Source organism: Apteryx mantelli, chromosome 3 (genome assembly GCF_036417845.1).
Source record: "Apteryx mantelli isolate bAptMan1 chromosome 3, bAptMan1.hap1, whole genome shotgun sequence".
Lineage (NCBI taxonomy): Eukaryota > Metazoa > Chordata > Aves > Apterygiformes > Apterygidae > Apteryx > Apteryx mantelli.
In genome coordinates, this window is record NC_089980.1 from 75,921,076 (window position 1) to 75,993,164 (window position 72,089).

A 72,089-nucleotide genomic window follows, 5' to 3' on the forward strand; every position below is an offset into this window, starting at 1 on the left:
CCAATGAAAGATGCACCACCTGTAGTTGTTTCACAGTGCTGTTTCACAGTTGTTTCACAACTGAAAGTGGGGTGCTGGGGACCCTGTGTACAATATGCACCTTGTTCACTTTCCAAAGCTGGAGGGTAGCAGGTTAAAAACTCAAGGGGTAATTATCATTGTGTGGACCATAATTATTATTAGAAATGGCTGAAATTAGGGGAATGTATTTCTCAATATTTCTTCACAAAAGTCCCCTCTTTGTCCTTTCCTCAGATGCCTGAGCTGCTATTTAAATTTCCAAATTCAAAAACACTTGGGATAGGCTCCTGTGCAATATTCTTATCCACTCAAAAACAGGTGAAAAAACAAGACATCAGCCCAGCCCTGAAGACACACTTATGTGGAACAGAATGGAAAAGCTACCAAAACACTGTAATATTTACCAAAAAGGACTGTACTCCTGAAAAGGCCAATGCCACCATGTCAGCAATTTCAACAACTTGTGTTGGCCCTGAATATGCTGTGTAGCATAATTTGTGCATCTGACTGGTAAGAGAGTCTTTAATAAGTTTTCTTTCCTAAAGAACTTGGGTTTTATCCCCTATCGGTGCTTAGTAACATTGCATTTTCACCTTCCAGTAATGCCACCAGCACACTCCAAATAAATACGTTTGTCTGCTGGCTGGGAATTTGTTCTTTCATATATAGCAGATGCACTCACTGTATGGCTTTCAGTGGACTAAGTAATTTATGAATATGGCTCTTAGTTCTCTCACTGGGGAATCAAGAAATGATGTTGAAGGTGTTAAACACTTTTGTTAGCTGTCAAGGTAATGGTCCCCAGTATCAGTCTCGCAATATCCTCTTAACTTGCCTCAAACAATCATTGGAATTATTCAGAATCCAAATAAAAACACAAACTTTCCTTTATTATTATTTCTTTTAATGCAACAAATACTTAAATGCTTTGGTGCAGCCCTGCTCTTTGATTGCTTTGAATTTGAAATTTGGTCATGTCAAAAATTATCACAAAGATTTTTTTTTTGTTTATCTACATAGTTTTTAACCAAAATTACATTATAACACACGAACACAGTCTTCTCTTTAAGGCACAACACATCATTATGCACATTCTGTTTGCCAAACTTATAAAAGAGACAATATTATATAACCTTTCCCTCCCCTCCCCCCCAAAAAGAAAGAAAAATTGCATCCACTTCCAAAATCAGCTGCTAATAAAGTCACAGTAAATTATTTTCATCAATAATTTACACAAATTACAGGACTAGACAGGATTGTCATTATACAGTCTGAGTGCATTCCAATTCAGATTTTCTGGGTTAGGTAGGCTAAAGTCTGGTTCAAACCTCAGTGCTGAGAATATATCCCATTTTGAGGAATGTCGGTTGGAAAACGCATGTTGGTGCTTTGCCAGTTTGAGTCCTTTGTTCTCTCCTGTCAGGGCTCATTTGGTATGTACCAGCAACCTCCACAGTTTTAATTCATTTAAAAACGTTGCATATATAAGACCATAGAGCTTCCTTACGTAGCACTAACGTTTCAACTCCATTCAGTAATCTGAATTCTTCAATTTGGAATTTTTAATTCCAAATATTTCTTCCCTTCTTAAGACAATTCATATGTGTAAAGCCAGAGGCATTGAATCACACATAAAAATTCAGTGTACTTGAAATATATATATATATATATATATATATATATAAAAAGGAGCGCCAACTTTAGAACACAGTTACAAATACTCTAGTTCCAGTGCCTGATGGAGAGCCAAGAGGTCCGAATGACTGGATATCCTCCAGAAAGGCATGTTGTGCTGTGTTTGTTAGATGAGGAAAAAAGGTGAGGAAAAATGAACACTGTGACATAGGGTGGTATATGACAGACATCTGGTCAACTTGCAACCATGTATTTTACACCATTGTGTTTCTGGATTGATTTTTGTTAGTAAGATACTGACAAAAATCAGACCAAAATAGATCTGAGCTTATTTCTTTGACTGAAAGTAAATAAATAGATTGTCTTTCCTACTAGTTTCTTTGGAAAGAACTCACTACTTAGAGAGGGCTATTTGCTTTTTTTTTAGCATGGAATCCCATACAGTGGAGCATCAATAGGAAATCTCTGTTTCAGCTCCACTTACTATACTTTGCAAAAGATGGAGTGACCATTTAAAGGGTTATAAGACTTTCATTAAAGGAGGCCTCACTTACAACACTTTGAAATAGAGCTGAAATACATTTTTTTCCACTGAGGGAAAAAAAAATCTCTTTTAGGGAGAAAACAACAAATTACTAGTTTTAAAAAAAGGTAATTTATGTTGCAGTCAGCATCAGTGTCTGTGGGACAAGCAGATATATGCACTATTCTCCCTTAGCAATTGTCCAGAATGGAATAAAAAACATACTTCCCCATTCTGTTCAGATCTATTTGTAATGTACTGGGTTCATCTATCCCTATGAATCTGCATCTGTTCATGCAATATAGCTACCATTAAGAAAAAAGCATGCCAAACTGGAAAGTACACAATCCAACCACCTTTGTTTAGCACAAACTATAAAAGACCCATCACCAGTAATGTACCTGTATTAAAGAACCATTTGGAATGAGCATTTTGGTTATTTGCATTTTGTTTCCATTACAACTACACTGTAAAAATTACTTAATACTAAAAGGGCATTTAATTTTGCTTTTCCTAGCACAAAGGCATTTATGTCACTTGGCCTGTGAAGGCCTGAGGCAAAAATTTTCAGTTTCTGCACACTTCCAGGGGTTATACTGGGAAGTATAGCTCTCAAATTATTGCTAATTTTATCTGTTTCTGAACATTGAAAACTTATCTGGTGAAGTTTTCACTCGAACTTTTAACTTGAGAAAACTGAGTAATTCTAAAGAATCAGATCTTTTTTATAAACACCAATTTGGTGCACAATATGTACATTGTGTCCTTTTTGATTTTGCAGATACATATTTCTTGAAGTAAACTATATGCTCATCACATTTCCTCCAGTAAACTGCAGATCTCTGTTTATGTTAGCAAAAATTTGCACTATCCTTTAGATATTTTTCCACATTCTCTGTAACACTTCTCTTGAAACCTCCCTGATTTCACCCTTTAAAGAAAACCACTACCCAACCATCATTTCCTAGCTCTTGCTGTGTCATCTTTTTAGGATTACTTTGCTTGAAGTTAATCAGACATTTTGCCCTCATCAGTTTTTGTATATTTTATAAATAATTTTGCAATTTTTATTTCCAAACTGAAACAAAGCAAATGCTAGAATCCAAATGGTTCATTTCATTGTAAGTGTTGGTTTCATCATGCTTTTGTTGCCTTGCATCTGTAGACTGAAATTATTTGTCATTCTGCCATTGTGCAACACTAACAGAAATGCAAACAGAAAGGCTTGCATTAGTAGCTATGTATCACACCAACATTTCAGTAGACAGGTTACCTTTTTTGCTGCCTGTTCTTCTTCTACACCATCCCCAATTACAACATATACTACTTTTCTGCCAAACCTTTGCATTATTCGTTCAAAGCAACTTTCTTTTCCTGGAAGATAAATGAGATAAGAGTTCAGAGTGAAGTTACCTGATTAGCTGCATGCTCCTCATCTCGGCCATCTCCAATCACAACATAAGTTATGTTAGTGCCAAATCTGGACACTATACGCTCAAAACAGCTCTCTTTGCCTGAAAAACAATGCACTAATTAAGCTATCAAGTGAGTTATGGTGAAGCTCTATAAAGGATTATTGCAGTGGTAAGGCATTGTTACTACTACTTTTTTATAGCTCTCAGCCTTGTGATTTAGAGCTAAAACTGGTGAGAAGCAATGAATTCCCTTAGTGACAATAAGCTGCTTCCACTAAAACTATATTTCTATGTTAAGAGTTACAGAAAAGCTACTAAAATAAAGGAATTACCAACACTGTAAAAAAAGAATAGGTCAGTGAATGAATAATTGAATTAAATGATTCCCTATTATTGTAATAATAATTTTTCAACAAAAGCAGCAACTTTACTTCAATGTATCTGCAGCAATGAGCTATGCAGCAATGGAAAAAATGGTCAAAGAACAATGGACAAGGAAAACAAAATTAGACAGCAGTTTCCAGGGGGAACTTCATAAAATATTTGCCTCTTTTACAGGGCTATGGAAGCAAGGAGGCTAAGACAGTAACAACAAATAATAAGTAGGATTGAAAAGGACCATGAGAGGTCATCTAGCCTATCTTCCCCCACTACTGCAGGTTCAGTTTTACCCAACAAATGCCTCTGCAAGCTATTCTAAAAATATTCTGATGTTGGTGATTTCACAACTTCCACAGGCGATTCCCATGTTTAATTAACCTTTACCATTAGGAAGTTTCTCCTTGATATCCAAACTACACACACCTTATTGCAATGAAACCATCAGTTACTGTCTTACCTCCCATCAACATAGAGAAAGATTATTTCTTTTCTCTCTGCCATGGCTTTTTAGATACCTTAAGGCTGTTACTATGCCTCCCCCCAGGTTTTTCAGTCTCTTTTCACAAGCTCATGTTTTTTAGATCTCTGATTCTTATTGCGCTCCTCTTATTTTTCTTCAGATGGTCCACAAAAAATGGCTTATGATTAGCAAAAGCATTGTGTGTATTATGTTGAATGAGGATCAGATTTCACTGTGTGTAAACAGTAGTCACAGTTATAGCTCTGTGCCCAGTGCAGTGAAGAGATCACCGAGATGAAAAGTAAAGAGAGATCCTGCACCCAGCAGAGTTTACTGTGTTCCTGACAGAGTTGTAACAGTGGCCACGTTGTTCCTAGAAGGAATTCCTGATGCAGAAATCCTTCAATGGCTTCCAGAAATGGTGCTTCACTTCCCACCCCTTTCTGTGATGTTGGCACTATTTCTCAATGCTCCTTCCCATGGTCTGAGTGTAATCTCAATAACTGAATCCAAATACACAGGCTGTAAGACAGACGACATTCTCTCCCCAGGCTGGTTAATACCATGTGATGTTTGGGATACTTCTGCCTTGACTCAAGTTTTTTAAAGTATTTGAAGCATTTCTGTCTATAAGACAGCTACAGCTCATTAAAAGATGATTAATTGATTTTCTTGACCCTGTTAGAATATGCATTGTTTTTTCACTTATGAAAATCATTTAGGAAATATATTCGAATACTCTGTCAGTGCAGTCTCACACTCTGTTACATAAGATGATGTGGATACCGAAATTAAGCATTCCTAAATCAATAAACGATACATCATGAAGTCTGCCAAGATTTTTGGAAATCTGCCAAGTTGTTAACAGGCTGTGTCTTGTTTCACAGGAATGGTGACATTTCTTAGTTTACACGAAAATTTTGGATGTGATTTCAAAACTATGAATTCCCAAACTGTGATACACAAGCCCCTTCAAAGAGGTAAGTAGCTACCAACAAAATAGGGAACTGCCCTTGTGATATCCATCAACATGGCTTCTGTTGGTAACATTACCATCACTGATGTATTATGCTTCCAGAAGAAGCTTGTGAAACTGTGGCCTAGCTTACATAAAGCTGAAGGTCAGACCAGAGACTATTTTAAAGAAAGTTCTGTTTAGATTTTAATTAACAAAACTCGTTTCTTTATTCTTTTCCACATTTTTTCTGTACTATGAGAGGCTTTGAAGAGAGGCCTAGTACTGGAGCCTTTACTCCTTTAGGCATCATAGAAAATATGCTCAATTAGGATTCCTATAATTGATAAAAACAATCTAAACACATGCAATACATAACTCTTATAACTGACAACATAAGTGTCAGGAAAGTGGTTTTGAATCCATCCATTACTGGCAAAAAAATTGTTGATAATGCAATGTTTCATCCGATTGGATGAAAGTATCATTTTCTTACCTATTTTGGTTGCACTGTAAATATTTTCAATAGGAAAAGCTCCTCCTAAGCTGTATAACAGGACTTTTGCAAGTGCTGGAATAAGCTGGGTTGTTGTTACCAACACGTTTACGCAGTTACTCCTAAAAGGAGAGAAGCAGTTTAAATCCATTTCCCAAATGCTGATGTGATAACATAGCCAATGAGAGCATATTCAACATTCCTCAGCATTTACTTTCACTCATACTGCTGTGCTACTCAGCACCACCACCTCCAGAAAAAGGTACATGAAACTTTTGGAAAAATCCCATCTTTTCCTATCCTCTACATAAATATGCAGGTCTGACTAGTAGGAAGTATTCCACACTGCTTTATGAAAACCAGAACCCTGAAGATGACTCCACTAAAATACAGATATCTAACATCACTGATTACTTTTGAAAATAGGCATCCTAAAGCTTTAGAAGCATGTTTTTCAAGCTGGCAATTACTTATCACTAACTACCAGCCAGTTAAAAGTGTTAGGAGAAAGTGAAAAGATCATTTGTTACTCTCCTGAGGGGAAAGAAACAGACAATACACATTTCTGCATAATGGGAATTTAATAACTAGACATCACTTTCTTCACGTTTCAAGAGTAGGAATATTTCTGAGAAGAGGGAGAAGCTGAGATAGCAGTTACACAACAAAAACTCAAGGCCAAGCTACTTCACAAGCACTGATAGGCTGGAACATGAGTATGACCAAAGTGTGAACATGGAGCCAAGAGCAACTACTTGTGATTTTTGATCCTGGTCCTTCCACAAATTCCAAGAAAGACCTTCGGCTACTGCCTTTATGTATGTCTCAATTTCCTGTCAGCGACATGTAAATAATGTTTAGCTGCCTCATAGATATCTTCTGAAGATTTATATCTGTACCTAATGTAACCGTAAATCTGTAAATAAATGACTATTATTTAACAGTTTTGAGTAACTGATAACGATTTTTCCAGACTCATCCACCAATGCTCAAATGGTCTTCATTACAGAGTGCATGAGCTAAGAAATGCAGAGCTAAGCACAGCAAATTAAACAGAATTTTTATTTTTGTTCTCTCGAGGTACTTAAGATGCTTCTAATAAATTTAAACAGCAGAAACATATTGCAAAAATATTTATGAGTTTAAAATAGTTTTTCACACCTTTCCAAGTTTGTTCTTTTCACTCAACACTGATTCCTCCCTCAGACATGCTCAGGAGGCAAGATGGCTAAATGTTGTTCCTTTTTATCATTTAAAACTTCCATTTTTGAGGATTTCAGAAGAAAAACTGCATGGCTAACTAAGCAGCAGCAGCAGTGTTCCCCATTTTGTTATCTCAAAGGAACAACTAATTTTATGTTTCAGGACTGGAAGCACAGACTTTTAACTCAATATTAGTGTATAACATAAATACTTGCTTTTCTAAAAACTTACATATATGCTTAATCATATTGATTATTTGAAAGAAGGACAGAAAGAAAATGATTTTGTGTTCTGGGATCTGTACTGTACTTAGGCACCACTATGAATAGGCACAAGCATTGAAAAATAAAGCATATTTGGAGTTCAGAGGATGCTGCCCACAGGACAATAATTTAAAGGCTGGCTCAGAGTTCTAAAAATATATATATACACAGGGTCATTTACCACATTTTAAAAGTCATTTCATACAATCTCCAATAAATGCTGGAATCACTGAAAATGAAATCAATTTCCATGGAATTTTTCCTTCATCCCATCTAAAAATCATGTTAGACCTATTCTATTCTATAGAGGTACTAGTATCTTGTAATCTAAAATGTCAAAAAAGCCATTACATGTCAAAATTTTTTTTAAAAAGTTTTACAGTAGACTCAAATACATACCTTGTGCTGATAATTGATAATGATTTAAGTGCATTTGTTAGCCAGGAATCTGTTAGAGCTTCAATCTCTGCTCTTAATTGCAACCATGCATCTCTTTTAGCAGGACCGAGGAGACCTTTTATGTAAAAAATCAAGGAAAAAAAGCAGTTAAATTCTGTGCTAGCTGGAATTTATAGATTTTGCAGAGATTGTTTCTATTTTAAATTCCTCTAGAATTTGAATAAACAGCAAAGAGAAAAACTGTTGTCTTCAAGGCTCAGTAAATTGCTTTCTGCTTTCTTTGCAGTCTGGTAACATCAATGTATCAAGCAATGTCAGAGGGTATTGTAGATATCTAATAAGTAGTCATCTTATTTTTTTCATATATTCAGCCTCCTTTACCATGTTTTTAAGTGTACCTCTCTGAAGAATACATTTTTGAAATGAAATTCTCACATACACCTTACCCTCTAATTATCAGAGGCAGTGACAAGGGGATCATGCCATGAGGATCATAGGTAGAGACACTCATAGAGAACAAGGAACTTTAGAATAAACTTTTTTTTCTAGTATCTGCATATGCTTATAACTGCCCTGCTTATGGCTCATTTTATATGTAAATCTCAGGTTAGCATGTGAAAATACAGCATTCGTTTGCTTGCTCTTCACTTCCTGTTCTAGTTACTAATGGCAACTCCTTTTGCAGTACTTACAATATTACAGCCTTGTCTGTACATCATACGTTCTCAAAACCTAGGTAGCCCTGACTTCTTTAGAACCAAACTATTTTAAATTTACATATGGCCCTGGAAGAGCAGGCAAGAAGGCACGGTGACCTCTAGTATCCTTCTCCTCTTTCACATCCCATATTCTCAAGAAGTGGTGATGACAGTTTTCAAAAATCTGAAACAAAGCAACCTAAAAACTCCTAGTTTGACCTAGTCTTCTGCTGGCTTCTAATTGCTATTTTGAAATAAAGAGTTACATACATAATAAAAAAGATTATTATAAAGGCTAATGAGTGGAGGGTGCATGAAGGAACTTGCCCCTTAATGCTGCTTGCCCAAGTGGAATATATTTCAGAACCACGATTTGTGGGGGACAATAAAAATCTTAACACAATGTACCAGCACACAGCTGTACTGTGTCTTTGCAACAATGCTTCCTGTTACTGTGTTTCTCTATGCTGTGCTGACATAAGCTCTCATTAGTGTTAAAGCTTTAACGAAATGTAACAGCTTTAGAATCCCAGATGCATTAAGAGATGTCATACAGAAACCCAGTAAATTTGTGGGTAAGACTGTTTCATGTATTCTTTATATATAAAGATTCCATTGATGACAGCAAGGAAAGTCAGGGCAGGGCAGTTTCTTTGGGGACTATCATTCACTTCTCAGGGATTCAAGTCACCACGCTTCAGAGCAAGTAAAATCTAACCATCTACTATCACCCTTCTCTGCTATTGCTTCATCCTGTGACAAGAAAAGACTTTGAACCAGTAAAAGTGAAAATATATAAGCCATATATACCTATTTTATAAAATGATTAAGCCAGTGACAAATTCACTGTCCATATTATTAGCAATATTGTTTTCCATTTTTGAGAAACTGCAGGAACTGCTAAGAGCACACCTATCTGTTTTTGCTGCAGGTGAGCTTTACTTTGAGTTTCAAGTTTCTTTGAAATAAATTTCAACTGAGTTGAAAAAGTCCATGCTACAGAATGGGAAAGAGTTTCCTTGAACCACTGCCTGGTTGGGCTGGCCTCTTCTCAGCCTTGAATGTGGCTGTAGAAATGTTTGAAGATCTGTAAGTATTCTCTGTTCTCTCAATCTCTTGAGTAGTCAGCTGACATATTCCCCTCTTCAGAAGAGGGTTGGCTGTCTCTACAATTCATACACAACTCTCCAGGACATATTCCTTCAGTTCTGCTCCTCTGACTTCCCGAAAATGTGCTGGCACTGAGATGTCCATGAGCGAAAACAACAATAAAAAGCTCTCTTCTCAAATGAAGTTGGGATTTTCTTGCTAACACAATTAACTGTGTTAGCTATGGAGTTATTTTATAGTTAGCTGATTTTAGGCAAGGTAAGTGACTCAGCCAGTAAGTCAATAGGAGGTAGGTATATCCGAGCTGGGTCTGAAGGAGGAAAAATGGGCTCTCTGCATGTTAAATGGAATTCTGCTCTGATTCCCCATTTCTGGTTCTCCTGCACAAGAGCACTATGTAGGATCTGTCATTCCTGTAACCGTCAATAGCAGAAGGTCCAATCACTTAATTTTCTATTCACAAAATGGCTTCCAAGGCACATTCACTTGGCACGAGTTCATTACCATACGGTTTAACCTGATCAGTATTCTAAATTGTTTTTGACAAAAATGTGTTCCTTAAACTCACCTCCTATGTTGTTCTTGTAAGTATTATACAACTCTTTTACTCTTCTGTAACGGAAAGCCAGCTTCCTCATCCAGTCAACCCCTCCTCTTACACCTGTTGGCAGACAAAGGTTTGCACTACTTGCAGCTGCATGGAAGCCATCAGTTGCAAAACTGTAGGTACTGCAAACACCCAAAATACAGTAAAAATAAATACAATGTATTCCTGTAAATGCTCAATTTATTTAATCTTTGAAGAAAAAATTTTGAAACAAACATTTGATCTTACCTTAGGTCTTGACCATTATCATCAGAAGAAACATCATCTATATGAACTTGATCACACTCCTGTTGAAAAAAAAAAATTAAACGATAATTTATTTTAAGAGAGTATGATCACCATGTGCTCAGCATATATGTTGATCTTTGCAGGCCACTAACTGCACCAGAAGATGGCAGTGTATGTACGCTCACAGCCTCATATCAGATCAATTTCTTCAAAATAATAGAAACTTCAACTCTTTCTACACTATAAAAAATATGGGTGAAAATAGGTCTTCAGAAAAGTGATATGTTATTTCAGTGTGGTTTTAGATAAAAATTATTTTTAATTTTAAAAGACAACATTTATCAGCCCTCTCTTAGAGTCTCTCTAGTGTGCCAGTATTTCAAAATCACCTAAACCGTATTTCCCCACTCTCTGAAAAGTAGTAATGATGAACCTCAAAAGGCATGTCATTTATGTTAGGTCTCTAGGAGTGTGGATGCTTATCAGATTCTTGTCTTGATTTATCCAAGTGCCTTTGGCTGGGAAATCTCAAAGAATCAATCAGTCCTGGAGAATGTCACTATTTCCTGGTTTTGGAAGGGCTGGAAGTAACTCCAGGGAACTGCGAGGTACAGTGAAAATTTAACTCCCCTCCAAAATGTTTTTATAAGTGCATACCTATCACATATCTCTTTCTGCACATTGGTTACAGCAGAAAGACAGGAAAATACAGAGGGAAGCAAAAATAAATAGGTATTTCAAGACACCATGCAATGGTAAATATAAACAAGTCTTGCAGGCATTGTATTATTGCCTTCTGTAGTTGCTAGAATTAACATCTGAACTCAAAGACACACCTGAAATTCAGTGTCTGGAGATTTTACTTTCCCGTATAAGTGTTTTTGTTTTTGTTTTTTGTATTTAGAATAGCTGTTGTTAACATAATTAATTTAATTTGTGAAAAAATTCAAAGACAGATTTAAAAATGACTCACCAACTATGTTGTTTTCAATAATTTAACCTCATCACTAGAACAAAGTGGGGCTGAACTTTCCAAATGCACAGTTTCATGCTTCAAATAAAGAGTTATCTGGGTCACCTACTTCAAATAAAGTTGCTGACAAGCTACACTTAGGTCAGACTCTCTGTGACATGCAGGAGTATGCAGTTCTACATTTCAAATCTCAGTCTAGTACTAGGGCTAATCTGTCCAGAAAAAGGACAAATCAGAGCACAGGAGTGATTTCCAAATGTATATACCACAAATTCCTAGAGTTTTTTCAGGGAAAACAATATCAGTGTGAGTTTGGGGAAATACCATTTCTGGTCCAAAGTTTTGTTTGCTTTGCACTGAATGAAAATTTAGTAGGTTTTTACCCACATGAAGCAATTTTGTTAAAAAAATCAGATTAGCAATTTGTGGATAAATAAATACATACAATGTCATTTTAATACATGCAATCATAATGTAAAATTCTGCATCAAGACTAAAAGATTGAGTGGCTAAATTCTGCTCATCTGGCTTAATCTATTGAGACAGGCATGAAAAAACTGCAGTTTGAGGAAAAGAAATTAATCACTCTTCTCCCCACTAGAGAAATAAAATACATTTTTGATTATATCTGAGGAGCAGATTAATCTGAGCTGTAGAACATTTTAAAGAAGCTGAATTTGGATATAAATAACAGATGAAAAGAGAAAGAAAAGAGGAATTGACTGCTGTAATAAAAAAGTTCGTTTTTTAATCTTTGTTTATTATTTATTCTCCTGAAAAAAATGCAACTATACTCCACCCAGTGGAGCACAGGAACTCAAAAATCAGACAAAACGCCCCTTTGGGACAAATTCTAACCCAGTATTTTACAGTCTCTGAGCAATATCTGGCTTCCTCATCACCTTCACTGGTTTCAATGGGACTGGTCAAAGCATTAGAAAATTTTAAAAGTTTAAGAACCAGTCCTGTGAATTTGAACAAGTACTAAGTACATGGAGAGCACACAGAAGCCCTCATGGATAAAAATGAGTGTCTGCTGTTCTTTGTTTTTTTTTAAGTCATTCGGCTATACTGCTCCAGCCTTGAAAATATCAGATAACAATTCTACTGTGGGTGGCAAAGGCTCAGCTGTTTACTTTTATTTTTTTGCTCACATTTTGCTCATTGACTCAAGAATTCTGATTACTTGACTCTTGTCCCTGCAGTAAAGTCACTTAGTTAACACCCATCTAGGGTGGATCAAAATCAACAGCATTCTCCACCTTCCTCCATTTTCTTCCTCCTCTTCTCCTTTTGGAGCCACTCAATACCCACATCCACTCAACAGTCTGGCAGTACACAGTTCTTGAACAACAGCAAGCTCATGTGTCCACCACTCTTTGTTTCATTTTATTTTGTTTTCTATTTGTTTCATCAACTTCAAGTAAAATGTTTACATTTTACAAATTCATTTATCTAGGGCGAGCAAACTTTCAAAAAGAGAAGAAGGCTTTGTAAAACTGAGTAGACGGTTTGGGCAGATTTGAGACAGTTCTCTCCTTTTCCCAAAAGAAACAGGAAAGTGGTGGCACAACACTAGATTTGAATTTGCTCGTAAGTGAGACCAAACAGTTGTGCAGAAGAAGGAAAGCAAGCTCTCCGTCAGTTTAAATGTTAAGGTAAAGTACCTTTCACAACAGCTACAGTACTGGCTTACACCCTTCTCAACATGGGTCACTGGCTGTGCAAGGTCAAAACTAAGAAAGATAAAATATATTTGCTCTTACTGAGTGCACAGAAAATAATATAGGTATGATAACTGTTTTTTTGTTTGAAGCAATGCTAATTTAAGTAATATCTGAGTGCCGTCAATTCTTTGCAGGAAGTTTTAGAGCCTGAAAATTTGAGAGTACGGAATCAACAAATCATCCATAAAATTATCCTCCTGGAATGGCAATGTCATTATCTAGTAAAAACACTGACTCACTGCAGTGAAAACAAAAATGCTGTTACAGAGCAGATATTCAGCACTATGCCTTCTCAGGCTATACAGAACTAATCATTTAATGTATATGCTTCAGACTCTGTTAAAACTGGTTTGACCTGCTTCCCAAATTTTGAGTGTTATTTAAACATATTTTTTCTCCCTCATTTCCATTCCCTAATGAGAAAAAAACAATTACAAAATCTTATTTAAAATATGCTAGGCTTACCATAAAAATGAAAATGTAATTCAGTTCATTTTAAATAAATATGCTTTTCTTCATTGCTCTAGAGAGTAGAGGAGGATAATGGGAGTAGAAAAACTCATGTCCAAATTACTGCTTGCATTTTGTAGATGCTGATTGTTTTGTGGGTGTGCATATAGTATGCCCTACCAATTTTCTAAAAGCTGTCCTAAAATTAATATTGAAATAGAGAGAAAAGCTTCATTTTATTTCTGACCTGGTGGAGAACAGAATGTATTACTCTGGATGTTATTACTGAACTTAGTCCCATCCCCTACGCATTGCTCAGGCACATGAACTTTCTAGAGCACAAGACTTCTACTTTCATGGCAAAATACCAATTGCCTCCCAAGTGATATTTCTCAAGCTAACTAAAATTTATACACTGAGAATGAAATAGCTGGAGAACAGCCTAGCCTCAAATAAAACTGCAGCTTGGCTGATTAGAACACGGGTTAGTAGGTCAGCAGGGAATGTCTCAACAGACTGGAATTTCTGCATCAGCAGTCATTGTAATAAGACATATTTGCATAAAGGAAGGAAAGCTTTATTTTTGTATGTGATAACTTTCAATAACTTGGTTGTTATTACTAGCCCTTGGTATGTAGTGCTTACAACCAAGCAAGAGAGGGGAAAAAAAAGACAGCTTAGAGGACTTAGTGACTGGAGTCAACATTATAGGAATATGGCTTCATTGGTCTCTTACAGGTATCATGTCCAGAGCTGCATGGTTTATTGTGATAGATGAAAGCAAGACAGACCATATGGGACATGATGGCTCACCACTTCAGAAAAGTGAGATGATGAAAGGATAAGTAATCTGTGTACTGAATAAAAGCCCATCTCACTTCTCCCAGTAAGAACTAAAGGCCTTGTGCCTTGATGATCATGACCATCAGAAGCTCAGCCTGCTGTTGTTACATTGCAGACTACCTCCCCACTCCTGAGGAAGGGGGGGGGGGGGGGAGAGAGAGAGAGAGGAATACAAAACAAGAACTGGAGAAGGATATAGCGAATTCTCAGAATCCCTTACACAGTTATCATGCAGATCCACGGTAATATTCAGCGCTTAGTAATGTCCTTGTGCTCTGCAAACATTTAAACAGACAGATTTACTTGTCTGCATATTAAAAGGATGCCTCTATGTATTTTGGCATAGGATGCTATGCTCTTGAGTACAAAAGCTGTTGTAACCTTACTTGCCAAGAACATAGAAACTTGTTGGTCTTCTGGTATGTGCTAGAATTTGTGCATACAGCTCAGAACAAGAACTTTGGAAGCTTTGGTAATCTTGTAATAGAGTTGGTTTTGAAACAATGCTGAATTCTGGGTTATAAAACACTTAACTGCCTACAGAAATTGGTTTTAATCAAATCAAACTGATTGAGTTACGAGACTCTCAAAGAAAGTCCCCAAGCAGAATTTTTTGATTTATCTAAAACTGAAAACTGTTTGGATACTCTTCAAGTTCTGGAATGAGCTGGAGTATGAATTTTTGGACAGGATATTAAAAGAACCCTATTAAGAATATACAAGATGTGATGATACAGATTTTTAACTGACCTATGACTGCTGAGCCTGAAATGGCTAAATAAATAACGAGAGAAAGGAATGAAGCTTCAGCAGCCACAAGCGAGAATAAAGAGATATGCAAAGAGGGGAAAGTTCCATTTTGCTGAACTCTTCCACTTGAACTCAGCACAAGCTTGAAGAAATCTGGGCACATGCTACTGAAGGGCTTAAAGTTCATTGGGTGCCACATGAAATGTGAGTGTGCTGGGGCAAAGGTCTGTTAAAAAGAAATTTAAGCAATGCTTTGAAAAATTGATTTGGAATCTATCCCTGGTATGGGGCACCAGAAAGAGAACATTCACCGAATGCACTTGCATTGTCAAGTGATGACTCACTAAGACTGCAATAAAACACCGACCGGCTGAGGCATATCCAGGGTTTTAATTTCTTATGTTTCTGCCACTGAAAGGAGGAACTGCAGCTCAGGTATAGGGTGAAGCAGATCCTAGTTTCCCGACTTGAAAAGAGCTGAGGATAAATGAGGTCTGCAAGGGACAGCAAAGACAACCTCAGCCTGGTACCTTCTGATTTTCCTCCCACCTACGGCTAACAAAGGAACAGAGGAAGTGCACACTAGAAAAATCCAGGTCCCAATGGATGAAAAAATCTAATTTATCTTCATTTTCTCCATTCACTCATCAGATACCTTCCTCTGGCATTTTAAACAAAAACTCAGTCTTCCAACTGTGGTTACTGGCAAAATATCTGTCCATGGAGGGAACACTGTGATCTACTCTGAGTAGGAAAACAATTGATTTGGATCAGGGGAAGGTCTGAAAAGCCTCTAGTTTAATTTGAGAGCTGCTTTTTCACTCACTGTTTATTCTACAAAATAAATAAATAAATAAACACAGTCGTAAGACTGTCACATTCCATGTTAACAGATCTGGACTCCAGGACTGAAACAAAATGTTTCTGAAGCATTGCTGATGGGCCTACTTCCCAGACAGTTGTCACTTTGGCAGTGTGATTTTAACAGGTGAGCAATCCACAGTGGTCGTTGCCTGGGAAAAGGTCTCTCCCTTTTCTGACCAGATGTCAAAATGCATGCCTTGGCACACTGTGACAAAACGTGGTCTCCTGGTTACCTCAGGAAGAAAATGTGGGCAACCAAAAAGACTGACATTGTCAGTCCATGACACACTACCCTTGAAAGTCTGCCAGATCAGAATTTTGGGACGGGAACTTGTGTCCAGATTTCCCCCTGTGATCTGGAAGGGGAAACAAATAAATGAAAGATGAAGAAACACCATCAACTAAAGAGTACAGTATCTGATTCCCAACAGGATTCGATATGCAGAGATCATGTATGAATTGGCCAAACTCATATACCTCTGAGATGTCCAGAAATCTGGTGGCAAGCATCTGCCAAAAGCATAGGACAGTGAAGAATCTGAACTAAAGAGTATTCATGTTATTTAGTACGGCTTACTGAAAGTCTCTAAAAGGAATACAGGGATATAAATGAAATTACCTGGAAGGTAACTAAAAATTTAAGGAATTGAATCAGATGTATAGGTGGTGACTTGAATGTTAAGACTCATAATATTCCATATAATCCTGACTATGTTTTGTACAACACCTATAAGTACTATCTGAATTCTTTCAGCCTTCTTAGCTAAAAAATAACCTTAAATCAATCCAGAAACTTCTAAACAGAGTTCAGAAAAGCCTTTCTGTTGGTTGATGTTGAAAACGAGACAGATACAAAATTTTTTTATTTTTCTTCCATATACCACTTTGGCACTTTTCAGAATGTGCCACTCCTGCCTGTAATTTCTCACTTTAAATTCACAGTATTCTGCAGGGAGTGGAGAAGGGGAGAAGATGACCTGCACATAAGCTCTTCTATTCTAATGGCAAGGTTTTGACACTGATGATCAGAAGGAACCTGTGTCCTCAGACTGTGTCCTCCATTTCTATGGCATTAGAGATATCAATGATGAGATAATCTACTACAGTTACAGTTCTCTTGATGCTGTGTTCTTTCAAGTGAATGAAGAGTATTCTTCCTTTGAGCAGGAAAGGGGTGGGGGGGAGGCCAAAATGCTACTCAAGAGTGTTGAGAGAAGAATGTAGTCACTCATGGTCAGATGATATCATCCACTGAAAGCAAATGAATTTTGAGAACTTCAAGAGAAAGGATGGGAGATACATAGGTCCCTCTCCTGGAAATCACTGCAGACAACTCTAAATCCATGGAAACCGAAAACAAGATGCCCACAGAACAAAGATCTGTGCTACAGAGAGGAAGGGGTAGTTTTCATATTCCCACTCTCCCCTAGTTTCACGGAAGGACCCTGGTGCCAAAGAAAATCACTGCCACCTGGCTAACCTCTGTCTGATTAGAGTCTGACTGAGGTCTGGAGAAGCAGATAACATCACACTTAAACACGAATGCATAGGAAAACCACTGTGGTAGAAACCCAGGTGTAATGGTGTTAATGTTTCTTTGATTCTTACCTCCAAGTCGTTAAAAAATAAATGCGTATCAGCAAGATTAAAAATCATTTCTTCCATTCGCAGGCCAAGGGTCACTGCCATTGGAGGATCCTTAAAAAAACAGAAAACAAGATTAACTACTTAATTACCTTTAAGGTATATCACAATTACTTTAAAAGCTGCTGTATAAGAAGTGTTTTGAAAAATTAACCCTGCAACAAACTTCTGCAAAATCCTTTAAGTATTAGGTTATTTTAATATAAAGCTACAAGAAGAGATTGCTGAACTAGTGTGAGAACACTTGGGGAGCTGGGGATGTTAAAACACCATTTTCAACAAGTCAAGGCATTTACAACCTGGCTAACCTATGACAAAGGGGAAACCTAATGGTCATGTGCAAACCTGCATAAATATTAAGGCTGTAAATGGGGAAGAAATTTCTCACAAGAGATATATGTAAGAAAGCAAATGTTTATTATAATAAGAATATATTGCATTTTTCATCCCTGAGCCTTTTACAAAAATATGTAGATATCTTAACCATCAATTAATAGGCAGAAGAAAAAGGAACCATGGAGCAATAACTGATTTTTCTGAGCCTATGTACCAAGACAGTAGCACAGGCAGGAACAAAATTATTCCATGTGGCACCTAGTCTATTGCACAATTCCTTTGATCTCTTGGCTTTTCTCTGAACTGAAAATCTTCCTAATTTTTGGAAACACAGAATCTCCTCTACTGACTCCTGGAAGAATCCTCACCAAGGCCATGCTAAACTGGACTAAGACTGGCAAAAATTTCTTTGCAGGTGATTATCCTACACTGTGATAGGAAGGCATGATTTAAGAGGCCTTTTCAATTTCTAATGTGCTGCTTAATAAAAATATAAAAGCCAGTCTGAATCTTTGTCCATTTCCCCAAACTGAGTTTCACTTTAGATAATATCACTGTCTTACCTATGCTTTTGCCTATAACAATTCTTCATTACACTTTCTGCTGCTCCAGAACGTATCCTCAATCCCTGCTCCTGGTCTTTCCCAGTCTCAATATTTACTCCTCTGCTCCTGCAGGCACTCACCGATGAATTTCCAGGCTCTTTTTTAAGGTTTTATTGCAGGCATCCAACAAAGTACCTGTAAATGTTCTTCTACGTGTTCTTCAGTTTGTCTACAATCTATAGCACAATTCTTTAGGTGGTCCACAGTAATGAGAAAACATATGTAAGCTTGTTTGTTTGTCCAGAGATCATTCCTTAATTTAAGTTATTAAATATAGGATTCTTCCCCCTGGATGAGATTCCATTCAAAATTTTGTATCTCTTTGTTGTTGGGCTTTCACACTCCCTATGAAATCATTCTGTCCCAGCAAATTACCACAAATGTACTGCTCTGCAATAACAGTTTGTCTTAGAGCATTTAGCATGCAACAAACGTGAGGTAATTAATTTGACTTTGCGAGGTTTGCTAGGAAAGAGGTTAAGCCAAGCTACATTAACTTACATTTGTTTAGGATAAGAATGCACACATGGACAGTTTCCAATGTTCAGCTGACACCTGGAAACTAGTTATTCCATGACCTTAATCATCTGCCTGAGCTTGTGAGGTTCAGTTAACTTTTTTATGTTAAGGTTGCTGCAGTACTCTACTTATAAAGTAGATTTGAGCCTCTTCTCATTAAAATAAGAAAAAAATCTGTATTTCATAATTTAAACTCTGACTGACATTGTGAGTTTTCAGAAATCCTTTCTTAAATACCTTGGGATTAAGAGACTTAAAATTTACCACTGTGTTCCCATCTGGCAGCAAAATCACACAAAACCTCAAATGATCATTTGTTAGTATTATGATCAAAGGCTTCCCAATCAGGATCAGACATCTCCTATTTCAGGGCTTTGCAAGACAGAATAAAAGATGGCTTCTGCCCTGCAGCACTTAAAAACTAACGGTAAAATCTGAAACATAGACATATTTTGACCCTTGCTCATGAAAAAGTCAGACTTGAAGGGGACAATAGTGTACAAGAAATTGTAATGATCCAAAGTTAGACCCAATTCTCTGTCAGTGAGAGTGAAAGGAAGTATTTTTATATTGACCTTTGAACTGGTCCAGGCTACTTTTCAGAAGCAAAAACAAATCGCAGTGCCTAGTAAAATAACTTGGTCTCCTATGTCTTCTGCAACCATGTTCACTGGATCCAAAAGACACTTGGGTGAAGGGTGCAGCAAGTGCAAAGGTCTTTTTTCCACAGGGATGATTAAGGAACACACATTGACAGATTTGTAAAATCCCACATACTCACAGCACAAATCATAAAAAACTCTGGACTCATGAGATTCCTCATCAAGCCTAATACTTTTATCAAAATGTCATTATGTATAAACATGTGTTTCTCCTTTCTCTTGAAGTTTTTTCAGTGCCCAGTAAATTAAAATTTTTTCCTCTTCATACCATATAGTAAAGAGATTTTGCAATATGCTTTTTTACCTCAATCCTATGAACACGAAGGCATGTGCATAACTTTATGCACAGGTGGTAACTCATTTTTATTTATGTGAGTTGTTATTCACTGGAATGTTTTCAAGATTGGAATCTTAGACTTTTGATTCTCAGCCCCCTTTTCTCCTTCCTGGGTAGAAGCAGACTTAAATGCGGAAATCTGTTATAACATATTCCATTATAATCCAATTTATTTTAACAGAAACTACCAACTATGTATCACAATTTCCTGCCTTGCCTTGTATAGTTGAAAGACATAACTGTGACAAAGCTTTTATGATTTTCTTATTAGTAGTTGTGTAACCAGCTACGCATGACTTTATAACTGTTAAAATGAGATTTCCTATGTCTCTCTTTTGACATGGGCAAGTGTGAAATATTGTTATGTACTACATGCAAAATAAAATAAACCAAAGAGACTTCATAACAACTTCTGCTAAAAAGAGTCACTGGAATTGAGTTCTCAAGGTACAAACAATTCTTCCTTTAATAAATCTGCCCAAACTTGCACTGCAACTGTTTAACAAGTATTGGACATCGAGTTCCAGTTCCATTTAAGTTCACCTCTTCACATACAGAAACAGATAGAGGAAGTAGATTTGTCAGAGTTTAGTGGTTTCATAACATTTGCAGAATGTGGAGGAACATCACAATCATTGTTTTACTGTCTTTCAACTTGAAGCAGAAGTTGCAGACTGACTCAAGTGGCACAAAGAACTGAGTGTTGAAAAGAAAGCAAGAAACATGCAGCTGATACAGATTTGAGCACAGCAAATTGAGAAACTGAATAAAAGGCAGACTGAACTTCTGCCAAAATGGTATTTTGTGCTATTCTGCACAAGCACACACAAAAGAGGAAATAATAATAATAATAATAATAATAATAATAATAATAATAATAAAAAGGAAGTTTTCCCCAGATGATTTGCTGAATAAAAAAGCACAACTCTTTGGCCCTCCGAGGGAAGATATTTAGCCAGATATTACTAGCATGCAGAGGAGTCAAGATCAGCTACAGCACTTCTGTATACCAAAATACAAATGACTTTAGTTACGTTAGTATGAAAGCACTAAATTGGAGTCAGACTGTCTGTCTGTTGACTTCTGTACTAGACTGGTCCATCCACTGGAATGCCTCCTGGGAGACTAGGTAAAAATAACCTGGGACGGCCAATATTTATATGTTTTGACAAAGAGGAAAGCATATCAGTGTCTCAAATAAAGCTCCAAAAGTTCCATATCCATTAGTGGAAGAAAATTATTTAGTATCATCTGGGAAGGTCAGGTTTCAGCCAAATATGTTTAAAATCATTTCATTTTTTGTAAAAAAAATACAAACAGACCAAAGTATTCTATATAAAATCTCAGAAGACAAATAGGGACTGACAGATTCAGTTTGACCGGATTTTGTACACATGAAGCCTTCAGAAAAAACAAGCAAGCAAACAAGCAAAATATGTGAAAAATACTGTCAGACTAGATTTTCAATGGGTGACTGTCCTGAACAGACTTACCACAGTAGCATCTTCTGGAAAAAGTAGAAATGCTGAAGTTAAACACTAACATTTTTAGCTTACAGACACTTCCCTACATTAAGCAGGAATCTCAGATTTAAGTTCAGTTCTCATGCTCTCATACGTGATGCTTGTTCCCAGGAGAGTGTTATGAAGGTGGCAACGGAGGCAGAGAATACATCTTGTAATAGCTCTGTCTGGTAGCTGATAACGGAAAACTCACATACTCCTCAAGCAGTTTTTGCTCCATGCTCTCCAGAAGGCAGTAGGAAAACAGACTGAGGCCTTAGACAATCAGGGAGTGAAGGGAGAGCATACTTGGAGGTCATGAAAGATATGGTATAAATATGGAGGGACAAAAGCATGTTTATAAGTGAATTTGGGAGTGTCATCCTGGGCCCTAATGGTGACAAAGTTTTTCTGTTTAATGATTGGCCAAGCACAGTGTGAGCAATAGCAGACTTCTGGGCCCTTTCCAGAGCAGTGTACGAGGTTAAAGTGACCTCCTTGGCAACTTCTTGTCATTAGCTCTTCCATCAAAAATGTCAAAATGTGATCATCAAGTGTTTATTTGTTTTGATTTTTGCACTTGGAGATCACATTTTCACTCTTCTATTGTCATGAGAGACTTTCATTCTTTTTTGACAGGCTTTACCTTGAGTCATGGCATTTATCTGGGCATCCCTGCCCGCTGGACTGACCTTGGAGAAATAAATGATTTCTTAATATTAGAAATGTAAATGCTCTGAAGAAGACAAAACTTCAGCTTAATCACCTTAAATCAGTGAGACTAACTGGAATTAATGGAACAAAGAATACACACTGTTCACAGAGAATAAGAATGTACCTCATAAACTTTAACAGATGATGACAGTCTCCTAACATATGTCCTGTGACATCAACAAATCCTTACTTAAGAGTTCAGCATTGTAGAAAACTGTATCTGCCAACTGGTGCTCAGCTGCAAAAACCATCATCAGCCACACAAGTCATAATATAACAGCTCAAATGCCAATGTTCATAATTTGTTACTGCAGTAAATAGTTAAAAATAGAATGTACTAGTTCTATGAAGTATGAAGCACATGAACAAATGAGATGAACCATGAGAAATACTCTTACTGCTGGGAAAGAGAACAGTTACCTGGAACCTAACAGAGATGTAGTTCTTATTTTTCATTTGTATTAGCTCTGACCAGCCCAATAAAATAACCAGTACACCAAAGTCAGACAGAAACACCCACAGGTAGAAAACAGCCAGGCAGAGAGTCTTCCTCTGGTAAGTTTTATATTTTGATTTTTTAAAGTGATACATTGACCAAACTCTGGTCAAATCTCTCCCACTTCAGTGGAGTTTAAAGCTATACTTCACTGGTGCTTACCTAAGAAGAAGCAATTTTCCCTACGTTTCAAATGAGATACCTAAAGCGGGATCCTCAAAGTTAAATCTTTTTGCAAATCACTAGTTTTGTATTTATAATAACATGTTTACTGTAACAGTGACACATAATTCCGAAATGAAATCAATATCACACCATGCAAAGTGTTGGACAAGTAGATAGCAAGGATAGTGTCCATTCTAAAATGTAGAAATCTTCAGGCCTAAGTCAGAAATCTGATGTTCTCTTGACAAATATATGATCTGAAACTTGACTTTACTGGATTCAGGCCTTCCCACATTTTCTCTGCTAATGAAAGCCCCCATTATCTATCTCTCCTAGTGGATGCTGGTTTGCCTTTCCCTTCTCCCTTCAACTTTAAATGTTTGTTAAAATGCAGAAATCTTTTGAGAAAGAGAATTTTCAGTTTGTCTACTGGCACCACTGTGACTCTCAAGAGCTTCTGCACATATATGCTGGTCTCTCCACCTGGCTGGCTGTAAGACTGTAACAGGCATGTCCACATATTGCAGTTCTATTCACAGCATTGCATGCACTGTCTGAATTGTAGCAGAGCACAGGGGATTAAAAGACTCATTTTTGAATGTTTTTTTTTTTCCACTCACTGCAAGAAGTAGGGCAAAGAGCTACTGAAAGAGGGGAATGAAAGTTTACATATCAAGGAGTAGATGGGATAGAACTGAAGGAATATCCTTAGCTGTCTAAATATTCACACTGGCTCTAAACCCAGCATTTAACCTCTTGAAAGTACAAAGTGAGCATACTTGGTATGCAAAGATACCTTCCCTTAAAACAATGTTCACATTGAAGACTAGCTAATCCCATTTAGAGTACCTGTAAATTTGGGCAAAAGGCAATACTCTGGTTTTGTCTTGTTTAATTTTGTGACTTCTTTTTTGGGAGTAATCCAATTACATCAAATAAAATACGCTCACAAAATATATAGGGAAGAGCACACTATACACAGCTGAGCATCAATGCAACACTACACACCTTCAAGTTTTAAAGCCAGATAGCAAATCACTGCAAAGAAATGATTTAGTATTACAACTGTTTGACACTACCCTGAAAATTTTTTCATTGTGAAGTAACAATTTTATGCCATCTTTCTAGGAAAAAACAGAATCTACAACACTTGAAACACCAATGCTCACAAGACTTCCCATTGAGAACCTCACAGTGAATGGAGTATTTATTCTCATGACAACCCAATTCTCCTTACAATCCAGACTTCAGTCTGGAATAAGACCTTGTTTACAGATTGAAATCATACACAGAAAACACAAGGGCCACATCTGCTAAAGAGGTCATGCTCCCAAAACTGACTGAAGTCCAGCTGTGCTATCTTTTCCATCTACAATGTCTAACCTCTTAGGCACTTAGGCTTAGATACATCCCATCTAAGTTAAGACAATACTTCAATGACATACTAAAGTTAGAGCCTAGTCATGTAAGCTCTCAATGTTTTCCCTTTCCTACTGCCCCAGCCTCCATGCAGTCAACAATATATAAACTATGAGATAAGAAATTACAACACATATTTGAGCTGTACTGCTAATTTCTTATTACCTTCCGAACAAGTTCTCAAAAAATATGTTATAGGTAGTTACTGCAAGAAGGAAAAGGACTACTATTTAATTTTACTGTCTTCCTTACGCTTCCCTATTTGCATGGGTGTTGCCTATCAGTAGAAAAAAGAAGTACTGTATTTAATAATTCCTCTCCTTTTGTTTCATGACTGTTCATGATGTTGGCTACTGATGCTTGGTTTATACAAGCCAGCTTTATTTGCTGCCATTACTGTTGGCTGTTAATATTCCATTACTGTTCTAAGGACTTTGCGTCAATTATAGGAACAGATGAGTTCTTAAAAAGCAGTAGTAGAGGGATTTTTTCAAATATCTCTACTGATAATAAAGTGAGAAACCAAGAGAAATTATGTTTCTGAAGCTGGCTCTAAGATAGTTTTCATAGTTATCTGTAAATGCTTAAGGATTATGAAATGTGTTCTGATTTTTAAAACTTTGTATTAAAATTGATTTCAGTTTCGATCATTTACATTATGAGATGGCAAAGAGTGTAGCATCAAACACAAACATCCTTAGGGCATAATCACACAGGATGAAAGAAATGACTGCATCAGTGGGGCAATTCAGCAAGTCCTCTGGTGGTATATGGGCTACACTCAAAGGTGATATAAATGTTCATGTCCATGTCCCTCTCTTGTTTTGATAGGTATAAGTTAGAAATGGCTCTGACAAAGTCACTGTTGTTATAGTGCCTGAAAAACAGCAGAAAAGGAATTTTTTGACAGGGTTCTGAAATGTGCGCTGATTTGGCACTGTGAATCTGCAAAATAGGCAAGCGTATTTTGTGCAAGAGATGAATAACTACCGTTACCTCAGCATTCCAGAAAAACAGGTTTTTGTCAGGGCCTGTGCGTTTTCCTATTATCTTTCTCTTTTCATAAGCACAAACAGCTGTCTTGAAACACAGAGGACTGGCCCATCAATGGTTATATACTGCAAATTCTGGCTTAGGAAATCTCTAAACCACTGGCTGTACAGGTTGGGTGTGGAAATCATTTCTCTAATATCCTGTTTCTCATACTCGTTTCTTCAGCATCAGATTCTGGCTGGGGTTAAGAGACAGGAAACTTAGACTAAACAAGCCTTCTTCTGACATCACTTGGACACAGTTACGTTCTTAGAAATAAACACCTCTGTATTACATTGAGTTGCACAATACCTAGAAAACCTTCTATACCCACATATGTACATACAACATCCTCTCCCCAGTCCTTTATTCATTAACAGAAAGATCTTTCACAAGAGGGGCTTCTCTGTCTGTCTTTCTCTCACACATATACATGCACAAAAAACAGCTCTGCAGATGGTTCTCATCCCACAGTTCGTGAACAGCTCTGCCATGCCAGACACCAGGGTGTTTATATTATCTCAGGTATGCTTAGGCAGAGGTGACAAAAGCAGAAAAACATTAAGGATACCAAATAAACAGTATGCTTTTCCACACCCTTTGAAGATTCACAGCAGGAACCCCATGGACTTTTTTGTGACGTCCATGCTCACCCTCTTCCCTGTCCATTTTCTTATCCTTCAAATATTTGCTCTTATTTTTCATTTTATCCAGACTTTAAATTCAACCCTTCTCAGCAGTCCATTTCTGCTGCAACTCACTTGTCTTCCAACCAGCTCCTTCTCCCCAGTCTTTCACCCCTTGGCCAAACAGCCATTCCCCCACACTCAGGCCCTCACTGAGCCTCACAGGGGGCTCAGTGCTGAATCAGCAAGGGAACTCCTGCTTCTGCTCCTTCAGGCTGCCACTGCTTTTCTCTCCCTCACTCTCTTCCTGCTGCTTTGCCGCTCACTGCTCCATGACCTGAACTCCTTTTGGATCTCATCACAAGGGAGAGGATGAGTACAACTGACTGGCTGGTAAAGGGATTCACTCCCTAGCATTACTCATCCCAGAGCTAGCCAAGGGAACCAGAGAATCAGAGCAAAAGCTGGGGAGTCAAAGAATAACATCTGCAGCTGGCATTTAAACAGCTTGCTCTCTCACTTATTCATCCTGATTCATCAATTTCCCTGTAAATTCACCAGTCGTTTTCTTTTTCCATATTCCAATTTATTTGCTCTTTTTTCCTCCGTGCATCCAAATACTGTCAGTATAAACCTATTAGCACCCTGCAATATCTCTGCAGTACCTCAGGAACCTCATCCTTGCTCCTCTATGAAGTCTTCCCTCTGCTTCAGCCCTGCCTCATATATTGTTTAGGGTCTGTGTCTCATTGCTCCCCTTGACTTTTTCACATTAACCTTCTGAAAATAGGTTTTATTGTATGCCTTACCCTCTACCTTCTCCCAAGCCATTATGAACACCAGAGGTGAAAAAAATGTACAGGCCAGATAGTTATGATGCAGTCAATCAACACAGAATTCATGGATTACATACCTTGCCATACTTCTGTGCATAGGATCCTGTAAGCAGTGAATGAAAAACTATGATTGTTTCATCCAAATCCCAAACAAATACACGCTGAAAACAGAAGTGGGGACAATATTAATTCACAAATAACATCAAAGCCCTCCCACCACCACAGAGGCCAAAAATCAACTCAGTCCTAAACTTTAATTGTTTAAACAAAGCAGGTTATCTCTGAAAATCATTAGGAACAGTGTATCATGCATTTATTGGTAAAAAGTTAGGACTGTAGCATTTTCATTGCTCAACAAGCTCCTGTTCTTCCTTTAAAGAGCTTTTCAAATTAAGCTGCATAACACAGATGTCAGAAAACTCTGGGTCAAACATGACTATTAATTTAAGGATAAATAGTTCTCTCAGCTACCTCTGTGCAAATCTTACTGATTCAAGGCTCTTTTTGTTTCTCCTGCATAGCTAATATTAAGTCTTTGGTATGCCATACAGAATACACAATGTAAGTAATATTTAAAAAAGATTATTCTAACTTAAAAAAAAGAAAGAAACTCCTTATGTTGATCAGGGATTTGTATTCATTTTCAGTGGTAAACTATACAAGAAAGGAAAACTGAAATGTAAAAAGTTACAGTCTCTTCACTAGAAAAGTTATATGCCTTGAAGAGTAGGAAAAGTAGAAAAATTTTTAATAATTTCTGTATGCAACGACACCTAGAGCCAGTGCTTAGCACTGCAGCCCACCCTATCACCCAAGGAGAGCCTGTGTTGCCAGCCAAGTCCTAGCAAGTGCATCCTCTGTTATACCCAGAGATGTTCAGTGAACACACAGGCAGTGGGGCTGGCCAGGCTACTCACTCTGAATGCCAGTCTCATGGCAAGAGGAGGCACACGACACACACAGACAGCACATTCCTCTGATGCGACAGCTGAAGTGTTTCACACATATATGTGCTAAGCTTCTTTCTCCTCCTGTCACAGTAAGGCGGTGTGCTGCTAACACAGGAGGAATAAGACTACTAATTATGCTATCGCTAAGAGGTCACCTGTGTTTTGAATCATCACCCTGTATATTAGGCAGATAAACTTCTTCACTAAGGCTCTGTTTTTGCACATAAAGCATAGCCATCACTTCACTGATACAAACTACCTCATTGAAATCCATGACATTACTGACAAGCATAAAGACAAACTTGTACTTAAGTGTTTGAAAGGTTATGGCCAGATAATCTTGCCTATTTTCTCTGCATTCATAAATAAATGTAATTATGCTGAATAATACATGAGACTTCCTATTTAAAAAAAAATTAATTGTGACAAATTTGAACACAAAAGTCTCAGTTTTGTGGTTCTGTTGCATGAGAAACTGAAAGAGACTAGGGCTTAGGGGAAAAAAGCGCAAGGATGAATGACATTTATTTTTCTATCTAACTTTCTGATACAGAACAGTAATGTATCATTGTATGTGTATGTTAAAATAGCCACTAAGATCTGTTATATTCAGTTAATAAAAGAGTCTATGCTGTTTTCTGAAAAGCTCTAAGCTGTTTCCACAGCTGTAATTTGCAGAATTTACTTTCCATCAGAAGAAACCACCATATTACTATTCATCAATTACTACAGGGCATACCTCCAAGTCACTGTCCGGAGGGGGTGATGGATTATTCTTCCGCCCTCTACCCCGGGACTTTGACCCAGAACTCCTACATGTTCTCTCATCAAGATCTTTGATTGGCGTGGAGGGACTCTGTACTGTGTCAAACTCCCCTGTAAAGTCAACCATTCATGACAAAATTAATGGTGGATTTTTAAATAAGAAATACACTTTTTAAGTGGCTCTCATATCTATTTGGCAACTCAACCACAAGACACACTCAAATAAGTTGTAAGAAAAACAGTGATACTTGATTTGTTTTATGCAGATGGAATTTGCAGATGTCACAAACACTTCTGACTTTATCAAGGAAATGTTTATAAACCTTGGTAGAATAAGAGAAAGATTAAAATGACACATACATATGTGCAGACATATATACACATATACATGAGCATGTGCAAAATATTGATATATCCACAGGAAATACATTTTACAAGCCATACTAAAGACTTTCCAAAACATGAAGTGAATTTTAGTTAAAGTATTTTTTTCCCAATGTTTAGAGTTCAGCTAGACTTATTTCCAAGTCCTGTGTTACTTTTACCAGAACACCTTTTGGTATTCCTCCATGCACTGGAATCCCCAGTCATCTTCCTGCTCCCATGTCACCTGCTCCTTATTAGAGTACACTTTTATTTTAGCATACCTTAACCAATTAAATTATTGAACAGTGGATTTGAAACAAAAAAGAAAGTATTTTAATAAACTGTAGAGTGTATTCTTATGGGACTCAGCAAAGGTTAAGAACAAAACAGGTTCAAAAATGAACTCCATCAATTAGCAGATAAAAGTCACAATATTAAATGCAATGTTTCAGACACTGCAAGAAAAGGACCAAGTCATACTTGCTGTCTTCTAATCATCCTTCTCTAAGTATCAGCTACTGCTTGCTGACAGAGAAAAAATACTGAGACAGAAGGACCTGTGATCTGGCATGCCATAGTTGCTCTTAGCGCACAGGTTTATCTCCGACTTATCCATTTAATCTGCTTTGCATCTGCTGGTAACAAATGGCTATGGAAGTGGTCGCAAACCAGTATCAATGTAAGACAGACAGACTTAAGAAAGTGCTGCCTGGGAAGGATGGTGTGGAATTTGCCCTAATAAAGCATTTTTATGCCATAGCTCTGTATCTGGAAATTACTGGAAAAGTACTCATGACGGCACATCTTCAGAATAAATTAATACTCAGGACAAACATTTCCCAAGAACCATCCACAATGCATCTGATTTTGAGCTGGAATCTGAATATTATTCATTATTATTAAAGAGTAATTCACTTTGGACACCAAAGTCCACCAGGCAACAGAGGAAAAAGAACTCTTATGTAATCTTTACCTGACTGGATTTTCTTTTCTATTTCATCTGAAAGGTATACATGGCTTAAATCTTTGGGAGCAATGTGAAGAATTTGCACTGATTGGAAAGCAGAGGCAACTGACTCCTAAATCATGGGTAAGACAATTCAGCAGCGTCAATACTGTTTCATTATTGTGCATTCAAGAAACTTCCTCACGGATACTATATTGTGTTTTAAAATCAAGCTAAAGAACTTTGGAATGGAATTTTACAATTAATATTAAAGAATAGTACAAGATCAACTGACAATTATTTTATTTTATTCCTCTCCTCCCCCATGTTAAAGAATATTTCTATTACCATCAACTATATAAACCAACAAAAATCACAGGCCAAAGAAAAAGACCGGGTCGTATGGGTCAAAATAGGGAATATTTCCAAGTTTATTTGTGGAAAGAAGCATTCTGAAGCATTTTGAACTCTTCCAACCACAGAAATCCAAAACAGTAACAGAAACAATACAACTTTGAGGTTGTTCATGAGCACACATGGCTTCTTCCTCACTACATTGACCACAGGTCACTCAAAATCAGAAGGCAACATTATGTATAGCACTGGCATATATTGATGCGAATCCTAACTTATAAAGATATTTTATGATTGCTCTTTGGCCATGGACACAGCAGTGGGTGGCATTTACCTTGATTTTAGAATGGCTTTCAACATTGTCTCCCATAGCATTTCAAGGAGATATGGACCAGATGGGTATACTAGAAATTGGGTAAAAAAATGGCTGGCCATTGAGTGAAAGGGACAAAATCACAATAAAGGATATTCTAATTACATACAAATTAAAAACTTTTCATAGTGAGAGTGCTTAAGCACTTGACATTGGTCAACAGTTCCTCAGGGTTGATACTGGGGCTAATACTGCTTAATGTCTTCTTCAGTGACCTGTACAAGGGGACAGAGTGCACCCTCAGCAGTTTTAAAGACAATACCAAACTGAGGAAGCAGTTGATATGCTGAAGGTCAAGGCTGCCACAAAGAAAGACCTTGACAGGCTGGAAGATTGGGCTGACAGAAGCTTCACAAATTTCACACAGTGTAAACACATAATGTAAAAAATGTAAAATTTAAAGATGTAGAAGTCCTGAAACAAAGATGGAATAAAACATGCAATAGCAGAGGCTGCTGACTGGCAGGTAGCAGCTCTGCACAAAAGACCCTGAAGATCCTGCTGGATCCATGCTGAACATGGGCCAGTAGTGTGTCCTTGCAGCAATGAAGATCAGCCTGCATACCGGGCTGTATTAGCAAGACAGTGGCCAGTAGATCAAGAGAAGTGTTTTTTTCCCTTTATTTGCAACTTGCAAGAACACATCTGGAAAAATGCCCAGTTTTGGGTCCCCAAGTACAACAGAGATATTGACAAACTGAAGTGAATCCAATGGAGGGCCACCAGTGGAGGGCCACCAAGACAGTTAAGGATCTGGAGCACATGACAGAAGGAAAGGCTGAAGGACTCTTCTCAGAGGTGTACAGAGAAAGGGAAAGAAGCAACGGACACAATTTGCAGCAAGGAATATTCCTGTTAGATACAAAGAAAAAAAATCTTCTCTGTGTGAGCGATCAGGCACTGTGACAAGTGCCCAGAGAGGCTGTGTAATCTCCATCCATGGAGATATTCAAAACTTGACTGGACACAGCCCTGAGCAACACCATCTAAGTTGGCCCTTCTGCAAGCAGGTTGGACCAAAAGTCCTCCAGAGTTCCTTTCCAATCTGCATGATTCTGTGTTTCTGTGGTCTTCCCCGAGTCATTCACCTCATCTTCCCTCCGCAACAAAGAAGCAAACAATTCTAGTCTAGCAGACCCAAGGATTTAGAAGAAAAAAAATGTCTGTAACCCCAATGAAGAGTCTGAGAGTAACAACAGTTAAATCCTTCATCTCTTCCATCATTTAATTCTTTATACCTTACAGTGAACCATATACAGAAGATTATTACGAAGACATTCTTATAGAAAATAGGGAAGACATTTTTATACTATCTAGACTGGAAAAAATACTGTTGTATTTCTTGTGAGAATTTAAGCCCATAATGTCACATTCTAGACTGCGAGCTCCAGACATGATGAGGAAAAAATTCAAGATTCAAGGAAAGGGAGAACATGAAGAAGAACAGTTACCCAGCCTATTAGTTAGGACGTTTACCTGGAAGAAGGACATATCTAGGTTCCACTGCCTTCTCCAGGCACACTTGTTCATTTGACTGAATGACTGATAAATGTGAATTACAAAGAGAGAGAGATTTTCAAGAACCAGAATCCACTTCCCCTTACCCCTGTGTGGAAGATGATGGTACCAATCCTCCATGAAACAGGAGGAAATTAAGACTGTATACCTCACTTCCTGGGAAAGTAACCTAATTATTCTGCTGTTGCCTGGAAGGAGATATCACTATTTTATTCTCAAACTAGATGATGAGTAGTTCAGTCTCTCAAAACCAATATGCTTCTTTGCTTATGCAGAATAGAGCCAAACTTTCAGCTAAGAAGAGGTTTTAAGAACTGCAATTTGAGAATCCACTCCAGATACTGTTTTAGGTAGCTCTGTCCTGATTTGGATATGGCTCATATGTATTGTTTAGTATTTTATCTTTAATCTAAAACTCTCATTTGACAAGAAATGATGAGAAAATTAAGCAGCGATAATAATACCTAATGAATAATGATCCTGTGGTGTTTTTACTTTGTCCCTACAGAATGGAGAGAGGGAGTTCTTGTTGACTAATCACTTCTATTCCCAGCACGGTGTTGATGTCAGTAAGGACACTGCAGGCAGTGGAGTGATCAATAGAGTCACATTATCTTAGTTCTTTCTCTATAAAAAGAAGAGCAAAGTATACTTTGCACAAAATGATGTTTCATAACTAGATTCCCTGTGCAGCAAAAACCTACACTGACTTCAAAGTGATTATGCAAGATTTATGTGCAAAAATATAATTTCCTAGTTTTTCTGACAAAGTGGAAAAAAACCTCCAAAACAAAAATCCAGAAACTAAAACACAAAAATTAAATAACTGAGCATGAATTACTTCATTCTTACCACAAAAGTTCTCATATTTATAAAATTTTACCATTTTACAACAAAATCAAGACTCATTTATACAGTAATGCATTAAAACATCTGTTCTCAATGATTGTGTTTACTCTACTCTACAAAAAATAAAATATAACAAACCCCTGTTCTAAATCTTCTCTGCAAGTATCTAATAGCTGAAGTAAATAACTTTAATTTTCATTTAGCATTAGTCATCACCAGTTGCCCCAGGCTTCTACTTGGGTCAACACTGTACATGATTGCATAATTATCCATTAATCAGTACTGTAACTAATCACTGTACCTTGTAAGTTCTAGATATTTAGAACCAACTTTATTTCATTAAGGTAATCTCTAAATCAGAACGACCAGCTGTCTCTTACTTGAACAGAAGGTATGCATCTATTTTAGAACTGCAGAAGTCAGTAGTGCATGGTTTTTTGAACAACTGTAGGCTTAATTGCTTGATTTGCTTTTTACCAACAGCAGGCTAAAGAAGCAACTGCATTTTCTTATCCTCAGTTTGCTTTAGAAATTCTGATAGTCAATGCTGGTGAAAAAAAACTTTTTAAAAATTCAGCCACGTATATCACAAAAAAGAGTGCATGAGAAATTCTAGTACCAGACAGTACTGAAAACCTTAACCTCATACTGAGTTCCTAGAGCAGCTCATATTAGATAGAAATTTTTACTACGATGTTTGAAATTTTCTAACTTTTTCAACATTCAACACGTGCCTAATAAATATATTTCATGAACATCACTCACTAGAACTATGGCAACATCACAGATCCAATAAATGAAAAGGAAAATGTTAAAACTTGAACATGGAATGACCACTTTTTTGCAGATGTTAAGATATCCATACACTAGTTCATGTCCAGCATGTTACAAAAGGAGGTGGTCTTTTATATTCAATACATTTTTTCTCAGCTGTAGCTCAATGTGAATATCCCTTCCTCCCTGTTAAAACACTCTTAAATTGTGCCACTTAAGGAGGGAAGAGGTGTGGGCATGGGCCAAAACAAGGGCTTAATGACAACTTCTGTCATGTGTAATGAGGGCAGCATACAGGAGGAAAGCTAGCACCAACTGCTTTGGGCTTGTTCTTAATCTGTTCAACATGAACATGTTCCAGCTCTTTCACCAAATTCTGCCAGAAGCAGAAAGCACTGAAACTCCTCCTTGTCTGTCAATGAGGCTTCCATGCAGATGGCTACCTCTGAGCCCCAGTGGCCCAGTCACAGCTTGAAAGGCCTCCAAGTAACAGGGACCTTTGCCAGGAACCCCTTTTTTTTAATAGGAGCAAATCCCAGAGCCATTTCTGGAAATAATCTCTCCAGCGAATGTGATATCACATGCTAATAACACAGAATAATCAACCAAGCATGGAATAAAGCTGCTGACAGAACGTGGCCCAGGCCACACTAAAAATTGACAGTATATTTGTAATTGCATTAGGGAACAACATTTCTATGACCAGACACCTGAGCTCTCTCAGTGCTTGTTATAACAGACAGCTAGCTATATTTCAGTCCCTGTCTGTGTATCTTTATATCTTTGCTGTGTTTTTGAAAACACCATCTCCTAGAGAAGTTTTAAAGGATGGCTTCCTTGCAGGTACCAAATTAAGAGAGACCAAGTTCTGTTGCATCCAACTAATGAAAATGGAGCTAATACATTAAGAGTAATTCATCTTGCCTAACTCTGGACGTATGAAAGCAAGGTGCCTAAATATGAAGCTTTTACCTACGCTCCCCATGGACCTCTTTCCTCTGCTAGAATTTTATCTGCCCTAGATTAAATGCATATAGGTACTCATCACCTGAGGCAGAATCCCTTAAAGATTCATCTGACTTATCCTAGGATGAGGTGAACTACCTTTGGAGATACATATTTGTCTGCACACAGATACCCTCTGGTAATGAGTGCATTTTGAAATATCTTTATTTAGGGCAGGTATGATACAAACACAGAAGAGAAGCCCATGGAAAGGTTCAGAAGCAGGACCTAACACAGATGCGGGCTGGATGAACTACTAAGTGTCCTCCTACACTCTATGGATCGACTTTCATTATATATTCCTAAAGCCACAGGATACCAGAGAGAGCAGCCAGAAAATGGCTTCAACATTATAACCCTTTTTCTACTTGTTCGTAATGTGACCTGCTTGTTATGAGTAGCAGAAAGAGTAATTTTTTTTGAATTTTCATCCTTTTTTTTGACTCAGCCAATAAATAAAATTGTAACTGATTTTTAACTCTTGAACTGATGGGGGTGTACTATCAAAACAAGAAAGGCTGTATGTGTGGGGAATACTGGAGGCTTTGATTAGTTATTTGAATTAATAGCCAGCAGAGACAGTAGAAGAGTGAAGTGCCTTACTGTGTTTAATCTTAGGTTTTAAGCTAGCAAGCAATGAAGATCTGTCAGACAGCAAGTGAACATGATGAGTCAGGCTGCAGAGCTGCGGTATGACCTACTCTATCTGAAGTGATCTCCAGATTCAAGACACTGCACCTCACTGAGATAAGTGTATTTTTACAGTGATAGACAAGGACATAGGCATGTCATGTATTCTCTAAGCGAGTGCTGCACTTTCAATGGACAGTCGCATGATCAGTTCAACACTTCACAGAAATAAGGAGTGTGTGGGCAGATTTACAAGTTCAGATGCACAAATTACTTAATAGGAACACAGGTTCATATGCTTAAGCAATCTACAAACATATAGAAGACAAAATCCTTACTGTTTCATAGATGTGCAGCCCTCAATATTATTTTCAGCTGTTCAGCCTGTGTAACATTGCTTTCTATTGTCAAGCTATTCTATACGAAGACGTTTCATAATACACAATATATCATTACAGCATTTCTAGGAAACACAGATATACAGATGAGACAAAGGGCAAACACTGCCTGATTTTCTCAAATTAAAATACGGAAGAATAACAGAGAAACAAGAAAAGATACACAGGAAATGCACAATCATCTAAATATCAGTCATGAATGTTCTTTACAATCTTCTAAAAATGCATTACATATGATCTATGTCTACTATGGATGTTCTGCAACTGTTAAATTTCACTTGATTATAAGTTACCTCTTAGTATTTTCCTCTTCAGTTTGCACTCTGTTCTGAGACTACTGATTAACATTTTAAACTTTTATCAAAAAAACAGGAATGTGCATCTTTCCATATCCATATCATACCACAGCACACCACAAACACACACACACACACAATTTAAAAATCAGCCTGAGGAAAACACTTGGCAAGGAAGAATATCAGCTCATGCAATTGAAGTTTGCAAAGTTTTAAGCAAATTTAACCAGTTGAAAGTAGGTTCTTTATGAAATATGAGGTCTTGCCTACAGTTTTCTAGGCAATATAAAACCCTTCCTTTGTAAAAATTCATTATTATAATACAGTACTTTTTCTACTATACTTTTCAGTGATATGGGTCAATTGTTAGGATGAGAATTGGAAAGATTTGTGCAGTGAGTTGATTTTGTGATTAAAGCACGATTTCCTTTTTCAGAGTCTGATCCAAAACCCACTGAAGTTTGTTAGTCTTTTCATAAATGGTCACAGATGTGGGTAAGGCAGACATTACCGATGCTGGATGAGTGAAGCAGGTGTCCCTAGAAGAAAATGTTCTAACAGCACTGGCCCAGGCTGCTGGAGATATGCATTTATGACACAGTACTGAGCTAGATCTTTAAGAACTTCCTAGAATAATGGAAACAATACAAGAAAGTCAGCACGAAAAAGCAGGCTCTATTAACCCAGGAAGGATACCACATTAATCTGGCTTTGTATTTTTAAGTTCCTAAACTAGCCCACTGAGATCCTCATGGATCTTCACTGTACTATGCATAACTTTAAAGACATACAATTGTGTAACAAAATACTGTATCATAATGCATATGCACAAGGGGGCAGAGTTGGGCAGTCAAATTTAGTTATCTGAGTTTGAGAGTCGTCTTCTTGCAATTTCAAGTCTGTTTCAAATACGTTAATTTTAGAGAGACTTGTGCTAATTGCTGAAAGCTCTATTCTTAGTTACCTGTTAGCAAGCATGGCTTGTATATATTTTAAATAAAGCACATGTACTCTTGTTGGCATGATTGGGACGTAATTAAATGAACAACAGCATCTTGTTTTAAGTTATTTACAGAAATATTTCAGAATATGTAGGTGGATACAGTGATGTTTCACTGTCCATAATAGGAGAACTCACTGAATTTTATTTTAAACTTTACTGAGCATTTGTTACTGCACAGTAGTTTTGGGTACTAAAAGATCCCTACCAGATTATTGTGACTTTTTAAAGACCTACTCCCTCCACAGATAACACTCTTAATTTGCGAAGAATTTTATCTAACAAACAAACTATGCAAGTTTCTTAAAACAAAACAAAACAGAACAGAACAGTTTATTTTCACTGGTTTCCTTGAAAAATAATGTTTTCTGAAAGGCACCAGCTTAAAATGTCAGTATTCAAGCTGAATAGAGTATCATCAAGGCTGGATGAGGAAATTTGGGGGTTTTAAAAATACACCATAAAATACAAAAATGGTTTTCACCTGAATGTAGATCTGTACCTGGTTGACTAGTCAGGCCAGGGAGAGACTCCTGTAACTGGTAGGTTGATGATGATGAAGAGGTGCCATCGGCTGTGTTGTTTGAGGACATATATGCTCCATATGTTGATGCTGAATAATACTGTGCATATTGGTTTTGGCCAAAAGCTGTGTAGGATGGATAATCCTAAAATAGCAAACACAGTTAACTAAGTAGAGTAACAGATGATTTTTCCATTAAGAATGTCTAAGTATTTTTATTTTTTTTGTTTAGACTTATAATATTTATTAATTTGAGGAGGTTTATTAAAAGACTACCAAGAGATTTCCAAAGTATTTATGTGCAAAAATACACAGCTAGGCATCCATTGGGATTTCCATTGTTGTCCACTGAAAATAGTACTTAACAACAGTGAGTCTAGTTCAGCATTAACAGACCTAAATTAAAATAACATGCCATCATCAGAGTTATATGAGTATTTTTGTAATGTACAAACAAAAATGTTGATATTCATACCTGTTGTGAGCTATTGAAGTTTGTAGAATTCGAAACTGAATTGTTTGCATAAATAGTGGATGATGGTGTAAAACTAGAACCTAAAATTAAAAAAATATAATAAGAACTTGTTTGTGAATCAAAATAAAATTCTAAATAGAATACTTCATGCTAGGACATAGAACAATCAAAGGAACAAACAACTTCTACTTCCTATTTAAATGATAAAACTGTAATGAATTTTAAAAGAAATGAAATGCTACTTCCAGGTAAACAGGCATACATTTCTTTTTATACTACTCAAGCAAGTATTGGCAATAAATCACTACACTGATCAAAAGAGCATTTTCCCGTTTATTACAGTCTCACCTCTGTTCAGGTCTTTTTTTTCTCCCTTTTTTCCCTTCATTTATGAAGTTCATGCATTTTAGAGCATGTTCACTTACAAAACCAAAAAAACTTTTTTTAGACTATTTTAATGATCCAGGTGTTTTTAATAGATCTGCAGTGAGGCATGTCCATGTTCTTGACATGTCAGATGATTAATATTGTAATTTGTATTGTTTAAAAGATTAACTATTGTATTAGAAACTGAAAAAGTCTCCAAATAAAACAAAGCACTGATGATCAAAGGGTAGTAAATGAATTAATAATTGAGTAATAAAGGAAATAAAAAATATGAATTAAGGAGAAATTCTAATACATTATATTTAATCCAAAACGAAACAAGTCTCAAATGATGTCACATGGCATGTGTTCCCTAATAAATAAAAAATGCTTCCAGTCCTGTTGTGTGGTTTCACCCCATAAAAAACTCAAGGTGCAAACGGGACTGTATTGTATGACTAGATCTAAATTAACATATCACCAAAACAAATTCATCCATGGATATTAGTCATGGAAACAAATTCTGAGCCTTAAATTCTAGAAGTAAAAGTAAATGCAAATGATAAGCATATTTGATAGAGTTCACAAAAATGAATTGAAAATGGACTGTAAAAATGAGCAAACAGCAGGCCAGCAACAGTAGGAGACAAATCCTCAGCTAGTGCCTTTTCTCAGTCCCACTGATATGACTGTAACTATGACATTCTGTCCCACCTACTAGTCAGTCATTTCTCTGTGTTCATTTTTTTAAATTTTCACCAACTCTGAGGGTGAAACATGAGTACTGCCCGTCACATGCAGACCTGCTGGCTTTAACTGCCAGCATTTCATTCCACTTTTGCTTCTGAAACAAGTTCTCGAACACTTTCAGCATGTCTGCATGTGGCACTCTTCAGATTTGTGAGCAGAATTTTATCACAGTATTTTCTTTTTTAAATCTATCATTAACATACATGCTGCTTCTTAGAAACTGTTGAAGATGAGATTTTTCAAAATTATTAGAGTCCTAAATACAGCAGGGGGCACCTTGAGGCATTTTCAGGTACATCAGGGTAAGATACTTAAATCTCACCAAAATCAATTGGAATGAATGAGAGTAAGATATCTCTTATGCTTAGGTATTTTGGAAAATGCTATTAAATGTTCATTTGCATCTTTCAGATACCTTTGAATATATGTACCTAGAGGTCAAACTCAGGTATTCTGACACGAAGTGTCCTAGGAAAAAGGATGGGAGGACACATGACAGCGATGGATACTCACCTGGCATTTGGTAAGAATACGGTGTTTGGCCTGGCTGTGGGGTGGAAAACCCTGGACTGTAACTGAGGCACCCACTCTGCAGTGGTGACTGTGTCTGTGAGAGCCCACTTTCCGTCTTGATGCCTGGCAACATTACACCCAAATCTGTGTAAGAAATCAATTTTCAACTGATTCTTTAAAATATCTTATTACAGTTGGGAAAAGAAAAAAAAAGCAAGGAATGCTCATGTCAGCATTGCTCTTACTTCTATATAAGGTGAAGTAAATTATAAGAGGTCAAATACCGTAAGTAGGTAAGCTGTATGGCTGTCCTGTCTGTGAGTAGGCTGCATAGACCGCTGGCTGCTGCATTCCTGAATACTGGGTTTGTCCGGCATAGGCAGACATTGTTTGAGCTGCTGGTGTAGAAAGAATGTGTGGATAGGGCCTAAATATCAGGAAAAATAGCATTACTGTGGCAACAAATACTTTGCATGTTGATTCAAGCAATAAAGTAAAGAAAAAGGTTCAAAGATGTCCAAAGGCAGTTCATTATTCTGACAACTGTTCCTCTTATGGGATTCATTCTATCCCCCACTAAAGTAAGCTGAAAAACCCTCTAGTTCACATTCTCCTAAGCACTGTATATATTTTGTGCTGTCCCATCACTACAATTCAATTCTTGAGCTACTTGTCCAGCTCCAGATAGACTGCGCCATTGCTAATATGGCTTTACATGACTTTGACCCCTTCAAGCCAAGATCAGCAAGCTTAAATCAGAAAAGACCTCATGCTTTTTTAATCCAGTTGGGTGGAAACTTGGCCCAACATACAGGAGTGGAAGAAAAAAGGGAATTCAGAGGTGAACTTTAAAGCTACTACATTATATCCTCTACGTATGGTTCTGCTACAACAGACATCTAGCATCTGGCTTCAGTGGGAGATGGATCATGCCCACAGAGAGCAGCATGAAAAATATTGACAGCAATACTTTGGTAACCAGATGGGTTTCAACGTTTGGAAAATATGGGCTAGGGAAACAGAATGGAAATAAAAATGGTCTTTTATCTATAAATACTGAGGTTTTATAGAGAGATTGAATAAAATCAAGTTTAAAATTTTTGCCCTCCAGAGTTGCAAAAACATACAGAGAAACATTTGTCTTGGATTGTTTTGTAAGTCAAATAAGATTTTATGGACCAAGAGTTGAATAAACACACTCTGCAGAATTACGCTAACTGAAACCTGGCCATTAAAAGCCATGACTAAATTTCAGATTCTAATTTATTTTTCTTCTTTTTTTTTCTAATTAGTTCAGTACAGTTGGCAACAGTTAATATCAGAAAAGGATTACTCATTAATTTAGATGCCAGTAAATTATTACAGTAGATTAAAAATTCTACTAGACCTTGTAATGTACTTGGCCAAAAGTATCTGACATGGTCAGCCAAAACTTGTTTTAAGTGGAATAAGCAGGACTGTTCTTAGTTCAGGAGTTTACTTTCTGTATCTTGGCTATATCAAGATACAAATGCAAATTTGTTAAAGAAAACTGCAAAAGTCTAATCAGCTAAAGTTTCAGTGTTTGTATCAAATTTCAAAGTCACTTAGGTAGCTCTATCAAATATGCAGAAACAAATATATGGCACACTGAAATCAAGCACCCTTGTGCACAGCACTGATCACAGGACATGCAAATAAATGTGCATATAGATTGCCAACAGCAGAAGTATCATATAACATCTCCAGCGCTTTTCATTAAGTTCCTACTCCTGGATTCAGGTGACTGGCTAAGAGACTGTTTTCCTCCAAACAAAATGAAGGAAGGTCCTAACAATGCACACCAGTTTAAAAGTCATGAATCAGATTAAAAGGTAATCCAATTTTATTTATTTGATTTTTAAATATTTTGATATTGGAGAAAGAAGAGGAAAGGGTGGTTCATAACTCTGACATTTTTGGAAGTACTTGGCAATGCTGGCACTGCGAGGGTCTATGTGAGCATGGCTACCCCTAAGTACGCATTTTGCACATGCAATTGTGATTTAACTGTCTTCTTTAACATATGTCGGTATATATTGTCAGCACAGTGAAGATGCTGATGTCTGTGAACCTGATGATCTATTTTTTTCCCTCTACTGTGTGCAGAAATTCAAGGGTATTTTTTGTGCAGTAATACTATTGCACAGAGTAGGATCTTATTCTGCAGCCACCTGAGAAAAAAAAAATGGAGAGGGAATGGTAATGCAGTCAGTACTGAGGCTTAACTATTTTCCTCTCCCTCTCTTTCTTTCTTCTGTTGATGAACATTTAGTTCCAACAAACCACAGAATTGCCTAGAGCCAAGGTCAAATCCCTATAAAGGCCAGAAGAGATGCAGACACTAACTTGGAGGGATATATCTGCGGAGAGTACTGATGTGCTGATCTTGGACTGTAGCCGCTACTTGTTATTACTGCAAAACAGAAAACAAGAGTACAACACTTAAAAATGTTATGAAACCAACACAGACAAACATTCTAAATACTAATAAAGTCACCTTAGCAGAAAATCTCATTGAAATGGAAAGCTTTTCAACTAGGTAGATGCCATCTGACCTGTGACATCTTAATACAAAAATTAAAACATAGCAAATTCACAAATCATTCATGCTGTAGAGAACTTTTTGCTTGGTATGAGCATATAGCAGTTTTTAAGCTTGACTGACATATTTCTGAGTATATTTTAGAGACATATACTTCATACATAATCTGTGATTCACACACTATAGATCTTTCAAATTTGCAAGTTGTATTAAAATTGCTATTTAAAAAGAATCTTATGATTCAACATATGGTATTGCATGGGATTGAAATAACACTCATATAAGTTTAAATTCTCACATTAAGAAGTTTAATTTCAATACTGGATAGGAAAAATATGTCTTATTTGGACGCGATTAACTTTAATCAGCTTAGCAGTGATGGAAGATACCAGACTGACTGTAGTAACCGACTAGAAAATGAATTTCCCTCCTTATCATCAGGCTGATTAGAACACAGGCACTAACAACAACAATTTTATTTCAGATGCAAGCATAAACAGCCCTGTACAGTAGCCATCAAAATTATGTATGTCTATACTATTAACAGCTGCATTCTTCCAAGACAGCTAACAGAACGATAGTCATATCCCATTAAAATTTCATTCAGAAGCGGTGCTCACGCTGGATTAATTCCAAGTGTTTGGAAGTTTCTCTTTCCTTTAACCATCTGTCTTGACAGAGACAGATGTATTCCAAATATATGTAGTCTAAAGTGTTGAACCAATCCCTTCAGAGCAAATCCATACTGGGCAAACATACAGAGTGTCTTTATTAGGCCATCTGCTGTTCATTCACTTTTCAAAAGATTAAAGTAGTACACAATGAAGCACTGGAATTTCTTTAGTCTAATCAATCATAGTTGTACTTCAAAGTATACCCTCTTCCTGAGTTGTTTGTAATGGTAGTAGAAATGAACTTTCAGAATTATATAAGTGACAAATAGGTTTAGGTTCCTAACTATTTTATGAAACATGATACATTTCTACATCCAGGTCTAATTAACATCTCTGAAATCTACTGCTTTGAACACATGCAGAACTTCATATTTTTAAAGCTAGTTTAAACACATTTAGAAACACGTAGGCCTTAAAAAGAAAATACAGTAGAAGAAAAACCATTAGCTTCTTTTTTAAGGGTGCAGGGAGTATGGCCTGAAAATAAATAAGAATTGGATAAAAATTTTTGGAACATGTGCCACCAGATTTCATAAAGAGAGATGATAGCTGAAAAGATATTAAGGGTTTTCCTGTAATGGAAATCTGATGAATTTAAATTCTCCATGTGGATGTTCTTTCTTTCTGAGAATGCCTTTCCATGGTTTAAGCTTAATTTGCAGAGTAAGCCACTAGGCATGCATAAAGCTATTCTTGGAAACAGGCAAACTTAAGAGCTGCATACATCAACACAAACAGCCCACAAAACTCCAAAGGATCCTCTTATTTGTTCAACTCTAGAAGAGCAATCACTCCTCCTTGTTGTATCACTACAGCCTTTCTGAAGACGAGCAACAGTTAACAAAGTAACCTTGATGATTTCTCAGGGCAAGGAACTTGCATGATCCATTATTGGCTTATTGGATTTTTCTGACCGTTTCATAAATTCAGACAAGAAAATAAAGTATTTTTGGAAATGTGTCTGTCTTTAAAATTTTCTATTTCTTTCAGTTTTCCTAATGACAGTACTGGTTGTAGGCAAGAGACAGAAAAACAGTCAAGTGCCCCAAAAGTAAATTGTGTATCTTTCAAATGAAAAAAGTCTTTTCCTTTCATGCTTTCTGGTAGCTTGTCACATCAATTTGTACACAACATTTTAGACTTAAGATATTTGGGAAACATGGGGTGTAACACCTAACATAAGAGAACACTATGACTGAGTAGAGCCTGTGGACTGGACCTATGTATCATAGCTGAAACTGGGAATTCTAAAGGTTATTAGACTTTAACAGATTTCACTGCTGGATGTCTTCCTAATCCTACTTCTCTTTTGGTGGGGAGGGTTGGCAATGGAAGAGATGGTGGAGGGGAGTTGTTATGTTTGTTATAATTATATTACTTTATATAGCCATCTCTAAGAACTGGGCTAGACACTATCATATTACTTTGATCATGCTGAAAACAAAACTGTCACTCTCTTCTCTGAAAAACTCAAATATTTCTACGACTTCATTACTTGAATTTTCCAAAGGATTGGTCTTCAGGGGTGGTAAAAGACCCTTGATTTCTCAGTGAAAATCCATCAAATTACACACTTCTGGAAAAAAAAAAATCACAGTTCGCACATGTTGTGTTGAGGCATTACGGAGATGTTTGCAGGTAAATTCCCTTTTCACTAAGCCCACTTTCTCTACAAACTGCAGTTCCTGGCTGATGTGTGCCCTGCAGGGTTTCTGAACTGCTACCCTCCAGCTGTGGGGAGGTAAGAGCTTCTGAAGCAAAACATACAAGGTGGAGATTCAGAAATGGGAACGAGGGACTGGCTGGAGGAGAGATGTGTAAGAGAAGAGCCCCTTGTGCTGGAGATCTGAAGATGGGGTGGGAAACGGGATAAGGCCTGAAGGTACTGGCTGGGAAAAGAAACTGTTTACCAAGGTTGTCTGAGATGGAGAGACAAAGGTTGTGAATGGGACAGAACAGGAGAGAGAGAAAGAAAAAGACAGTTGTGGAGAAAAAGCAGCAGTACCTGTGCCCTTTGAGACACACTCCCAGCTAGAGCCTGGCAGAGCTGAGGCTCACTATGGTGCTGAGGGTGTATTCCAGTCCCAACTAATGTTGGTCTGCAGAGGGGATGACAAGCTAATTGACAGCTCTTACCAGCTACTCTGTTAGCTCAAGTGGCAAAGGTGGCTGTGAAGAATTTATATGACCATACACTGTGCTGATAGCATGTGTTGGATTCAGTATAGTCACATGCTGGAATATCCTATTTTTTCATTACACGTCTGGAAAATTCTGTGCAAGGAGGTTAGGTTAAAAGGATCTCATTTAAATAATGAATCACAATGTATAAACACAAGGCAACCAAAGGTTGCGTAGCAGTGACATTTCCTAACTTCGCCTTTATATCCTTCATTTTTGTGCGTAATAAATTGTAAGTAGAAAGGATGACGGGAACTTCAAATGTCTCTCTCTGCTCCATTAAAACGATAAAGAGTTCTCAGACTAATCCAGTATTCTAAGCAACTTAAGCACAGAAATGCACGTGCTAAGGATGCATGAGTTAAAGCAAATTCACAGAGTATGAAAATGCTCAGTTTAAGACTGTTCTGCACTTCTCCACATCCTGTAAATACCCACCCCAAAAAGAGTTTGCTACAGGATCACAATGACTCAAATACAATATACTGATATGGATTACCAACTGCCACTCTTTGAAGAAAAAGGAGGAGGAAGAGGGGTGCACAAAATGATCTCTCTACTTTCTTAACCCATGCTAATAAACAAAAATTTTCCCAGTGGTAACTCCACAGAATGGTGGAATCAGAGCTTTGAGTATGAGCTATAATACCAGAGCCTGGGCGAGGCCACTGGGACAACTTTAATTCTAAATTCGTTAGATCCACATGATTTATTTTTCAGCTTAAAGGTTGCTTCGTGGGACTTCAGATGCCAGGTTTCTTACTTAGTATATTCAATTTACACTACTTAAGTCTAGCATATTCAGCATAAACTTGCAGGTTTATTGTCATGAAACCTTAAAGCCAGCACGTCCATTTCAGAGGTATTTCTGATTAAAAACACTAGGAAAAGCAACTGGCGTAAGTGTTTCAGAGCAATTTAAAAAAGCTGCAATGTTTATCCATGAAAAATCAGCGTGCATCACAGTTACTTGTGAGGTCTAATGTGTCTCTCCTGCCATATATCTCAAGCAGATCATCACTTTCTATGTTAAAGCAGGTCATTAGGTATAGAGCTGGCTCTACATTACATCCTGGAGTGCTTGTTCAGCCTCTCACTCAGCTTTACGAAACATCATGGGTTTTTATTGTCATTTGAGCATGAAAATCAATTTAATGGGCAGAATATTTGAAGGAGAAAAATTCTGCATGGCAGACTCTCAAATGGGTCTTAGGACTACGAGTTCTGTTTTCACCCATGTCTCATTTTATAAAAGTATTTAATAACATAACTGAATTGTTCCATATTCACCAAAGAACATTTGTGTCTTTCTGACCTATGCATGTAAGACAGAGCAGGTGATACTCCTGTTAGTGGTCTACCTGTCTATGCATCCAAATGAAATGAGAACACAGTTGTTCTGAAAGTTGCAGGAAAGCACCAGCATTATGACTTTGTCACAGCTGGGAATGACATATATATGTAACTGACTATTAGGGAAAAAATGAACAACCTTCAGTGTTATGCTATGTTACACACTGTTTTCAATTGCAGCTGGTTTGCCTGAAATGACATCTTTCTACTATTTATTATTTACTGTAATTGACAATCCATTAAGCTTCCCAAACAACCAGCTAAGTTAAAAAGTCAAACATATTTTCATTAAGCGAGTTTTTATTGTTCCTTACCACCTCTGCCACAAAGCTGATCCAAACAAGTTGTCCAACTTGTAAGTACCAGTAAAAGGCAAGAGTGAAAATAACGGATTTAATTTTTATTTAAGGCTCAAGATGTTACCAAGGCAGCTCTGCATCTTACTCTGATGTGATGAAGACTACACATTACTCAGACTATTGATCTTCCCACTTTGAATGACCACACTTATTTATTTCATACTTGAGTTTGTGGCCTGAGAATCAGGCTTATTTTTCATTTGAATATGCAGGTGACTAACAGACAAAAACGATTGTGTAAAGCTAGAATTCCTGCCTTTTTTGGAGGCACTGATTGTTTCTGAATCTCAGAAGTGTAGAGTTCTCAACACTTCTTTTGAAGTCAGTAGGAGCTAACGGGTGAATGGCATCTTGGGAAATCAAGCTGTTATTTAGGCATGTAAACATGAACTTGAGATAGCAATTTTTGGCACCCTTAATGAAAATGTTGCTTAGCCATGTTCTACATATGAAACGCAACTTAGAGATCTTAAATACATGGCACAAGCTGATAAAACTTCACCAGCAATGCCAAAATCATATATGATCAGACATTCTGTAATCTGCAATCATTACTAAGAAAATTCTAGGATAGAGTAACAACAGGGTCAAAGTTCTCACAAGAAAAAAAAGCTATTTTTTAGCCAAAACATTCATTTTAATGGCACTTGTTAGATTTTAAGTTGTTGGGTTTCTTTTGGTATAATCATAATGAGGAAAATGTTTTCATTTTTCTAATCAGATACAGTATATGATTGCTTTCATCTTTCAAAAGACCTTTCTTCAAGAACTTGTACTTATTCACTACACTTTTCTGAAAAACCAGCTTCAGAGTATATTTGCATTTACTGATGCATAAAGACAATTTCAACATTTATTCTTCCTTCCCCTTCCCTGTTGATATTATTTTCAGGATGCAGTTTAATAATTAGAAGGCAGGTTATCTGTACTTTTTCACAGTTCATCATCTATAAATACTCTAATCTACTTAAAAGTTGCTGCTTCTGTTTGAGTTTTAAAAAGAAGTAACTGAGAACTTAAGAATTATTTAAACCAAAATATATACTTTATTTACATGGACAGAAAGCAATTCAGGGAAATCTGATCAGTGTTTAAACTAAGATACTGCTAGTAGGAATAGAAAGATTATCACTGAAATATAACCCTTAAGATTTTAAATTTTACAAATTAGAATGGCTGTTACAAATACAACCCAATTTTTTTCTTATTGAGATTGAAAAGGACTAGCACCAAAAAAAAGCTACAGTACATGAATGATGTTATTACGATAAGATTTCTGCACACAAGAATGGTCTTAGTCACTAGTAAAGCTTTTCTAAGATCATTGCTCATGAGAATTGTAAATTAAGATGTTTTCTGAGAAAGCTATTATTATTATTATTATTATTTGGTATTAAAATGTTACTTCATTGTAGCTTTTAAAAGATTGCTTCCATGCAGCGAAATGTTCATTAGTGAAGGTTATTAAATGCTATATTAATGTGCATCTAATAATATATGATCTTATCACGGCTTTACCTGACCCAGTAAAAGTGTCAAGCGATCCATCTCCAGTTGTTGTTGTTGTTTCACTGCTGTTCATGGGCTCTGTTTTGACTGCAAGAAGAGACACTACATAGAAGAATAAGTAGACATGAGATTTTATTTCTAAATTTACACCAGAGTCCTCATGCCAGTTTCACCAGTAGTAGTCCGGCTAGAATAAGCATGCGGGGTAACAGCTTAGACCTTCATTCTACTCTGTTATTGAGAATATTGTACAACGGCTTGGGCTGGAACAGCCATTCATCTATCTCTTTTTATCTGTGCATTCTTCTATCTATTAGGTTTAGCAACTGGAATATCTTCTGGGGAGATTTCAGTTTAAATCTAATTCATTCTAACAATTCCCTATGATTAGCAGAGAGGAAGGAAACATTAGCTGTCAAGGAATGTAGCACCTAACAAAAATAGTTTTGCCTGACAAGTGAAACAATCATATGGTTTCATTTTCATACAGAACCAAAACACTTTCACAGTGCCAGCCTTCTCACTTTTCCCTTCCCTCATTTTCTCGTGGGGGGGGGGGTGGGGGTTGTGCCAGGTCATTGGCAAGATACTTTCCATAAACTTAGAAGTAAAAAAGAAAAAGACTAAGAAAAAGAAAGAGAAACCTGAAACTACAGGAGGGCATAAATGACAGCCATGACAAGTCAGCTTCTAATTAAATGTTACCAAATTAAAATTAAATGTTAGCAAATATGCTATTAAATGTTACCAAAAATTTGGTTCCACTGTGAACTCAAAATATTTCCCATGAAACATCATGCACCCTTAGCATCCAAGCTTTAACTGAAACCATCACGGGGCAATCTAGATTTTATAGTTTAATATGTTACCTCAAGAGACAATATAGTGTGGACTTTTGTACTGGAATTTGGGAACCATTCTTCTAATTCATGTGGTAAGAAACAGAGGTACAGAATACACTATGGCTTTTATTAGCAGTTTGACTGCCATATGTGGAAAACCCCAACATAGTATCATAATTGCTTTGCGAAGGTCAGTTAAGCATGTATGCACGGTTATCACATGCATCAGCGGCCCACTTACAGATACCACAACATGGATCACTGTCTGGGGGTTTAGAGTGGAGTGGCAGGTATAAGGACCCATGTGCCCCATTACTGCAGTGACACGCCGGGTACTGAAATTCCAGTGACATAGTCTGGGATTTTAAGAGAAGCCTTTGTGCGATTGCCAAGCTGGCAGAGCCCCTTCTGGCAGATGTAACATGTGCCAAGCAGAGGCATTTTCTGCCAGCTAGTTACCCAATCCCTCTGAGAGACATCAGCTAAACTAAGCAGACCAAGCTTCTGTCTACATCCATACTTGACTTCGCTGGCAATTGTCAGGTGTGGGAGGGGTTCATGTTCTGAGCTGACAGCATATTTGCAAATTATGGCCCAGATTCAACTCACCAAAAGTTTGGCACCTCACTTAAGCATGTAAATTAGATGCATAATAATCTCCCTTTAAGTTCAGCGGACAGAGAGAGGTACCTCCGGAGGATGATTCAATCCAAGTACAGTTTGAGTTGCCCCCTTGAGTTGATCATCTCTCTTAAAGTCTGTAGAGATGACAGTAGATGGGCTAAATCTAGGATTTGGTGTTCACATGTGGAAAATGGCCAGAACAGTATCTATAGAACCATTCTGCTACTCCTCCTGGTGTGAGCACAAGAAGGAAGTGATCAGGAACTACACAGCTCTAAATACAGTTGTCGGTTTCCCAGAACAGATGAGCCCGATGTGCGTTAGGTGTCCAAAGATAGCACACCCAATAGCCAGGCAAATTGCTGAACAGCTTTTACTTCAGTAAGTCATGTTGGATGTTACAGATGTTTACCACTGCACAAGTGACCTATGCTGAATTCAAAAAAATGCTTGTTTAGATAAAGCATGGAACAGTTGAGAAATCAGGGTACATTTGTCTCTGGGATGTACAGAATGTCCTGCAATATTGCTAGTGTTGCAGTGCTAATGAAACCAAACAGCCCCTTCCTACGCAAGTTGCAGTTATGCTGCAGCTGTAGCTTTCCTTCTCCTGTGAGAGGTTAAAAAATATTTGAATGTATGTGCCTTTTAAATGTAGACTTCTTTTCATCATCTTTTCTCTTTAAAATTGGCATACTCATCACTCTGCAAGCAGCAGGATATTAATTCAAAGTGAAATCATCATGGAAGAATTTTAGCCACATTTTTTCAAGCTGCTGTGCCCTCCTTATCATTTTGCAGGCCTTTACTTACTCATTTCAAAAAAACTGTGACAAAAATCATACAAACTGAACAAATTTATTCATGAGTAGTTGACTGTTACTATTTTCTATTTAGATGAGAAAGATGTGTTTTTATTTTCATCAAATCAGTAAGATATACATTCAGGAAAAGGCTTAATGGTCATTCACCATGTAATAACAATTGCCTTCACTAAATCTCAGGCCTTTCATCCATATGGAACACTTTCATATGTGCCTGTTTTCTTTAACTAAAGCTTCATTGAGGAACTGAAATGCATACTTTAGAGTTATCTCTATTTCTGTGCACTTCCAGTTCCAGTGCACTTCCACCGACACAAATATTCACCGTATTCTTCTCTCTCTGTCAAACAGAAAATGATCTAAAACAAAAGAAACTCATCTGCGTACTTAACTTGAGGAAAACCACCATATTGGCACCATGCTTTGTTCAAGAATACATATAGAAAATGTTTTTGTATGTACTTGATTTTAAACAGTTCATTACATTCACATTTTATCACAGTAAGGAATTAATCTAGACCTTTCCTCACTGCAGCTAGACATTCGGACTATTATCCTTCTTTTTTTTTTTATGTTGCATGTAATTAAACCAAGGGGGAGGGGGAAGCACTAAACTAACTAAAAAAGAAAAATTCTAGTATCAGATCAAAAATCCGATAACATTTGAAGTTGAAATCAAAACATAAGCTGACACCAAGTAAAAACACAGAATCACCCCTAGGTTTCTTGACACATGAGAAACTATGTGTGGTTCTGATACTACTATGGCAACTTGTTTAGACATAGTACGAAGATTAAGAGTTTCAATCATATTGAAGGAATAAAGAATGTAAACTGGATATGCTATTTTTTCAAGTGTGGATTAGAATTAATTTTTAAGCATTGAAAGAGTAAAAATAAGATGAAAGGCCATCTTAGCTGGAAATATATTTGGGTGTTGACAACAGTGAAGACTGAATGTGCTAACGGAGTAGGGCCTCCACAATGGTTGGGGCTGGAGCACATGATGTGCAAGGAGAGGCTGAGGGAGCTGTTTTTTTTCAGCCCTGAGAAAGCTGACAGAAGAACTAACTGTGGTCTTCAGCTACCTAATGGATAGATGCAGAGATGACCAACAAAGGCACTCTCTTCTCAGAGGTGCACAGTGAAGGACAGGAAGCAACAGACACAAGCTGCAGCAAGAAAAAATCCAATTAGATGTAAGGGGAAAATTCTTCACTGTGAGAGTGGTCAGGCACTTGGAGAGGTGCCCAGAGAGGCTGTGGGATCTTCACAGTTGGAGATATTCAAAACTCGACTGGACACAGCCTTGAGCAACATGTTCTAACTTCAAAACTGGCCCTGCTCTGAGCAGGGGTTGGAGCAGCTGACCTCCAGCAGTCTCTTCCAAACTTAATTATTCTATTGATTCTAAGATTAACTCAGTACAGTTCCCAACAGGCAACAGTTTTTACAATATAAGTTCTTTGCTTGATGAAACAACTTAGCAGGCCAATAAGACTCTTGCTCTGCCAAGTTCTTTTTTCCTAAGGAACCTCTCTATGTTAAGGACTGAAAATGAAAACAGACTTTTGGGAGCAGCAGATGCTACTGCTATGCCCATGGTTGGACCAGCAAGTGTGACAGCAGGAGGCAATGACAGCAATTAGAGCAAACAAGTCTGACTCTTTAAAAGCTCATGTAGAACAATCATCTAGGCAGCCTGCCATGGGAAGGATATTCTCCTTTCTTTCAGCAAGCCTAAGGATTTTCCTAAGGGGAAAGGCCAATAAGAACAAAGTGAAGCAGCTAGCAAAGAGTTTATGAAGCCAACGAGCTATGCAAGGTGTACAGAAGACAGCAGCTGAATGCAAAACATCTCATGTGATGGCTAGCAGCTGCCGGGCCAGCTGAGGCTCGCCTTAGAGCTGCACCAGGTCTGAAAGGCAAGAGACAGGGCCTGGTTTGGGCAGAACATCTGAGATGAAGGATTGGGAAGGCAGGCACATTGTAGCAGCCAATCAGCAGCAGCCAGGGAAGCCCTATAGCACACATATCTCATGAAGGAACAGATGATGACATTTATTAAGCTATACTTAGCTTAAGCACATAATATCATATAATGATAGACATACTAGAAAGTACAGGTATTGCACAGACTGGCCTCCCCAGGACATACTCCACCAGAAGCATAGATCTAAAGATTCTACTGCCATTGGAAAATCAGATTTAAGGTTACACCAAAGCTGAAGTGCCCCCAGTAATGCAAGGACTTCCCTGCTGGATTTCCCCACTTCTGATAATTAGTAGCTAAATTATTACCTTCAACATTTACCCAAACATGCTGACCACGTAACTGAAGTGACAGACTAAATTAGCTCAATTTTTCCTTAAATTTAAATTCTTTTAACTGAGCAGGAACATTCACATGAAATCATTTATTCTAGTGCAAAACACACTTTTGTGCTCAAGTCTGAACTTTTTTTTGTAAACTCTCAGGATACATGGCTTGCATATGGCAAGCTAATGCTAAGGTTTTTTTAAAAGGAAACTTTTTACATCTTCCTAACTTCAGCCCAAATCTGTGCAGCTTAAGCACCTATGCTTGTAGATAGTCACAGCAATGCATGTTTACACTTATGATTATTCCTATAGGTACTGCAACAGTATTACACATATAATTATTATAAAGCATTATAATTCATAACAATTAGTAATACACATGAGGGGAAACTCACAAATAAAAACAACAGCTTGGAAAATTTGGCCAAATGCTTGTAAAGTGGCAAGTTACATGTAGTAGCACCCTAGATATAAGCTTTAATAATAAAAGTAGTAGTAGTAGCAGTAGTAGTAGTAATGTCAACCTTGATTTTTGCTCAGGTAATCAGGTAATGTTGTACTTAAAATAAAAGAAGAACAAATGGGCATTCTGTGGAAAATCCACTAGTCTGACTTCCAGGAATGATGAGTACTAGCAGTTTCCAGCGAAGTTAATCAGCACTGGGTTCTCCCAGTCTCTCAGAGCGTGTATACAGTTAACCTAAATTAGAGTCAGTTAAAATTCTCATTGTTCATCAAATGGCTTTCAACGTATAGTAAGATAAATATTCATTACAGCTTCCTTCCAGTTTTCTGGCTCTGGGAAAGGCCTCTAAGAAGGGGTTGGAAAAAAAGCAATGGAAAAAAACCCCAACATGTAAATGTTCAAACCACAGAACAAAAGCAGACCAAGAGAGATGTAACACAGCAGTCACAAAGACACACCACCACACGCATGCACTGTACCAGGATCTCTCATACTTGTTGCAGAAGAGGGAGTACTGCAACTCAGCAACCAGTCTGCAGTATTTAAAACGGTCATGTTGTCTCCTGAGAACAGGAATAGTATAATGGTTCATTGTCTGAATGTCTGTTCAATGTACATGAATATTCTTCAATGCAAGTAAGTGTTTTTGCACTTTGAGCCAAGTCTTTTAACTGCACTGTATTGTTTTTATGAGTATTATTTTAACTGGTTTATTTATGCAAGTATAATATAGAGGCATACAGTTATTAGTGTTCTTTAAAGATATGCTTGTAGTTTTCCCCTCTCTTTATGCTAGAATAAGCATTTTATTAAAAAATATAAATAGGTTGAACCTTAATGGTTCAGCCTTTCTCTGCAGGACTCTGTTCCCTCCATATACACAGGCACTTTTTATTGACATTGACAGATTCTTTCTTAGACAAGGGTAAGTGAATAAAATGCTTTATATTGTGGTCAGAAAGAAAAAACTACAAAGATTTTGGTGCCAACTATTAAAATAGAATATAGCGTAGAGCAACGTATAAACTCCAGAAAAAAGGGCTGAAAGTCTAGCTGAACTGGTACCAACAGTGTTACTCTCACTGGTACTAATGGGGCCAGGACTCCAACTCAGAATGTGACACCCTTCCTCCCACCGCTCCATTTCAGCTATGGCAGAACCTATTATCTGCACAGAAAACATTGAAACATCTGTGTTTTAGCTGCATGGTAGTGCTGTCCCTACAGTATTAGATACAGCAATAATAATCAGTAAACTTTAAGAAAACCTGAAAATAATTTCATGAAAAACTTTCATTACCTGTAAAGAAATGGAATTAGTGTGTTCACTGTGTGAAAAATTACCTAAACCAGCAGGAGTGCCAATTTTGATGCACTTCTTTTGACATAGCTTTTAAATTAACCCAAATGGATGCAGTTTAGTGTATAATAGTAAATTATTACTCAGCAATGAAGTATGAAGCAGAAAAGGCAATCTATTTCAAGTTACCAACAAAAATAACCAAGTATAAACTTCCTTCAAATCAATCATTCCAAAATTTTCTCAGTTTCATTGTTGAGTATTTCTGCCTCTCACTTCAACTGGTGCAAACTGGAGAAATGGTGTTGGAGTCAGTATATTTACATTGGTATAAAATTTACATTAAGTGAGTAAAACCTCAGGCTAAATGTCTCTATTTTCATTTGTGTTGCAGAATAGCAAACTGAAATAAAGTGAAAATTTAAATGTTATATGAATGCGATTTTTTCGTAATTCTTGCTGGGTTTATAAATGGGCTCATGCTCATCATTGAAATGGTAACTTAAAAAATGCATATGACTAAAAACTAGCCAAAACCTTCTGTGCACCAGAGATATTTTATACTTACCTCCAGTTCCATTTGTTGTAACTGATGTACTACTGAGATTAGATTTATCCAGTTTGGAACTACCTGGAGCATCACTACTTCCAACAAGATTATGAGGACTTGCTAGATCTTGCATTTCCATAGACCTGTTACAAAAGAAAGCAATAGTATTTAAATGTATTGTGATAATACCTATAATAATATGAATTTCCTAAAATAACTTTTTTGGACATGGAAATTTGTAATGTAGCTAGATTTACAAATCAGTACAGGGTCCTGTGAGGTCTTCTTTGTTCTGTACCAAACTTAAGAAAGTAGCTATTCATATGATGTGAACAGCAACAACGCCAGTATTTTCTACATTTCCTCCAGGTATTATAAAGTAAATAACACAGGCTAATAAAACTGCTCAAAGTGCCTGTAAAAGATGTGCATGATGGAATGCATACACACACATACACACACATATATATACACACGTATATATGTGTGTATGTTTTAGAAGTAAATGGATAAACTAAGCTAAGTCAGTCATTACACAGCAATACAGAAAAACTTCTGACTCCCATTATCTGTATTCCAACCACCAGTAGTCACTAAATTCACACTAAATCATAGTAACAGAGCTTACAGGTGAAAGAACAAAGCTGTCATGGAAGCTTCTTCAGTCTCACAAATACATGTATTCTTACTAGCCTGATTTTTTTTTCTTCGGAGTCATTTCTAGGCAACTTGCAAAATTTCCAAAAGGCAATGATGCAGATAGAGATCACAATGGATTTCAGTGCCACAGTCATACTGAAGGATTGCAGGTGGCTTTCAGTCAGGAACAACAGACCTGCTTCCCTCAGACGCAGCAGGCAATGCATACAAGGAGCGTTCCACATTAGACTGGCATCGCAACCCTATTTGCAGTGTGCTCCCCTTTTCCTTGCTTCATTTATAAATTAATTACATAATTTTTTCCCCCAAATAAACATGCAAAAGTCTATGTATAAACAAATTTGCAAGCCCATCTGCAACAGAGGAATTATTTACCATACGCATTCTACAAAGGCCAATATTGTCTTATAGACTTGTAAAAGCCCAATATCATTGTAGAAGATTGAAATGGCTAGGAAAGAGATGAACAGTTGGGACAGTTCAGCAAGTATAACTGTTCTTTTATATTCACATTCTGGACAGGAAGAGCAGTGCCCAAGTGCTAAGGTAACACCCATCATCTTATGTATTCACTGAAAGTTTTCCTTTGAACTATCTTCTGTGCTCTGCAGATTCCCCTGGGGAAAAAAAAAATATGTGTATTTTCATCAGATATGTGTCTGCTGTTTGAATCTGTTTTTCACTCCAAGAAAAGAAAATGAAGAAAAGGAGAAAGAATTTTTGTGCTCCTAATTCATTTGATCTCCTGGTTCCCTTAGTTTGCCTCTCATTACATTTACGTCCCCCAAGACACAGATTGAGAGCTTTCATGTCTTGAATATCTTGATTTAGGAAATATTACATCACAACTGGGAAAATGCACCAAGGCCTTATCTAAAGCCACATGAAGCCTGTGAAGCCCATTTTCTCCAGTAAAAGCCTGAATCAGGTCTGAGACCCAGCAGTATTCTATGGGCAGGGCAGTCTCCCCCAAAGCAGTCTGGACGAGTAGTGGAAAGTTTATATTGCAGAAGGTCATACACCAGTAGGTAAGAATTTTATAGCAATAGTCAAGGAAATGCAATGGCACAAACTGAGATTTGAACTGCCTTAACACAGATTTCATCATCTAATTGTATATACATTTCCACACATCTATCAGCAGTGCATTAGATTTCCTGTCTACTGGAAATGTGATCAGTGTTGGATGAAATAAAATGAACTCAAGTGGTTTACTATTCCATCAGTTTTTGTTTAGCAGTTTCTATACAACAAGGATAGCAGCTAAAGGTTAAAGAAAGTCTGTGAGTTTCCATCTTGTATGTATTTAAGGGAGCAAGAGAAAGCTACACAAAATAAACAATGTATGCTTCATTGCAAATACAGTTTAATATTCCCCATGTGTTCACTTAGCAGTTTAAGTGTCATGATTTCCTGTTTAAATCTGATCAGAGGTACCTAACGGACAGCTGTAACTCAGAAAGTTTTTTTTTTTTCTTGTTTAACATGAAAACTGCAATAATTTCTTTCCAGACAGGTATATATCACAGCCACAAGATGTACGTGCATCAGCAATATTTCATAAGCAAAATCATTAACTTATCTAGCTACTGTATTTAAAGACTATGTCTCAAGCAAATTTCATACTCAAATGAATCAGATTTTTTAAAGCAGAAAACTAAGTCCATTGGTTTTCTTTTTTTACCAAAGAATATAAACAGATCTGACTTTGTAAAAGGAATAGTTATTGCTCCATACCAATATGACACCTTTTGTGCAGAAAAGTATACCACCTTACATTTGTTTTCTATGCTCAGCATCCAGCAAAAGGCAGTCTAGTCCATAAACAGGGCTCCTGATATTAAGGCAAGTGAATTAATTAATCAATGCTATCTTAAAAATAGCACATTTACGAATAGAAATTTTAGCTGGATGAGTAAAAGACACCTTGCACTTATGGGTAGGCTATTACAGATAAAAGGGATATTCAAAAGGATAAAAAGTTTCACAAAACCACTTGTATACATTTATACTTATCCTGGGTGCTCTACCTTGTGTGAACAAGTAATGGGATTATTTTAATATATCCCTATGTGATATATTTATTCAATTGCACATGTTACCTTCTGTGTAACATTTCAATTCACCTTTCTGGATGCTTTTAGTTTACTTTTAGCCTAAAATTTCTCAGGAAGACATAATGGACCTACCACAAATCTTACAGTATCAGTGAATAAAGGATTCAGGAAAAATGTTTAATAAAATGGATGAAATAATTCCAACATCTTGAACTGATTTTTTCAAACTAAATATTTATCAGACTCCTCCTTTCACTGACTTAATCAGAAGCAGGTTTGGGTTCAGTATGTGTTTTCCTGCAATAACCAAGAAAAAAAAGTAAAGAGTGATCTCTGAAGGACCAATTAATACTTCTAAGTGCATGTGGTTATTTATTAAAAACTGTTTTCTAGTACATGCAGTGTGTTTCAATTTAGACAGAATAATGTCTATTGTTAAAGCTGCTTAAACAACTACATCATACAACTTTATTTTCCATTTGCTGTTGCTCTGCCACACATGTAACTGAGCTACAGTTTCACCAATCTTGCTTTGTCTCAGACTACTTTCTAGAGTAATTAAGCAAAGTGTTCAGTTGTAGCAGAACATAATTTTTGAAGAAATTGATTGTTTTGCAATAAATTCTTTTAAATTTTTCTTGACTGTTTACCTGAAGAGTGTTAGTATGAGTCTAAGCTTCTGAGCAGAAACCAGAAATCTAGCAAGATGGAAATAACTTTTACTCTGCTTTGGCTAAGCTTCAGGTTTTTGAAAATTGGTATTTGCATGTCCTTAGTAGATTATTTTAGAGATTATTTACTGGAAAAGTCTCTAAAACATCCCATTTGCACAGAACCTCCTCCCAGACCCCAGAGGGCTTCAGCTCTAACCTGAATAAGAACATCTCAACAAATCACAGCAGGGCTGTGGGGGACTTTTGGGGCTTCCACAGTAGGTCACATTTTGTATCCTGGCTTGAAGTGACATCTTTTCAAGTGATAACTTGTGTTCAGAAATGGGTTAACAACAGCATCCAAAGAGATAATCTTCCCACCTGTCTTTACAATGGCAACTGAACAGAACTTGTGACGTACCCTGGACCACTGAAGCGTACAGCCCAGCAACGTAATCTAAACTTTCATGTGTATCAAATCCAAAGTAAAAGGGAATTGAAAGAAGGACTGGCAGAAGGCTATTTAAAATTTAATCTTTCCATTATGTTTCTAAAGTAGTCAAAAAAATCTTTATAAGGGAATTACTACATAATTTTCTTTAGCAGAATCTTTACTAGACTTTACTAGGGCAAATATACATTATCTATTTTTTTTCTTAGTTTTCCCTGTTTCTCTTTTGTATTACAACCCCTGTTCTTACATGTCCCAAACCTTTTCACAGAAATTTAGAGCCTTGTCCAATTAAGATGTCAGCTACCTTGGAGCTTCTAAAATTACAAAAACAAGGAATTTTCCTTTATTTAAAATTAACATTTAGAGCAATATTAATGTTGCGTAACAGATCTGTTCAGACTCAGCTAAATCTGTTTCTTACTGCTGTGGGTTCAGCTCTCTGACCAATATCACAGTTTTGAAGAAAATGAGGGGGGTTTTACTATTTGACACAGAAAAATTTGTTAATGCAGATTTTTTAGCCATGTTCTGAATATGACTAGTACACCTATCGCTCTTCAATAAGCAATCTGAACTAGTCCATACAAGGCTTTCAATCTCACAAAAAAAATCAGAATGTATATACATGTGTATATACAAATGTTATTAGTATAATAAAATCTATATAAAAATTGCAACGAAGCTTAAAACAGTCACTAGCAAGAGACATAATATTTATATATTTTTTCTAGCTGTTTGGAAAACTGTATATTACACATCACATTCACAATTAGGCCAGGGATTTTTCATGCTTACAGAATCACAGAATGGTTGAGGTTGGAAGGGACCTCTGGAGATCATCTAGTCCAACCCCCCTGCTCAAGCAGGGTCACCTAGAGCACGTTGCACAGGATTGCATCCAGGCGGCTTTTGAATATCTCCAGAGAAGGAGACTCCACAATCTCGCTGGGCAACCTGTTCCAGTGCTCTGTCACCCTCACAGTGAAAAAGTGTTTCCTCATGTTCAGATGAAATTGTCTGTGTTTCAGTTTGTGCCCGTTGCCTCGTGTCCTGTCGCTCGGCACCACTGAAAAGAGTCTGGCTCCATCCTCTCGACACCCTCCCTTCAGATACTTGTACACGTTGATAAGATCTCCTCTCAGCCTTCTCTTCTCCAGGCTAAACAGGCCCAGCTCTCTCAGCCTTCCCTCATAAGAGAGATGCTCCAGTCCCCTAATCATCTTTGTAGCCCTTCGCTGGACTCGCTCCAGTAGTGCCACATCCCTCTTGTACTGGGGAGCCCAGAACTGGACGCAGTACTCCAGATGGGGCCTCCCCAGGGCTGAGTAGAGGGGGAGAATCACCTCCCCTTGACCTGCTGGCAACACTCTTCCTGATGCACCCCAGGATACCACTGGCCTTCTTGGCCACCAGGGCACATTGCTGCCTCATGCTTAACTTGGTGTCCACCAGCACTCCCAGGTCCTTCTCCGCAGAGCTGCTTTCCAGTAGGTCAGCCCCCAACCTGTACTGGTGCCGGGGGTTATTCCTCCCCAGGTGCAGGACCCTGCACTTGACTTTGTTGAACTTACATCTACATAAACTGTATATATTGCAAATAAAAAGAAGTTACATTAATCCTTTAACTGAGCAGTAAGAAAGAAGGTGGAGAGACATGGATTCTGTATCATGGGCATGTTTTGGGAGGAATACACACATACATACAAATATATGTATATCAACACACAACTACATACATACTTTTAATAGTTTTCTGGTGCTAAACATACACTCATATATGTGTATATGTATATGAATGCACACACACACACACACACAAATTTCCAGCATCTTTTAATCAAGGACTCTCACAAATAGTGTAACACAAAATATAGGCTAAGAACAATCTTCAAACACATAACATTTTTAATCATTATATTAATCCTAAAATACAGGTTAATAATCTTTGGTTTTCCAGGTGCTTTTACTTTGTGTATGGCAGTGTTTGACATTTTTTGCCACTGTAAAAGGTAATGAAAAAACAGCAAAACTGATGAGGTAAATTTTCTCCATTGAGATGATTCCCAGGCTCATCAACTCCTTCTGCTTTGTATTTTCTCAAGCTTAATAGCTGGCCACAATACGAGCTCTTTTGCTTTACTAGGCACCATCTTGCAAAACATGTCCCAACATTATGCAGGTTCTGGGAGCTTGCCAGAGAGTTAAAAACAAATAATACTGCTGGACACTAACAAGACCTCCACTCCACTCTCCTTGAGGCCTCATTTCTTAACTTGTAAAGTGATCTGATAGAGCACTAAGAAGTAGTAAAAGATGTCATGTTATACAGATACAACCAGCAAATGCCCTTCAGAGTTTTATTTTATTACTTTTTTTAAAACAATCCAGAAAGTAAGAACTGAACTTTTTGCAACCATTTGGGAATGGAAGGTGGACTCTAGTGCATAATTGCTTTCTCTCATGGTTTGGTAATTAGGATGTCAACTTTCATATTAAAAAAGTAAGAGAAAGAAGGAAAACTAATACCACATTGATCTTCCAAAAAATACTTTTTCTCCGTCAATTTAGAACCAATGTCAGATAAAGGGTATCACAGGGAAGAAACCTTAGTGAAATGAAGAAGGGCAACATTAGTTTTCTACTGTGTTAATAAATACCACATAGTTAATAAATAATAAAAATACCATGAGGTTCAGATTAGTAGAACTGTAACTGTAGAGTAAGGACTGCACTTACAGTCCTTATGAATATGGATGATTCATTACAAACTTGAATCTCATGGTACAGATTCCCAGTGCTAAAGTTCATGAGTTCAAGCTCGCAAGGAAGTAACCTCTACCCAGGGACTGCAGTAACAGCACTGTGCACTGTGGAGAGGAGCCTTGGAGTGTAGAGAGACAATAGCTTGAGGAAAACTGGGACTGCCCGTTTTTGGTTTATAGCTTTTTAGATCTCTTTTTAGACCTTGTGGAGGATGCGGCTCCTTCGATGACCCTTTGGGGCATAAAGTGGCACTGGGTGTGATTATATCTCCATTTTGCTTTTGTGACTATTGTCTTTCTCTTGGTTATTCAAGCTCTAATTCCAGGAGAAAAAAAAACATCATGCAGATGGTATTAACTTTACACGAGATGTCTGACAGGCAGCCAGCCTCAGTACTCAGGCAGCAGTTGGTGCAGAGGGCTCAGCTGTAAACGTGAGCAAACAGGTTCAGTGACAAAGGCCAGCTTTGTAGTGTGCCTCATTATGCCATTTAAAGCTGGAAAATAGGATGTTTCCTTTAACAGCACTGCAGCTTCTTTCCCAATTCCCCCATCCTAATTCCCCAACTAAACTTTTACTACTGCCCTCCTGTTTTGACTCAGTGTCACCTTGAGATTCTCTGCCCTTCCCCACAAATATGTCTCAGATATTTTTGGCTCCATTAAATCTTTGCTTCCTTCTTTTCTCATCTCATGAGCAAATGCCAAAGGCCATAGCTTTTATTAGTCTAGGAAATGGCTACTGCTATAGTAATAAGCAGGTCTTGTTTTACCAAAAGGGATATATGGATATCATTGTGATGGGTCTAACAAGAAAATTTGACTCAATATTGTGAAGATGAATATTGCTTACAAATTCAAGTTGATTTTTGCTGAACAAGAAAGCTGATACTTTCTTCTTTTTCTGTCTGAGGGATAAAATGAAGATGAAAAGCTTGCGTTTGTTCTGGTGATGACTAAACACAGTAATGAATTCAGAAGGCACAGATTTTCATGCTGCATAATTGCTGAAACCTGCTATGTGCTTGAGAGTCAGTAACTGTATGGTCTCCCTGGCTTCTGATTGACTGAGACATTTTATTTCAGCTTAATATCATTTCATATGATATCATCATTTCATCATTTCATATTCCAGCAAACCACTGAAAAATGTTTATTCTGCTGCAACTGAGTTGGCGACAAATTCACATTAAATTATTTTCTCGCTCAATTAATTAACTTTGATTTCCACATTTCTGGATAAAACATAAAATAATTTCTAGGAAACACTTCTGGTTTGTTCTACTGCACGCTTTGGCCATTTGTCCAAAGCCAAAAAGTGCTAAAATGAACACACAAAAATCAAGACAATTCTGGAAAGAAAAAAGCTTATTAAGTTATTTAACTTCAGCATACACTTCCAACTCACGCTCTCTATGCCCAGGAGATTTCTTCAGTTAGAAAACACAGGTCTACACCAGCAAAAACTAGCAGACTTTCATAATGGGAAGCCTTTTCTCTGTATTTCCTTCTTTCCGCCACATCTCCCCATCTGGCTGTTTGGGAATGGTTTGATTTGACAAAGATATATGACAGTTTTATATGGGACACCATTATATTCTGATTGTAATAAATGGATACACCCACAAAAAAGCAAAGCTACACAGAGTGATACTTTCTGGCCAGCTGAATCCCAGCATCTGAGATCTCTTTTCTGAATATAAATATGAATGTGACAGTCACAGGTTTGATGTGATACGTTTTTAGCTCAAGGTCTATGCTCCACGCATTGGAGGAAGTAGCTGGCAAGAGATAATGTGGTGTTTGAACAGATTATTTCCTGTCTTCTAGAAAAAGGCATCTGGTTGGAGAAAATCATTCCAGGAGCCAAACAGACAGCACCTATATTAAAAAATAGAGCGGCCCAGGCATTGTGCTCCAGCCCAGAGGCCAGCTGAGATGGAAGAGTTGAGAAAATGGTAGGGAGATAAATTCTCTTAGTCTGCATACAGACTGGTCCATCCTGAACCAGAGCCACATTCGAGCATGTCTGAGTGCTAGGTGGCACACACTGAACCTATGCCTAGCACAGCCCTAATAATTTAACAGCATGGATATTCCCATGCCACAACTCAGGCTCATGCATGGTTAACGTATGGCTTACCCATACAGCCCATAGACCACAAGGTAGATTGCACAGTTCTAGTCCTAGTGTGAATGGAAAATACATAAAGGTACATGGGAGGTTAAACATGAGTTTAACCTACTATTTAAAAAGGGGTGACTAAAGTAGGTTTTGAAGTCATTATGTGAACATTTAAGTAAATCAAAAGTGATAATGACACAACAGTTCCACAGGGAGCTGTCAAGTATCCAACTTACAGGAAATACAGACTACCATTTTACAGATACGTAAGATCTAAATACAGATCTTTGGATCACAGGGCCACGTTTTCAAAGAGTAGTTCACACAACAGCCCCCATTTCCACTTCTGATCATTTCCAGATGTGACCAGCAGACACCAATTCTGTGGTTCTTACAACATGATGTTATAAGCAAATAACAAATACATCTGTAAAGATTGCTAGAACACCAACAGCAAGCCTGTAGTCTTCCCTCCTACTCTACAACTTATTAATGGAAACTGCAGAGGTTGATCCCTTAATAAGGTCTCTGGGTGGCATTTAGAGTCACATTTGAAAGATCGGGTAGGAATTTCAGAGTCTTTTCTGCATCTCCAAGAGGTGACCACCAGTCCAACTGCTCCAGAGTAACAGGTAACAAACAAACTGAAAAACTGAAGAATGTCACTAAGTCTTTCTTCAGTATTTTTAACTGCAACCAAGACTGTTTCTCATACATGCTGAGGAACGTACATCTACACAACGCGATGATCAGCTTAATTACCAGCCTGCTGCCAATCTGTCCTTTTTAAGGAACACACGTCAAAGTCACACTGTTTACCACAAATAATTTCAAAACATTTCACAGAAAACACAAGCAAACCTTCCTCATTGCCTGACAGTATGATTTTAATTGGAACGATGAGAGGACTTTCTCAAATGGCTATCTGAAGCCCTTGTGTCTTACTGACAATGAGTATGGGCGTGTTCCAGCATGTTCATTCTTGAGTGGGAAAAAACACTCTCTTCTAGACAACATATTAACAAGACCAAGATGAAAAGCAACATCAAAGCACCAAAGATCCCCCAAATCCCCAGTACTCACCCACACATGAAAAACAGGAATTTCTAGGGATAACTTCATCATTATCTTATCTTCTGACTACCTTTTTCTGAAAGAAAGGGATATAATTCCTCATATCCTTTTCTAAGGTGCTGGAGAATATTAGAAACCTGCCTTTGCAATGGGGGGAGCTCTTCTCTTTAGTTCTGACATAACTCCAAAACTCTTTATTCTCAGCATGTCCATGCTGTAGTTGGAAGTATGATTTGAGCAAGGAGGAATATGCTTCCTAGCCTTGACCTGCAACATGAGCAACAACACTAGTAAAGATGGGACAGCTGGGATGCCTGGGTCCTGATACTGGTGCCTGATCTCCGTTATTAATCTTCCTTGAGCTAGCTTTGCTAACTTTGCTTCAATTACATGCTTTGAGTACACCTTGAACTTCAATACAGATATAACTTCTACATATTAGGATTCATGTATGAAAATGTTTAAGCAAACCTAAAATTGGGAAATCAAGGGTGAAAGGCTGGTCCTCTTGAAGTGGCTGGGAATTTTGCTATTGGCTTCAATGGAACAGGGACTGCATCCCGTAAATATTAACTCGCATTTTCATAACAAAATACCAGAGGGTGGATTCTATCTCTGACTTTCCCTGAATTAAAATGTCTGTTATAATTTCAAAGTAGAGACTGAAACATGTGGATTCTTCTTCCTTAGGGGTTCCAGGTGCACTGTACTAGAGTGATCATACCTAATGATCATACCATGACCACTAGAGTGAGCATGCCTAATTTCTTTAGCTATCAGTACAAGGGCCTGCAAGAACTTTATCCATCTCCAGGAAGGATGATCTATGAGCACAAACTGGGCAGAGTAGAGGAGTTGCCAAATACATGTAGTTTTTATACTGTGTTCAAACTTCACATTTTAATGCAAACATTCTGAATCTTCTTTTTTTTTTTTTTGGTAAATATAAAATACAGGGAATTACTGGCAAGAAGGCTTAACATGGGAAACATTAACGCGTCTCACATTTTACAGTGAAGTTCCCCTTAAAAGTTAAACCTGATCTGAACCTTGGCTCCCAAGACAAAAAATTCTGTAGTTTACCTCATGTGGAACACATTGTATTTGGCTCTAAAACAGTTTGTGTCAAAAGCAACTATTTCTGGTTTCTAATCACAGTCACAACAATGTTCTAGGTTTAAAAAATAAAATATATATATGCAACTTTCTGACTGCCTGATGCTATAACTGCCTCACAGTCTAATCATTCCTGTTAAGTAATAAGGTGTTAGCTAAGCATAACTTTTCTGGGTGGCAATGTATATTAGATGTGTTGTGCACATCCATTTTCATTTTGTCCAGGAGACCTTATTACCTGCACACCTGAAAGAACAGGGAGATTACTGCATTTAGTGTTAATAACTGATTACATTCAAAATAATTTCTATTATTCCTAGCAAAGAGAGATAATGATGTCCTGATAAATGTACTTATGCTGGCTGCCCTTTACAATTGATATTGAATGATTATATTTCGTTTTGCTTGGCTGTTTGATTTCCCCAAGTCATTTTATAATTTGAGACTTAAAGAACATACAGTTTTTATGTACCTTTTTAATTTGGGGTGAAGTAGGTGATTTTTCTAAGAGTCAATAAAAATGTGTAGCTGAGGACTCTAGGGCACAATCGCTTTCCAACCATCCCCTTGAGCCTTAAGAAGGAGCAGGTACCAGCTGCAAAATTGTAACACCTCCTATTTCAATTCAAGCTGCAGGCTGGTACATGGGCTGCAGTGAGGAATACATGCATGTCTACTTAAAGAAAAGGGAGATGGGCAAAGACAGCAATGGCTCCAGCCATTCCTCACCTGTCGTATGGAATATCCCTCCTTGCAGGACTGAAAATGCATGTGTGTGTGTGTGTGTGATGAAAACAGTAAAAGGTTTTGACTGCCCCTTTTACTGCATGTCTGTTATAAGCCCAAATTATACCAAATGGTTTGAGCTCTGTATGACTACTGACATACCGTCTAGCCTTTAAATCCACATCTATCAAAGTCTTGAGATAGGATGAAACAAACTCTCAGTGTTCTTGGTTTGTAGCTTCATGCACAATTATATTGCAGATTCCCTGGGGCAAAGACGGTGTAACTTTTTTGCATTTAGCACAGATTCTCCAGTGGGTAAGGACCTGATTAGAGATACAAGGCACTAGTGTAAGAGAGGTTAATAATAATTGGATTGCTTTTTATAATTCAATTATTTTTGTTTGTCAATAAACTCTAAAATATTACTGCTGTGAAACATGGTAAAATAACAAAACCCTAAGGGGGCTGAATAGGTTTCTCAATTATTATTTTGAGAAAGTCTCAAAAAGTAGCATTATTTAAGAGCACATTTTTTCTATTTAATTTAGTCTATGTAATTAGAAGAAAATAAGATAAAAGTCTGAAATAATATAGGAATAAAACCTGATCTTACATCTAGTCACCTACAAACTAATTCTACACTGAAAAGCAAATAAAATAGACACACCTTAAAAGTTAAAGTGACAGAAATTCAGCTATAAATTGAAACAGAACTAAAATGAAATTCACAAAAGAAGATGTGCTCCCTCTCTGCCCTCTTCTGTGCTCTGACTACATAATTCTGCAAAAAAGTCTGTCCACGGAGTTGCTTTATTTATTTGGGCACTGTGTATGCCTTTTTCAATAGATCTGCCAAACTTTCCCTCCCACAGACTTGCTGCTTCAGTCCTGGGCCTCTCCTAAATGGCAGACAAGAATCCCCTATGAATTAGACTGAGACCATCATACTCATTTTCACATATAACCAAATCCAGATTTGAACTTAGGTTTTCAAAGGTGGAAGGCTAGTGGAAAGCAAGTGTATTTCAAGCTTCAAGAGGAGGTAAAGTTACCTCTGCTCTAAAAATGACATAAAGTACTTCCCAAAGAAATCTGACAATCCGACAATAATACAGATTCAGATCACACTAAATTATATCACTTGGCAGCTAAACTGGGGAACTAAGTCCAGAACTGGCAACAAAACTCAAGATACACATTTGGATGTATGGGAAGCTTTGAGATTTCTAACAGAATGGAGCATGCACAGGGATCTTATGAGACTCATAAAGAAACTTATCAGTTGCAAAGGAGTGTGTAAATTCTAAGGATAAGATGAAAGTTGCTTTTTCTTTTTTTTAAATAAAAGCATTCAAGAGGAGAAGATGGAACAGACAGACCATCTGCAATGTAACCACATAAAAGACCCCTGGGCAAATCCAAACCCATTAGCAGAAGTGTTGACAAATCTGCCAAATAGCCAGATGCTGCTTATGGAGGAGTCTCTTTCCTCACTTGTCATCTGGATCCTCTGACTTCTGCTCCCAGAGGAAGACAACGATGACTGGTACTCAGGTTAAGCTGTGCAGGAAGAGAACTGAAGCACAGAATCACTCACTGCTAAGTCTATTCAAAAATAAATAAATGAAACCAAATCTGAAATATTAAAAGAAAAACAGTTTTAGCACATATGTATGTCACATGTGCAAGATGCAGATGTTAGAAAACAAAAAGCAAACTTGCAATTTAGGTTATTTCCACATGGTCTCTTCTTATATTGATTTCTTTGGTTAGCTCCGCTCTTTTTTGTTTCTTATGATTTTTTTTCCCTCTAATGACTGATCATGGCTTAGCAGGATGGCAAACAGGTGATTTTTGGCTTGTTAAAAACTAGCACAGCATATTAACTGCTTGCTGTTAGTTAAATACTAATGGAGTGCGGAGACTGACTGATGCATTTAAGATGTGTCTGAACAGGTTGTGAAATACCTCAGCAAAAACTTATACTTAAAAATATCCGATGAAAAAAGTGATTCACTTAAATGAAAACCTGTACCGAACTCAGAATAGGGGATTTGAATCTAAATGGCCATTTTTCTAGTATCTACATTCTTCTAGGAATCTATTCAACTGGATCAAAATAGATTGAACTGAACACCTTTAGCATTTAGGCTCACCAATAGTGAAATATATTTGGATTATCCAAGAGGTCAAAGAAGCTGGAATGGAGTCTGAAGCAGTTCTCCTGTGTATCGCTGCAATGTGATATGATAGAGCAAAAAAAAAAAAAAAGACTGAAGGGGAAAGAAAGGAATAAAGCAGGAATAAAGCTCATTCTCATTGTGATTACACGTGTTGCACTTGAAGAATGGACACGGTCATTTTATGGCTCAATATCCACTTCAATTTTAAGATAGAGGTCTCTGAAATTCTTGCACTAAGTAAAAACACTTGCAGGTATAATCTTAGGTTATTTTCTTTCATTCAAAAATAGCATTTATCCTACCCCAATAAATTCCTGAAAGTTCCAAAATATTAAACTATTAAGACCACACCAAAATACACATATTCCTTTTCCCACTCTTTGAAATTCAAGAAGACTTTGTATATCAAAAAATACTATGACTTGGCAAATCAATAGATTTGGTATAAATTTCTCAAAATGCTGCAGGGCAGGACAGGAGAGAAGGAAAAAAAAGCGGAAAGGATATATAACAAATTCTCAGTCTGCAAGTAAACGCTTTTGAAGGCCAATCAATGGGACCTTACACACCCAGCTTTGCAAGGTAGCAATATACTCACTTTACAGACAAATCAGTTTCAGCCAGGCCAGTGATTCCCAAACTGACATCTTGAGACTGCTGGTAATCCAAGAACACTTGCTAGTAAGCTAAGGAATGCTGGCTAGTCTATAATGCAAGGTGAAGAACAGACTTAGAAGTGAATTTAAAAAAACTATTTATCTATACAGCTTGCTGCAGCTCAGGTTGTATGTTGGGCACCCTGTGATTAGACAGAAGCAAGTTGTGTCATATACATGTAGACAGGACATTAGCCCATTCACCCACACTGGTATCTGATCAGTCCAAACTAGATGAGTAACAGCTGAGAGCATGCTAAGTCACCATGATTGCTTAAGTCCTGCTCCCTCCATACATCTGCAGCTCAAGCTAGAGAAAGTGGTTGGTGGAGAGGGACCCTAGCTTTGAGAACAGACTCAAAACTGCATTCAGCTGCTGCTGTCAATGTGTATGTAACGTTATGTCACCTGCTTATCCAATATGAAAAGCAGTGAAACATATGCTGGTATCATTTCTCTTCCATGTAAATATTTGCCATAGTTGCCCAAGTTATGCTGTGCAACAAGCATCGATGTATAAAAGGAACAGGAGATTCCAATGGAAGAACTGTACCGTGCGTTGCTATACCTGTACTGCTAACAAGTTGTTTTGAAATGATGACTAATGCATTACACTGATTATTTCAATGTGCTTTCAAGATTCTCTTCTTTTTAATTATAACATTCATGCTGAACTGTCTTTTTACACTTTTGCTTATAAGTTGCCATTACCAGGTGAAAGTTATTACTACAGGCACGTTGTTTTTAGTGTTTTTCTTCCATCTTATTTCCAGATGCATTAGATACTTCTATTTTAAATGAGCTTAAGACTATTAGTCGTGGGTTGGTTCTCCTATTCCAGTATCACAAATCCATACTAGAAAGCTCTTATTTTTCATAGTATGTGGGGTTAGACAAAGAGATTATGTATTTGCATTTAAGGGTAACTACAAAATCTCCCAATTACTTCTACTAACACCTCTGTTAAAATCTTGTTTAGCCTAAATTTTTAAAATAATGTGATATACAAACTTCCAAAAAGTATTCAAAAGTTGATTTTTCTTGTTTCTTACATTCTTTCCAAAGTCTGACCCACAATTGATTCAGGTTAATGGAAGTCTTAACACTGACTTTATCTGGCTTAGGATCACAAACAGGAATTATTAGTAAGAGTGAAAATATTTTATGCATGATTTTAACAAAACCCAGGAATTTGTAACAGACCTGAAATATAAAAAAATACATTAATTTTATTGTTAAAGCCACAGGGATCTGTTAATATAACCCATTCAAATACTTCTCCATGATGTCATCAGTTACCATGTGTTTGCACTCTAAATAGATTACTGTAATTTATGTAAACATATCTTATATATTTTTAGAACTCTTTGGAGGCTTGATCCAAAGCCAATAAAAACCACTGGACAGACAGTGACCAGCTTCAATAGGCTGTAGGTCAGGCCCCTGGGTAACGAGCACGCTGAAGCTCTCAGCTTAACTTACTAGAACATCAGAGCAGAGCAGGCAGAAAGACACCATGCAGACTGCGCTAAAAATAGTGAAGACTTACATTTGCCTAAAAAAAACAGCATATACAGCAAAACAACATATTTTTTGTTGCAACTGTTGTGCAATTGTCATGGACATGTCACTCCATTACATGTATCTGCATAGTCACATCACTAACTGTATTATTTTGATTGACTCAAACTGTGTAAGTGGCATGCAGACTAAATACTTGAACCAAACCTTTAATAAGTAACAGATTTGTATAAAGCTTTCTCTCGACTGCAAGCTAAATTTGTGCATCCCAGAATGTAATCTTTTATGAAAAATCTTATTCCACAATGTAGTTATTTTAAAATTGGAAAATTGTGATACTTTTTTTTGCCAGCCACTGTCTTGACTGAGAAGTCTGGGCTTGATCCTGCCAAATGTTTCTCTTAGGTGAAGTGTTTACAACTGCAGTGGCCTCACTGACATGAATGCTATATTCTGACAGACTTATACAATGCCTCCTGTTGACTGAATTGTTTCTTCCACTTCTCACAACTACTTGTGGCAGCCTTTCCATTTCAACTTTATATATTCTGTCTTTTCGTAGAAAACTTGTGGTGCTGTACTTGTTCCTCTTTATAGTTCACCCTAAACCCAAGAAATTCTAGCAGCTAGTCACAGTGTTTTTTCCTGGCTAAAGCATAATTTTATTTTTGTATGTATTCCCTTCTGAAACTGAACAGTTTCAGAGTAAAAGGAGACAATCTATAAAATCAAAACAAATGCTTTCACTGCCTGTGCTTATGTCTCCAGCTAGTCTTCTTGTAATAAA

The 72,089-nt window shown here is 37.3% G+C and overlaps 1 protein-coding gene across 1 annotated transcript; it reads right to left on the reverse strand.

Annotated features, from left to right (window-relative positions):
• Positions 1-964: 964 nt before the first annotated feature.
• EYA4 (EYA transcriptional coactivator and phosphatase 4) lies at positions 965-55,451 on the reverse strand. Its single transcript, XM_013958939.2, has 17 exons — positions 55,331-55,451; positions 53,957-54,025; positions 48,394-48,486; positions 42,113-42,179; positions 40,030-40,172; positions 39,746-39,889; positions 38,117-38,196; positions 37,603-37,786; positions 28,584-28,720; positions 26,972-27,055; positions 17,610-17,699; positions 10,395-10,453; positions 10,128-10,288; positions 7,752-7,866; positions 5,887-6,008; positions 3,593-3,693; positions 965-1,813 (listed from the first exon to the last, which is right to left on the reverse strand). The coding sequence occupies exons 1-17, from the start codon at positions 55,449-55,451 to the stop codon at positions 1,733-1,735; spliced, it is 1,851 nt and encodes a 616-aa protein (XP_013814393.1). The 3' UTR covers positions 965-1,732.
• Between the last annotated feature and the right edge of the window lie 16,638 nt (positions 55,452-72,089).

Excerpts from the sequence above, each read along its gene's own strand:
- EYA4 (XM_013958939.2), bottom strand. The coding sequence starts at position 55,451 with ATGGAAATGCAAGATCTAGCAAGTCCTCATAATCTTGTTGGAAGTAGT. Across the intron at positions 17,700-26,971 it reads ATGCACAGAAGTATGGCAAG|GATCCTCCAATGGCAGTGAC; the intron begins GTATGTAATCCA and ends TGTTTTTTTAAG. Across the intron at positions 1,814-3,592 it reads AGGAGCATGCAGCTAATCAG|CACAACATGCCTTTCTGGAG; the intron begins GTAACTTCACTC and ends TAACAAACACAG.